Raw genomic sequence first — 62,482 nt, 5'->3', positions numbered from 1 at the left:
ATAACTTCTCAAAACCTAACGCTAAAGCAAGGGGTGATCCTATGGTATCCTTGCTGGAATTGGTAATCTGCTGCTGGAGCTGTGAGATGAGGGTGGAAGACGGTGTAATGAAAATAGTACAAGCTCTTTCTCAGGCTCTTCTAGAATACCTTCTAAAGAAGACAATCCACCTCTTGTCTTGAAATAGTCTTTCACCATTGCAAAGGATGGTTTAAATCACAGCTTGTTCTAGCTCAGACTTTGCAGCATCTAAAGAGTCTTCATGAGGAGCCTTATCCAACCTGTGGTTTCGCATAGTTTAATACCACGGAAAAGCACAGGGGTGGATTAGGCTTAATGCAGTGCACAGGCTTACTTGGGGAGGAAGGGAAATGCACAAATGTGTTTCATCTCAAAATGTACTCCATTAATATTAATTAATTGCTCTGTTTCTATTTCCCCAAACATATGGGAATACAGACTGCTCATGCACACTGGGAGAGGTTTTAAACTGGAGCATAGCAGAGAAATAGGGCTATAACTGAGAAAATCCTGAGTGGGCATCACATTGAAACACCCAACAAATGTGTACACAAGGCATATTCCCAGCTCATGTATCTATGCAAGAACAGAGGCTGCAGCTTTTCTCTGCAGCTCACAAAGCCCAAGTATGGATGTTGAAGCCAAATCAATTCTCTTTTAGTGCAGTACATGACTTTACAGCAAAACAGAAAAAGCTGCCTGCCCAGCACCAGTCCAGGTCTGGATGCTGGAGGGAAAGGTCTAGAAGATCATTTGGGTAGAAGGGTGCGTTCATAGGAGAAATTGATACACATCAGCAAAGCTGCACTGATAACAAGGATGTGAAATGGGAAGGAAAAATGAGATGGAATCCTTCTCCCTCAGCGGTGATAATTTCATCAAAGAAAGTCATACTGTGCTACGTGATAAACGTGAAAGTAATAATGACAACGAGTGCCACTGAAGGAGCTGTGAAATGAGCTGTCAGAGCAGCTGAAGAGAGTTCAATTAGCAAAAAGATTCCTTTAAATGATTTGATTCTCCCAAATTCACCTGGATTCTTCCACCAATCCTCTGGGAAGATTTGCAGCCCCTGGTCAGCCTAGCACGGATGTTGTCTAAGGTGGTGATGCAGTGAGACACACACAGTCCTCGCCTTCCCTAGAGATACAGCAACAAGATGAGTGGCTTCACCTCAGCGCCAGGATAGATGCTCCCCTGCCAGTGAGGAGCAAGGTAAAACCAAACCTATGAAATGCAAGAACTGAGATCCAAAAGGCAGGCTCAGGTCAGACTGGCAGGATCAGTCTCCATTTTGTTGCCACAAGTGAGGAATTTCCATTATCAATATACCATTTTAGAGGGCAGAGTACAAATGCAACACTTTCTTTCACCTCTGCACTTTAATTTGTAAAGCAAGGGCAACATTGGAAATGTTTTTCCAGTGTTTAGGGCATATGTTATATGTGTGATATATATGTTATATATATAACAAAATAGTGTGCGTGTGCCTGACCATAAACGTCAGGAGCTGTTTTTAAGGACTATCAGGAGTTCTTCACCTGTTGTCTCCACATAGCTTGTCTCAAAGGATGTCTCACTTGGGTGTCTTGCTAGAGAAAGAGGCACCTGAGGTATTTCAATGGTGGATCACAACTGGGAGGATAACAAACTAAGAGCATTTGGTGCTTAAGAGCCTCTGAAACAATTGAGAAATGAGCTGAGCAAGCAGCAAGTCCTAAACACATCTTTGTGAGGACTTACATTTGGATGCATTAGGAAGCTGTGTAGTTCCCACTTGCTTGTGTCTATAAGTTAATGGAGATCTTCACTTTCCAGAATCTCCTTCAAGGAGCTTAATATGCCTTCTTCAAGGAGCAATCTGCCCCTGCCCTCTGCTAGACTGTCTGCTTTCCTGGATAAGAACATAAAACACTTTATTACAAGCTTAATATAGCAGATAGAATAAGAAATTGCTAGTTTGCTATATAAACAGATTTAAGAATATGCTTGAAAAAGGGCACACTAATGAGAAATAAAACACACATCCTTTTGCAGCATGAGACCACTTTATCTATTCATCTCTTATTGGAATAAAAGGGCATTTGTAGGTATTGGGTTAACTGAATTACATATCCCAGGCTGAGCTTTAAGTAGTATAAAAAGAAGCATTCTGATCAAACGAATGCTTACTTCAAAATTTAAACAGGGATTATATTAGGAGGCATTTTTGCATATTTAAGCAAAACTGGTTTAGAGCAGGTTTTGGACAGTAAATAAGGGCAGTGGGTGTGCAAATCCCACTCTCACCAACCAATCAGGCCACCACAAAACCCAGCTGCAGGGCTCTCTCACAACTGGTCCCTTCCCTGCTGCTGCCCATGCTGAACTGACCCAGGACACTTAGCACCTAACTCTGCTTTAGCTTCCTCACTGGCAGCTCTCAGCTTTATCTTTGTCCAACCTTGAAGAATGGTAGAAGAAAAGAGCTGAAGACAGGGAGTCCAAGTGAGTACATTCACTTGAGGAATGAATTCTAATCCTGTTCTGGCTTCTGAATTTAATCCCAGAGGATTTGGGAGAAAGCGATGCTCCTACTCCAGGATAGGTGCAATAGTCTTACATTCAGTTCCTGGCTGGTTGAGTTTCTTCTTCTCCTGCTAAAAGTCAGCTACAGAGGTTGAAGGAAGATTTCTCTATAGATTACTAATTTGCCTGATTGCTGACTTCCTTCCAAGTGCGATACTTATAGAGGACTCAGAAGGAAAGAAGCTATTTTCACTCTTTATTTAACTCTTCTAAGCCATTAGCAACTGAGAAGTTGTGATTAGTGCTGCGAGTTCTGTAAAACAGTTATCCAGTGAATCACTCTTCACTGACAAGCCTCTGCTCACCAGCTTCTACCATATGATAGCCTACTATTGTAACTCCTCCAGGGACCACTTACTTCACAGAGAGAATCCTTTTCTGCCTCTCCCATCTCGTAGAGAGCTGCTCTGCTCAGCTCCATGGCAAACAGCAGCCACTGATGGAGATGTCTCTTCCAGATATTGGTGCAGCCAGGGTACCCTCATGGTATCCTCATGGATGGAGCTTGAACTGCTCAGAAAGGCATGGGGAAAGTCCTGCCAGCTCCAAGCAGCTGATAAAGCTGGAAACAAAGAAATGTGTCCCCAAATTCCTGGAGATCCACTATCCAGGACATGCAGGCAATTTTGGGTTAGGAAGATGAAGTTTTCCGCTTGCCTTAGCCAGTTCCAACTGGGTCAGGAGGGCATTCCCCCAAAATGAGGACTTCCCAATAGTATCTGATGACTACAGCGTTCCTGTCCTCCATTCTCCACCAGAATCAATGCACGACAATGCAGAATCAATATGCAGTGTTTCACCTGTATTGTGTCTCATCAGGAGGAGAAAGGAGGAGCAGAACCAGACCTGCTGCAATGCCTAGTCCTTTTGTCCCAGTCTTGTCTCCATTGTATTTGGGATCGGTGGTGGGGCTCTGCAGGTCAATCCTATGCTGCCTCTTGGACTGCCCGGACTTACTCCAGAAATCAGGAACATCTTCTTTTCCCCACATCCCAGCTAACTGGGAGCTGACTAACAGACTGGGTTAGGATGTCACCGCCAATGTGTTTCAACCTTCCCATGCCACCACCTAAACTGAGTGGAGAGATAGAAAGGCCAAATTCCATCCCCTTTCCTCTACTCAGTGTATATGTAGATTACTATCTCAAGCTAATTATTACAGCTTGTGTTTATGTGGTTTTTGCCAACCTAGAAAATAGCAGCAAACGCTCATGCTCGGTTTTGGCTTCGAGCAAACACCTCACATGCAACCTCCCTTGAAACAGTTCCTGCAGCCCTTGGCTTTGCTGACATCCTGGCCGCGATGTTTGGTCCTATATGACTTAAATGGATTTAAGTGATTTTTATGATGGCTTTCGCGTAGCTCCAACAGCAACTCCCATTCTGGAGGGCAATTTCTACCCTGGCACAGAAGAGTGAAGTAAATCTTGTTTGATGATATGCAAAGAAATGCTCTTGCTTTGGAATAAAGCAAGGAGAGAGCAGCTCAGTCTGCAATAAACCTGCAGGTAACCTGCTATTACTGCTCAGAACTGCTGCTACTGGTGCCAGGCTTAGCAGCACCAGTGCAACAAGGCATATAATTACAGATGGCATGAATAATGTATGTCAATGCCATAGACAATATGGTATGGGCAACATGTGTGAATTTGGGTCCATGAGAGGAACAGTAGCCTTTACTTTCCTCCCCCACTGAAGGTTTTCTTCTGCAGAAAGAAGACATACATCCTTACATTTATAATCAATTCTGAGCGTGGGGTGAGAGGATTTTAAATGTTTAAATTAAACACGGTAACTTCTGCTATTCAGGCAGAAACCCACTCCCTTGTGATGCTCTTCCATAGGTGTGTTTCATGGGACCACCTTTGGCACAGCTATAACAAGACTGTGGAGCTGGAGCTGAAGCGTGTTAGCACAGAGGTTTGTTTTGGGGTCCCAGTTCAGCCTGGGGTGAGGTGATGTGTATCAGTTCCCCGAGGGCAGCATTGTGGTATAGGGATTAAAATTTTCTGAGCTACTTTGCTATAATTGCATCCTTCTTTTAAAATTAAATTCCTGAATAATTCCAGAAATTGGCTTGAACTAGAAAATATTTCACCTATAACCACAGTTTGCTAAGAAATAGCGAAAAAAAGGAAGAGCTTAAGCAAAAGCAACTAGGTGAGCATAAAGAGGGTTGGGAGAGAGGAATTAAGGGTGAATATTTATTACCATTAACTTACATTTGTGTCACCTTCACATAGATGGAGAATCCTGAAAATAAAATCCATGAACAAACTGGGATGAATATTGAACTTGCGTTTCTACTCACTTTGACAGTGCAAATACTCAAGTACATTTAAAAAGACTTAGATTTTCTAGATGCTCGAAGGGTTTGCAGGCACTGCCAACTTCGACTGAAGTCAATAAACAAGTTTGAATGTTATGGATACATATGCATCTTAGGAAGCCTTGTGTCCAACCTAAAAAGCAAGACGCTTTTCAGCAGCAGACTATATGATTCATACGGTGTTCTATTTGCTTTGGATATATGAACAAAACCAAAGAAGTTCCCAGGAACCTCAGGGAGGATTTGACCTGACTGATACATCTGACCGAGGCTGGAGCGACTCCATGTCCATGTGAGGAATTTGCCTGTGGGATAGGGGCTTTGTTTTGGGAATAAAAACCAGCCTGCAAATCTTCAGATAGGAGGAAGACGACTTACAATGAGATACAGCTAGAGGTGTGCAGAGCTGGTGTAAATTAAAACACAGATGGAAACCCAAAGTACTTTTCTTTAACCTGGAAACATGACCTCTAACATCACCCCTTCTCTGTTGGTTTGCGCCTATTGAATTACTCTTGCTGCCTCTCCAGTAAATTGAACTACTGAAAGAAACTCTCTCTTTGTGCATCTCAAATATGTAACCACAAAGTTGGGAAGAAACATGCCACGTCCAGACCCACAGATCACTAAAACTTACTGCTAACACCTCAGGAAGATGCAGATAATGCACTGAGGGGCCCTGCTTAGATGCTTCTAATGTTATTAGTCTTCATAAAACTGATGAACAGTAGCAAGACAAAGTATGGGACTGCCCATGCTGCAAATACAGAAACAATTGGTAGAAAGGGGAGGGGGGAAATATCTGCATGACAGATGGTGTCCCTCTGCTTGCCATTCATAAATGAATAAAAATACCCCCAGGCTCACAAAATCTCTTGCTTTGCTGCTGTCTGATGACTGACACTTATGTGAAGCTAGCATACAGATTTTATAACCAGCCTTAAAGAGAACAGAGAGAATGGCTGAGCAAGCAGAGGGGTTGACTTGACATATGACAAATACCTGCAAACACTTCCCTGTGCTCATTTCTACCATGGTCTGACCCCATGTGCAGCCAAAGCTGGAGCCAGCACCCAGGAATATGGCACTGGGATATCTTCTTGCTTCTGCAGCTCCTGGTGGCTGATGGAGTGCCTGGGATGCTTTGGCCCATCTGCACAGCAGCCAAGGGGCGCTGGTGGAAATGCAGCTACTGCAGCTCCATGTCTAGGATCTCTCTAGCTCTGTTCCAGGAACTCACCAGGCTTCCCTGTCTCTCCACTGCTGTCTAATCTGCTCCTTGCTGCTGAGCATCGCCTCCTGCACGTAGAGAAGGAGGCGACAGCCAGTTTCTGTGCTCTGATTTCAGTGTCTCTGGCCATGGTGGCAACACTGTCACACAGCTCAAGGACCTGGTCCATGAACGTTTGTCTTGTCCAAAGCATGAGCAGCTCAGCTAAACCTGGTGCAAGGCAGCAGAGACTGCTTAGAGCTGTGGATTGCTCATTTGAGAATAAGATTAATCTAACCCATACATGACATTGCACCATAAAATGGGTCCTGGGGCAGCTGCATGGTGCTTAGAGGAGGGCAGGCTTAGAGGAGGGAAAGACATGTGTCCACCAAGGCTATATCCACCATTTCTGGAGATGGAAAGATGTGAAAACATTAGGATTGACCAGGATGTTGATGCTATTTAATTTTCAGACTTGTAAAAGTGGTTATAAACTTGAAACTTTGTTTGACTCATGACTAAAAGCAACATATGATCACTACAACATTTGGACCAAAGCATCAGTAAAAAAGAAAAGCAGCATATGAGGCAACATATGGTAAATATGTATTTAGAAGCACTGAAAGTAGACAAACTCATTTGGGTCAAGATTTAATCAGATAATGTTTGGTTTAGACTCAGCACTAATGCTGCTTAGGAAGCATATTACATTGGAAGCAGTATTTAAAACCCTGTTAGAGGCAAATGAAAATGAAAACTAAGAGAGAAAAAAGGCAAATTTATGGCATAGCAAATATTTCTTTGGCAACCAGAAGATCAAATCTAATTAATCTGCACACTCGCTTTCTCCACATGGCTTGCATCAAAGGCTCACCTGGCTATGTCTGTGTAGGTAATGCAGTTAACAACTCATGTTCTTTGATTTCTTTGTCTTTATTCATTAGTTTCCAAGTGCCAACCAGAGCTACAAATATCATCTTAGACTCTGAAGAACCTCCTGAAATGGAGAAGAAGGAAGGCTATGGTAATGTTGGAACCTCTTCATGATTTGATGAAAGTCCTTGTGGTTCAAGGGTGTCCTTATGTCCTGCAGGCATAGTATTTCCCCTCAAAGCCAATGAATCATAAAGCACAATTAGTACTGTCATGGCTTTAAGAGCCTCGTGGCCCTATAGACGTGGTATCACCTGATGTTTCCCCAGTGCCTTTATTATTTCCCAATTCCATCACTATGTGTCCTTTGACAGTCTCCATAAGCATGTATATATTGTTATTCCAGCATGCAAAACACATTGGCCACACTGGGATATCTTTCACGCCAGTGAAGTCAGCAGAGCCACACCACTATCCGTAGGGTGTGAACCAAATCAGGATCCATCCACAGTCTTTTCATCAGGCAAATAGCTATAGCTTCAAGCCATGAATAATACAAGATGTGTGGGATACAAACTCGAGCATGCAGAGACTCATGGTACATATAAACTGCCTCTGCATCCTGATGGATGGGGCGATTCAGCTCTGTTCTCCACCACTTCTTTCCCTCAGGACCGTTGCATCACAAAAGCAATGTGGTATCCAGAGCTGCAGCGTTGCTGTACTGCAACCCAAATCCAGCCACCAGCAGAGCTTCTCATGCTGTTTTCCATCACCTCCTGCTTGAAACACTATATACATTGTGACTTTTCATCATTCCTTCATTTGATCTCGGCCAGGATGGGATGAAATATTCACACCATCTCTCTTCCATTTGGCACAGGGTGCCTTAACCAGCTTGCATTAACAGGTATGATTTCATTCATTAGTGAGAATTCAAGTTAGAACTTTACATGGTAAAATCACAAGAGAGGGCAGGAACTGCACAATATTTAAGCTCCAGGATAGGTGTTTTCTGAGCAGATGTGTCTGTCTTTGAGGGTCTTTTTTTTAAAGTTAAGATCAGGCATCAGATGAGACTTCTGAATTTCCTACATATTCATCACTCTACACATGGGAAAAGTTGTCAGTTTTCACCCTTAGAAATGAAATGAGAAGGGTTTGAGGTTTACTCCTCCTTTAACAAAGGCACCAGGTGGCTGGCAAAGAAGCTGTATTACTTGATTAGCAGCAAGCAGAGCAGAAGGCTGTCTGTGAATGAGCGCTAACACAGCGGAGCGCTCACTGAAAGAAGCCAAGCAGCCGAAGCTGTGGGATGGAGCCCCTCCAAGTGCTGATAGGAGAAAGGAAGAAGGGCCAAGCCAGCGAGAAAACCCTGGCACCTCTTCCAGGCAGTCACAGAGACCTCAAGCACTTCTTTCTTACAACTGTGAAACCACCTCCTGTCAAGACACACACTTTGCCTCTGTTATCTTCCCTAACAAGGGCTGCTGTCCACAGGACAGTGATTGCAGCAACCTACCACCCGGGAACCATAAACCATTAAAACATATGGCTCTACTCCTATACATCTGCTTGGGTATGGTAGCATCAGTTCTCACACAAGATCCTCAGCAAAGATGGAGATGTGCAGTAGCAGTTCATGGGTATCTATGGCTTTGAAGGAAAAAAAATCCACTCTCCTGGCTTTTGGACCATCTCTCCTAATTCCATCAGATTCTGGTGTTAGCAAGGGTAGGAAAGGCAATAAGCTAATGCATTAGCCTTTCAGGCTCAGAGGGATTTGCACCCCTCCTTTTCCTTATATCGCAGACACTCAATGTGGTTTGACGTAGATATTGAGAATTGAACCTGAGACTGTGCAAGAAGCTTCTCCTGAGTCCTGGGGGTAATGAATGCGTCCCCATGTTTTAAAAAGACAAATGAAAATAACATAAAATAACAGTTCGGGGGGGTTGGAACTTCTGGTAGCAAGATTACCAACAGGTATTAAAAAGCATCTGGCTTTGCTGCCTATCCAGGAGATCAGCCAAATGAGACAGGAATATCCCCAATTTTAACTGAAGAGAGGACTCAGATAAACGATCACAAAGCTCTTAGACACTCTGTTTTGCCTCAGAGAATGCTGTGAATAGCCACAAGCCAGTAAAAGCAATTACTAGAACATTTTCCCTTTCCTTTTTGGTGAGGATTCAGATGGGTCCTGGCACTACCAGTGATGAATTCCATTTGCACTAATAGCACGAGAAGTGCAAGCACAGTTCTTAGGGCTTGTTGAACACCTCAGAAAGGACAACTTTTTTCGCAAGCAATTTCAACCCCGTGAGCTCTTCAGGGGATCCAGAACTGAGTTTATCCCATGAGTTCTCCTAGTTTTACTCGAGTAAGGATTGCAGCAAGCAATGTCTGGTACCAAGCTTTTCTTCACTGGGCAGGTTGGGTGTCTCCTTCCCTGCACACTCCTCGGTGGTCTCTGCTGCACTCACCCTTCAAATGGTGCAATCCTCTTTTGGTGCCTTTAATTCAAAGGTCACCTTCCAAACACAAGTGAGAGGAGCTCTGTGGTCTTTGCTTCTGTTCCCACAAGACAAGTTAGCCATAAAGTCATGACTGGGAAATTCAGCATCTTTCAGCAATGATGGTAATTTATCACCATTTCACTTTAAAGGACTCTCTTGTGCACCCATGACAGCAGCAGTGAGGGAAAGAAAAACACCTGAAGAGCTGTGAATGATGATTTGAATGCAACAATGTTATTGTGAAGTCAACGAAACCTCAAGAACAAGTTAACGTGGTTGAAATACAAACAGGACAAAAGAATGGGAAGAGAAGAAAGCTACATCTTCTTCATGGAAGTCAGGGTCTGCTGCCAGTTTGAACTGGCATCATCAAAAGGAGGAAAGACTGGAAATGTTGTTCTTGAGTTATAATCCATGTAATTGTCGTTTTGGCAGGTGGTTTTGAAAGTCACTCTCCTTCAAAATGTTCGAAGCTGCTTTGTGGGTGAACACAACGTAGTCCATACATCCTCCAGCAAAAAGTCTCAGTTACTCGTCTCCTCCCCACGTGCCACCAACCACGAGGTCTCATCCCCAAAGTCCTGGCCAGAGGCACAGCGGGTCAGCAAGGAGCTTTTCCTACTGCAACAAGGGGATGATGGAGAGGAGCAATACTTGAATCCTCTCCTTAGCAAAAATAAACCAGAAATAAAGCAGAAATGCCAAAGAATATGGCAAAATGAGTAGTTAAAGCCACAGCGACCGTTTCATCATGCCTCGTGTAAGTTGTAGCTGCTCATTAGACTGTTCCCTCACTGCTATTTCACAATGCTGGCTGATTTAATTTTGCTGTCTGTTACGGAGTCTAAATAATAATGAATAAGTTATGAGGAGGACTTCTAACGAAGCACACTCTGTTCCTGTGATTCGCTCAGTGCAAAGTGTTGGTATTACTGCCCACCAGACCCAGGGGAGTCAGCCAGGGCTGCTGCCCATTGTCCATGAATTCAAATACCAGTTAGTGTTTGTAGTTGCCACCCTGGGGCCATTCATAAGCTGCGGGTGAGCAGACCCAAACCATCACCCTGTGCTGGGCATCATGGCCAGCTCAGGACATGAGGTGACTGCTGGAATGCCGAGAGAGAATACAAAACTGAAAGCCCACCTTGGAAGCATCCAGCCCTTTGACCAGCTATTTCTTCTTAAGCACCTCTCGCTAGGTTTTCCTTTTCTGCTTAGGCAAATCTCCGCCAGAATGAAAAGCTGGGCAAGGTAATTTGAAATATTTTGAGTCCTACCATGGGTTTTTGCAATCCCAGCTCCTACGCCTGGTGGTGGAAGACAGCAACCTCTGCCCAGAAATGGTGCAAGAGCATCCATTGGCTTTGCCTGCTTGAGTCAGCAGGAACTCCACACCTTGTTCCCCTTACACCCTGGGCAGGGACGATGTTTAAACCACTTCAATACAAACTGCAAAACAGGTTCATAAAGACAGCTCTGAGTTCCCCAGACTGATGCACTTACACAGCTTTTGTGCAACTTTAGTTCTGATGATCCATGATGAGATGGGTAAGGCAAAGTGCCTGTTTCTCCTCCAGACGGGAAGGCAGCTATTTTCTCAGCTGAAGCGGCATGCGTGTATCTGATATGCATGAGGAGCTGTTTAAGTATCAGTTGCCAGAGCCTGCCAAACAAGAACTAGATTTGCCTTCTACATTCAACTGAATTCTTATTTTTGTCAATCTTGCCACTCTTATAACATGTGCCTCTGTGAAATGTGTTGAAAGGAGATAACCAGGCAAAATGTATCCTCAGGGATCTGCAGTGGCAAGAAAACAATCTTGATGTTCACAATGATAAATGTCAAGTAGCTTTATGCCACTTTGGTATCAAATGATGATGTTTTTTATATTCTGTGTGTGGAAAGGATGCTTTAGACAAAGCTAGACTACGCATCACGTACATCTATGTTTATTTACATCAACCACTGATCAAGAAAGCAATGAGGAATCACAAACAAGCCTCATCATTTTCCCTGCACATCCCAGGGCTTTTCTTTCTGCATTTTCCCCCCTTCTAATTACAGTGATAATATTAGCTGAATTAGCATCTGAGAACACAGCTCATAACACCATCGGGAAAGACATGAGAAAACCTTTTTAGGATCAGGCACAATGGCAGAGACAAGTGCCACAGAGAACTGGTAAGGTGCTGTCACAGCCAGGAGAATAAGACACATGGGATTTGGGAATATCCTCTGTTTCCTGCAGCTACAAGATCCCTGACATGTTATTCTTTGTAGACCACAATCTAAGAGCAGCTTAGAATTCAAAGCATCTCTGAAGAGCCCATGCATAGGGAAGACAATGGGAAGAAGGCTTACCCACCAAAGGGGATTGATTAAGAGAAAAGCAGCTGATGAACATTGAATCAACAGGAACTTAAGGGTACGAATAAGTAAGAATGAGACAAGAGCATTTCTCTCTCAGCTACTAGTTTCACCATGTGTTTCCTGGTATCTGGCATATTCTCCAGCAGAAATAGTGCTAAAAAAACCCAAGTTAGTGGAATGAAGCCCATTTTCCAAATACCTGTTATGTGTCTGGAGGAATGACTTTTGCTAGCATTCTCTCCCTCATGTTAACTTTTATAAAGACAAGTAAAACTTCTCAGTTCCCAGGAGATTTGTGCAGATGCTGCAATTTAGGGGGGTCAGAAACGGACCTGAGCACTCAAAGCTGCAGAGCCCACATGTACAGATGGGTTTGAACTCAGCCCAACTGGGCACTGAGCAATGAGATGCAAGATCAACTCCTCCTTGTGTTTTAATTCAGACCTCAGGCTCCTAAAACTGAGCAAATCCACATATCTTTGCATTATCCGATCTAAACTCAAAACTGGACCTGTTAGGTTTGGTAGTGCTTGGGCCTAATACGGAGCTTTAACTTAATCTACCTGGTCTTCATGTTATGTTGGGTCAAAATTCAGCTTTGATCTCACTTCAATCTTTTCTAAGGTAACCTTTAAGGCCATTAACCAGGTTTTTAACATCTAGTTAGTTAGCCTGTAGGAAAGCAAGAGGAATCAGTTTAAGGCTCTTCCTATTGCCAGTGGCTCTGCTAAGATGAGACTGCACCAAATGCATTTACTCCCCCGGTTACCCACAAGTGACCCAACTGAACTTCATGCCTTCATGTGTGCAAAGGGACAAAGCTTCAGGCAGGGAGATGGAGAACGCTGCAGAGCAAAGAAAAGCAAGGAAAGACCACAACGTTACTGTTGTCAGAGCAGCGCACACACAAAAGGGTAACATGAATGATCTCTCCCTGGTGTCTCATTAATTGCCTGTGTTCAATTATACCCTTCAATTGGCTGCAGGTAAAAAAGGATATATTTTCACCTCTTCTAACAGCTGTTTAGGAGTTTTAATTACATCTGGGACATTAAGAGAAGCCTAAATCAGAACACTTGGCATGGGGAGGTTAAACATTGCTCTTTTAAAACTACATATTGTGTTTAGATTTATCTCTACAAACAGGATATTATAGAAACAAATGTGGCAATGCTCGGCGAGCGCTTCCTCCTTCATCCATTTCAAGCATTTGCATGCTCTCACTTGGTTTGCAGTGATTAAATTTTCTTTATCTTTAATTCATAACTTGATCTTTCATTTACGTTTCTTTCTTCCTCTAGGCACGTGTTCATGTATTCCTGCTCTTGGCTCTTGCAATATACAACATCAAACAAAAACCTGATGCCAGAGGGAAAGCAAGGTGGTTTTTTGCAATGTAAAATATCAGAAAGAGGCTGAGATTTGAGGCAGGATTCAGGTCCCTGAATACACAATGTCTGGTGCTCTGGATCCCCCACATTGTCTGAGACATCCCCAGAAGGAATGGAAGACTTGACAGAAAGCCTTTGGGACACCCAAGTCCTCACAGGGCCCGTGGTCCCAAAGGTCGGCTTAACAGAGGACACAGAACACCACGTTGTCATGGCAATTATTCCTGATGATGAAAACCTCCCATCTGTCTTATTTCTTTCTGGGCTTTCAGGAAGCGGAAGGCAAAAGCTAGTAGCCTCCTTTGCGGTGTGAGAGGGGCAGATGCTGGATGAGGGTCATCCTCCAGCCTGGGTTACAAGGGGGATGCTCTACACCCAAGGACCAGGGGCACTGGCCCCACACCCCAGTGGGTATAAGCTGCTCAGACCAGTTTTAATCTACTGACAGGATTTGTGTAAGAATTCCAGGAAAGCTGGTAACTAAAGCTCTCAAGAGATAAAGGATTTGCATGATCCTGGGTGAGACAAGCTAAGATGCTATTTCTCTGAAAACCAAAGCTGGCATAGATAGAGATAGGACCTCCCCAAACCCACAGAAGTTCTGGTTTAGGATGAAGCACATAAAATAAGAGATGTGTTTCAAAAGCACTGTGACTCCAGGTATGGGATAGGTGCTTTTCCAGAGGGAATTTGTCTAGTTTAATACAGCATTGGGGATCATTCCATTGCAGGCTGAGCCTTGTGGCTACGGAGAGATGGCAGGAGGGGATAGGGATGGGAGAGATGCCCAGGGCAGCTGTTTGGAAAAGGAGGGATAACGAAGCACCTCCCAGAGCTGCTGCTTGAAACTCATCTGTCCCTGTCTCCTAATGCACTAATGATGCTCCTCATCCAGGTTGGAAAACAGTATTCCCAGCTCTGAATTTTGCTGCAGAGAGCTCCATCACTTTGGGAATGAGGGGCCAGAAAAAAGGAAAGGCTAAACTCCAGTAACACGCAGCTCACTCCCGGCATGGGGCAGCATTTGCAGTAGGATCCTTTCTTTAACCTATTGAGCCTTTGGTTTCCCTGTCCTGCTGGTATGCAAAGCCTGGAAGGCGGATGTTGAAGAGGAAAGGTACTAAAAGAAAGGGGAAAAAATAAACAAATGCCAAACTAAAATAGCAGCGGCCGAGGAAGTGGATCCATTGAGCAGTTTATCTGTGAGTCAGATCACAGTGTACCCAGTTCTGGTGCCTTTCCCACTGCTTCCCCTGAGAGCCCATGAGCACAAAACTAATGCTGTAAATACAATTACTTGCAAATGCTTCTTGAAAGTAACCTTATTCCCCCCCCTCTCGAAGAAACAGAAACAAAATTCAGCAATGATTATGTAGGAGGTGAGCATGAGCCTCCATTGGTTACATTCATCTGCCTTGCGATTTGATTTTAAGGCACATTCATGATGAATAAACCCTTTTCTCACAACCCAAAGAGGGGCTGGCTGCCAGCAAAGCCTGAAGCACACCCAAAGCTGTGCCACTCAATTGTCAGTGTCCCAGCATGACCCAGCTTCACATGGGATTTGTCACTGCTCCCAGGAATGAGACCAAACATAGCCAGGGATTGCAATGCCCGCTCCATCATTAGGGCTGGTTTTGTACTGCTGGCCCCACTCTGGGCTTTTATTTGCCCTGACTGGGCTCAGATGGGCTGTAACTTGTAAACTATTTTCTGCTAAAGATAAATAAGATATGGTTAAAGTCCTCCGGGAAACACGGCAAAGTGGCCATTAAAAACAGCCTCTCACACTGTCCACCTGCAAGTTCAGACCCATCTCATAATGAACTTAGGGAACTTACCTATAACTAAGTCAGGTGCTCTTAATATTTCTATAACCTCCTTCATCCCGCTGGTAGGGCAAGGAAAAGGGAAAATGCAAACAGAATTTGCTTTCTGTTGCTTGCAAAAGGAATAGCTTGATGATCTAAATGCATTCCTATACTAAAAGCAGGGGCTGAAGCCTGGGAACTGTTCTGGCCAGTGCATTTTGGGTGATATGGTTAAGTGTGAGGTGTCCCTGTCCATGGCAGAGGGGGTGGAACCTGATGATCTTAAAGTCCTTTCCAACCCTAACTATTCTAGGATTCTATGTCAGGCTCTGCAAGGGGCAGCAGGGCTGCGGTAAGAGTTTCCTGGGATAACACAGCCCTTGGCCAAGCAGCGAGGAGTGTTCAGGAAGCTTATTGCACATTCCCAATGGGATGGGATGACAACAGTGCTGTCCATTCTAACCCCCCTGCCACAGGCAGGGACACCTTCCACTGGAGCAGCTTGCTCCAAGCCCCTGTGTCCAACCTGGCCTTGAACGCTGCCAGGGATGGGGCAGCCACAGCTTCTCTGGGCACCCTGTGCCAGTGCCTCAGCACCCTCACAGGGAAGAGCTTCTGTCTAAAAGCTCATCTCCATCTCCCCTCTGGCAGGTTAAAGCCATTCCCACTTGATCTCTCACAACATGTCCTGGTAAAAACTCCCCCTCCAGGGTTAAAATTAACTAACTTTTGATTAATTATTATGAAAATTAATTGTGCAGTTCCAGGGTTTCAGCTCACTGAATTCCCAAAGATTTATACTTCTTTCCCCATGTAAAGTGGAAACTCTTTACAATTGTTATAGGATAGGAAGAAATAACATCTTGCTCCTTTTCCCTGCTAACGAGGCACAAAAACCAGCAAACCCTCCGATTCCAAGACTCTGTGCCTGCTTATTCTGTACTTTTATCTCCTCCCTTTCCCCTCATCACTAACAGTCATCTAAAAATGCAAAGTGTTTTACAAGGACAGAAACAAGACGCACCTTCTAAATACACAACATATTTGCAACTTCAGGCAAAGGGCATTCGCAGCTAGGAAACTCTGCTAATGAGAGCAACCCTGTGCTTAGTGGGAATGCTAATCAATTAGACACATAGCGCATTAATGATGTTCTTTTGCCTAATTAGATTAGCAAAACATGAGCACAGCCACTTTTTTTCCTTCTAACTTGTGCCCCCCCCCCAAGGAGCAGCACCCATCTGGCTCTGGGGTACTCAGAGGGAGGTATTTCCCCAAGCACCCTGGGTGAGAGCAGCTGGGTTATGCCTGTACCTACAGCCCCCCCATGTCCACCCCAGAGATGGGTAGAAGAGCATTGAGGGAGTGATGCAGGAAGATTTATAGTTATCCCTACAGATTTTATGTTACGGAGACTGAGAGCAGAGGTTCAGCGGCTCATCTGGCTGCTCTGGGATGCAGCAGGGAAGCCCTTCCCAAGTCCCAGTACCCACAGAGCCGGAGCATGATGTTTAGGTGATTCTCAGGGAGGACCAGATGCTCTCCAGCTTCCCCAGCATTCACAAGGGATGTAAAACCCAAGTGGGTATTCCCATGAGCCATCCTACTTGAGGCTATCGACATCCTCACTATAATGATAATAACAGGGGTTGGAAAAATGAGATGAGGCTTATCTCTAAGGGAAGAGCATCATTTGATTCAGAACAAGACAAGAAGCAGATAAGATGCCAGAAACAGGAGTCCAGAATAATACTTGCCTGTAAAGTGTGGGATCCCTGAAAAACGTTGATAAACTGGCCTGATTCTTTATCAGTTTTCTTCCTGGTTATCTGAGTTATGCAGATGCAGGTAACACACTGCTTAGTGCCCAGCTCCGTCACATAGAGAGAAAAAGAAAGAAAAAAAGCTGCAATGCTTTAATGAGAAAATATCCCTAGAGCACATCCAAGTGAAGGTAAAAGAATGGTACAAATCCAAATAATCTTCCCAGTTTGCTGGTTGGGAATTGCAGATTATCATGTAAAAAAAGGAGAAATTTGTTTAATATACTGTTTAATATGCATGTTCAAGGCCAGGTTGGATGGGGCTTTGAGCAACCTGGTCTAGTAGAAGGTGTCCCTGCCTGTGGGAGGGAGTTAGACTCAAATGATCTTTCAGGTCCCTTCTGACCCAAACCATTCCATGATTCTCTGATTAACCACAATCAGAATGTCTCACATTGGGTTTCTTTAGCAGCTTGGGCTGTTTCTGAGAAGAAGCCATAGTCCTGCACAGGGAGCAGCATGTCTTCGAAAAGCAAGTTAGACAGACAACCCATAATTGATCCTGTTTGATGTCAAAAAGCACAAACTGAACGGTACCCAACGACCTTTTGCTCTGAGTCCAAATGTTCCAGCACAACTCACTGTATTCCCATGCAATGCCAGCTCCCAGCCAGCAATGGCAAAAGGGCATGAATTACCCAGCTCGTTTGCTTGTGCCTTCAGCATGCAAGTGCCATGACCTGCACTTGAGCTGCTATGAACTCATTGCTCCATGAAGGAAGCTAATTAGTATTAACAGATATTTGCAGGCTGTGTATCAGAGCTGACAGCACAAATTCATCCTTTTTTGGTGCATTGAGCTTGACTCTATTGCTTTTTCTTCCCTTGAGTAAAACAAATCAGTATCTACATCTCCCAAGGCAACTCCAGACAATCCACCCTTAGAAATGAAGATATGTAAAGATGACTGGTAGTTTACTTTCCCTATTAAAATGGTTTTCACAGATATTGCTTAGGTGACAACCATTGAACAGACTTTATCTGCAATGCCATAAAGGCTCAGCTAGCTTGTGATTTTTCATTCTTCCCTCTGCTGAGGTGGAAGGTTTTAGCTGTGATTTCATCAGCTTTCAAAGCGTTGCTCCCCTTGGGACAGATTCTGTACTTTCAATGCAGCTAGAATAATAAGAGATCTCATTTTTCATATTAGTTTGAACAGGGGCACATCAGTATGTTGAACATTCATGTCTAAAGCTACAGTTTCTATAGTTACTAGTGCACTAGTGTGTCACTGAACTACTGCAATACTAATTTTATAGTAGCTCTACTTCCCCATTACTATAAGGGTAGGTTTGTAACAAGTTTTTGGTTGCCTCATCCCATTGTACATCAAGGAGGTTTCTCAGGTCCCTCTTTACTGTGTTACTTGGTAATGAAACAGGCAAGATGTAACAGTTGAAGATTTCAGTGTGAAATTCAGTCTTCTGCGTGTTTCTATGTAATTGAACAGAGGATCCCTGGCTGGAGAAGAAACAGCGCCTCATCAGAAGGAGCACAATGGGCTTGCTTTCATCTTCTAAAATTACTGCTTGCAGGTCAACAAGAGAACTTGATGGAAGACAAGAACCTTTTGGAGTTTATTCTGTTCCAGGAGAAGTTCTTTCAGCCACAGAAAACGCCAGCACATTCTGCTCCCTTGAATCCGCTCTGATAGAAATCCAGCGCCATTCCCATAGCAGAGCCGTGGCCACCACCGCATTTGCTGGGTTCAGTCTGCCCAGGCTGGTGTAGCACACACATTTCCTTTCATTTGCCACTCTACCTCTGATTTTAAAGCAAGACAGAGAACTGATTAATTACGAGTCTGACCCAGAGCCCACTGGGCTTAATAAAAGGTTTTTCACTGAATTCAGCTGGACCAGAGCACCCTGGGGTTATTGCTGAGCTCCAAACCACGCATCCTGCAGAACCACAGGTAGGCTTTTCTGCACAATAAAAACAAAACAAAGATCTCCTGTGGGGATGTAAAGATTTCAGTCTCCTGTAGTTTAATTATTTTTTCACTTCTGTTCCTCACTCTGTGTTGCTCAGTTGACTTCAGTCAATGCAATTTCTACCCTAAGCAAGAGGAAACTCAGACCTGAGAAGTTTAGTACAGCATGAGCAGAACAAAGCTGCTTGGCCTTGCCTACCCAAGGGAAGATTTTGCTATGGGGAGAAGCAGCTAGGAAATAGCTGTGAATCCCTTTTACCTCACTCAAGTTGCTCTGGTACTACCATGTACCCCTCTGCCAGGCTGTGGGAGCTTCACTGCTTCACTCTCACAGCCTTTACTTCCCTTCAGCCAGTTATTAGGTCTTTGCAAGTCATGCAGTCCAAAAAGCCCAGCAGTTCCACTGCCCAAGGCTTTGCCAGTGAAGGGGAAGGAGCTGCAGAGCTTCAGCCTCTGACCCAGGTGGGTATAGCATCCCCATACCTCTCCTTTCCACCCAAACCCATGCTTGTTTTCAATCTCCAGCTTAGTGACAACACAGTAACCACTGTGCATGAAGGTGAAGGCGGATCAGCACAGGTTATCCTCCAAACAGAGGTTAAACTCAAAGACAAGTCTGGATGGCACTGCAGAGAATGGACAGTGCTGTTCTGGGAAGTGGAGCTGTGGGTATTATCACCTTGCTCAGAGTAAGGTGAAAGGCTCAGGCTAGTGGCAGTCGCAGGAAAGAAAGTCAAAAAGAGGAAATATATAGAGAAAAATCTGCTTTTTGGGTGACAGCTCAGAGCTGCTTGGGAAGGGAAAGCTTTGAATAAGAATTTATCCACTTTAGTAAAATAATACAGCTTGGTCTGTGAGTCTCACCTGCTGCATCTTTTTCTGATGACAGATTGCATCTACTTTCCCTGGCTCTGTTCCTACATGCTAAAAGTTCACCTTGGACATTATTCGGGTCTTTTAAAATGTATTTGCTGTTTTGCTGGTCAAACCTGGCATCCAGTGCACTGCGCTGCTCTTGTCCTCTCCATAAAGCAGCAAGAGCCTGCTTTTAACCAGTGCACAGAGATCCAGGATAGTGGTGCTGAAGCAAACCCCGCTCAGCCTTGCTGCTGTCTCCATTGCCATCTAGTGGCACCGGGGACACGGTCCCTCCCCTCCCGCAATGTCCTGACCCACAGTGATGGTCAGGAAAAGAATCTTGGCCACCGCTGATAGATAAAAAGAGGGGGTTCTTTCTTTTGATGCAATCAAAACATGCCAATATTTTTTGTCTTTTTGTCCCCCCTTTTTCTTTTTGCCCCCTTTTTCCCTTCCTGAATTATGCTAAATATAAAACACGAATTACCAGTATTTGCTCCTGTTCCCACCCCTGACAAGAAGGCAGCTGGGCTGCTGTGGAGGGAAGCTGCGGGGGTACAGCTTTGGGGATGGGGAAGCATCGAGGCTCTTCTGCACACCCAGAAATAGAAGAGAGGCCATAGCAACAGGAAAAGGGTAGGAAACGCTGCAAAAGCCATCAGTGTATCACAGTCAAAGCTTCTATTTGCTGTCATTTGAAAATCTCCAGGAAGCTTTCAAACAAACCCTTCACTAGAAAAAAAACACAGCTCATTGACTGCTGAGTTTTTGTCTACAAGTAAATAAGGTTCAGTTCTTCCTGCTTGGACTCCCTTCCGGATGCTCACTTGTTTTACTTCCCTGTGGCTTTTCCTCAATACCAATGACTGTTTGCTCATATTCTTTAACAGCATGAATCACCCCTCAAACAAACCACAGGTGACACAAGACTTCATCCTCCTTTACATAGAGTGGGCCTGGTAGAAACTCTGTGGCTTTAACAGGGCTGGTCTGTGGGTGAAGAAGGGCAGCGAAGGTATTACCTTGCCCCCTTCATTCTTCTTCCCCAGCAACCAAAAACCTCATTTGTCTTCAAAACAATTATCCTCCATCTCAGGAGAGGGTAAGTCAGTAGAAGACACCAGTCCACAGGGTCTCAATGTCACCCAGTCAGACAAGGTTGCCTGCAGCTCCTGCATTCACAGGGGGCTTTACTAACACCATGATTTCAGCACAAACCTGAGTCCAAACTCCTCCTTGGAGCACCACGGTGACCTGCAGTGAAGCCTGGACCCCATGGGATGGACCTGACCCCATTAACAGGAGACTTCATGGCACGGGACTCCCAAGCATCATGAATCCAGCCTGCTCCTACAGAGAACAGTAGCTTGGAAAGGGTGACAACTGACAAAACACACACACACGAGTGCCTGTGAAACACTGATTATATTTCTATGCTTTGATAGCAATAGAATACTTCATATGAGACTGGGAAACATACTTTCCAACATTTTAAGTTACCTGTACACCTAACATAACCTGCTGTTGCTGCTTACTCAGATCCATGACTTACCAGTCCCACAGCAACAACACAAACACCCAGAATCCCACAAGCTTTTGTTTTGCTCTGGAAACAACACACTTGGATAAAGCTCATTTTATAAACACTACAATTGCATTGCAGTATCCATCTAGGTATATATTAAGAAAAACTTCTATCTTTCATAAATACTTCACACATAAAATCTGCTCCCAAAAATACATTCACGCATCTTCCCCATCTAAGATCCCTGCTTGTACCCAAAGTGCCTGCAACCTGGAAGGGCAATTGCTGGGAAAAGACTGGGCACAGGCTGGTGTTTGCAGGTGAGGTTGTGAAGAAGCCTTTGGTTTTTGGGTGGTGTTGGAGTTAAGTCCTGCATCAGTGGGCCTAATCCTGTCTCCCAGGAAAACAGGGCTTTCCTGCACCCTGTGCCCCATCAAAGCTGCATCAGCTGCCTGTGTTCAAGCGGCCAAAAGCCATCCTCCACCTCACCTTCTAGTTTTCCAGCAGTTACTGGAAATGCTCAGGTTTTCCCTGGCACTTGACAGGGGCTGGAAAACAAGGGCTTTGGAAGCAGGAAGGTCACTACCTGGGTTTGGTAGAAGGGGTTCTGTGAATGGACTTGACCTGCTTTCTTGACTTGACCACGCTTCCATCGTTGCCGTCCCTGTCTGCAACAGGAATGGCTTCGCTACCGCTCTGACAGTTGGTCCTTTTCTAACAAAGGAAATAAATTTAGGAAAGCATAAATACACAAAATATACAAAAACATCTACAAGGGAATCCTAAGCAGCAGCTGGCACAAAAGCAGCACCAGTTTTGCAGCTCAGTAACGTAGGTCCGGTTCCCTTGAACACGGTTTATAGTGTATGACTCCAGGGGCTGGCCACAGCCCTCCCCCAGAGCTGTACCTGGATTGTGTGGCTGTGCAAATATAGGCAGACTAAGCACTAACCTCGCCTGATCTGGGTTGAGAAGGAAGCCAGACATATAGCCACCTAATTTCCACTTTTCCCCCTCAGAAAGGTCAATATTACAAGCACACATTCAAAGGGAATGCTGCCCTTTCTACTTGCAAGCAGAGCCTGTTACAAGCCAGCATCCCCTTTCCACAAGGCAATCCTTGCCTTAAGCTAATGGTCTACAGATGAATTAAATTCATTCTGACTTTTCCCATCTACCCAAACAAACCCAATGTCTTTACAGAGCAACCCAAGAGAAGCATTGCATAGATCTGTGTCTCGTGTCTTCCCGCACCCAACAAACAGCAAGAAGTAAGTTCAAGTTTTGCACAGTACATTACAAAAGGCATTGCCTTTAAACAAAGCAAGAGGAAAAGAAGGGTCACCATGGTGTAAACCCTGCAGTGAAACGAGGCAGTGAACATATACAGTGCTCGGCAGCTCCTGTGGATGGCTGCCTGTAGTGTATCAAGGAACCTGTTAGCGAAGCACCCCCTCAAACCCATCTCCCATCACACATTCTTCCGAGTTTGCATAAGTAGACATCCTGCTCCTGAACAAGAGGAGCGATGCTGTGTGTCACAGGAAGGAAGAGGACACTGTTAGGGCCATCTGCTTTGCATACAGTAGTTTAAGGGCCAAATTGTCCTTGCTGCAATGCAGACTGCAGGACACCAGGGCTCTTCTCAGACTTGGGAGGTCTCCATAGAAGTTTTGCTACAGTTGGCTTTACAATTGAGATATTACAGCCCAGACCCTTCAGTGGTTTAAACCCCACATGCTCCATTGGAGTTACTGATGCTTATTTCCACGAGCAGAGAATGTGGTCCTGGCTTGTCACAGACAATAAAGCTACGGTAGCCCTTGATGTAAATAAAATTAAATAACTGCATATGGCACCAGCACACAACTTTAAATGTGCTTCTCTAAGAAAATAGCCAGCACACCAGTGATTGATTAAATTATTTATCTTGAGCTTAAAAAAAAGTGATAATATTACTACTAACCCCCCTAGGGACAGCATAACACCCTTCACATTGTATTTCTGAGTCTGAGAAAGTCACTTGCATGTGTACAGTGCTATATATCCTCTCCAGCTGGCAGCGAGGGTTTGTGCTCCTGGTGGTTCCCATGTTCAGATGCATCCGAGCTGCCTGGAGCTGATTCTGGTGGTGGGGGTTTGTAGAGTAAACAGGCGACTAGGAAGAAGGTTGTCCCAAGCACCTGCAGCACGAAGACACCCCATTACTCTCTGCTCCCCATTAGCCCAGGTGCCTAAGCCTCATTTGGAAATAGATTTGCTGACCAGGCTTTGCGGAGGAGATGATGCTCAAGGTCAGCCTGGGCAGCAGAACAGCACACAGAGCCAGAGGGGGTAAAAATCAGAATGTAGCAAGCCCCATAGCAATGGGACAGTGAGAATTAGGGAAGCTGTTCTGCCCCACACAGACATCTGAGCACAGTGCTGCATGGACCAACACTGCCTGAGCCATTTGCTGAAGGTTTTTGAAAGCCTCTTTATCACAGCAACTGCTAACACTGCTACCTAGGGCAAGTGCTTGTTTGGGAGCAGTTAAAATAATGGGTTTCAGCTAATAAATAAGAAACACAGAGCTAAGCTCTCGTTTTCTAGCGGTGATCGGGGTATGGTTATTTACAGCCTGCCCACAGTGCCATCCCTCACTTTCTTTAAAACGCTGCAGTTACATATTTTACTCCATTTCTAGCAAAAATCACTTTGGTAACTGTTGTGAGAAGAGGACATATTTCATATGGTGCAACGGAAGCTGTAAGCCCAGAAAGTAATGGGAATTTGAGAGAATGATGGTGCCTGGAGCACAATTACCTGGCGAGAAGCAAATAGAGCTTCTGCCTTCCCTGAGAACATTTTTTGTGTGAAGGGAAAAAAGATCAGGACAACCCAGTTTTGTCAAATCCTCTCCCAGAGCAACTGAGATATCAGGATCCAGATACCTCCCAGAGACATGCTTGCTTTATCAGAAAGGGAAGTTAACAGGCAGCATCACCTTGTAGACCAGTCCAGCGATGAGGGTGTACCGGCTCATGGCTGAGTTCTGGTAAACGTAGCAAGACCCTTGCTCACCACACTGGTCCTGCCAGAGCAGGCAGGATTTATCGATCATGGACCCAAAGGCGATGGGGCCAGGGATGCCTCCTGTGGGAAGAGAGAGTGGATCTTCAGATTGGGCAGCACCAACACATCAGCAAGGCAAGGTGAAAAGTGCTTGCAGAAAAACATCAGGCTCTGCTACTACTGTGATTAAGTAAACTCATCCTGCAACATCTAAAGCCACAAGGTATCCAAAACATGTTGAGTTTCAAGACACGAGAGTCCAGTGGGTCTTTTGACCATCCTGACCTACGTATCACACAAGAGCCAAAAGACAACACAGGAGCTCCAGTGCCTCTGCTCCTTTTATCTGAAAGTAAGGATGTGTTGCCAGGACACTGCTCCTCTACCCCATTTGTGGCATGTTACAGAGCCCTTCATTCAGTTTGCAAATCACATGCAAAGGGAATTCGGTTTTTCTGAATAACAACAAACAAGAAGAAGCATCCTCCTTTCAACAGTGCACGTCCCAACCCTTTCTTTTCCAACCCAATGGGTTTTAGTCTTAGATAACAGCTTGGCACATGGTCCACAAAGCCAACAAACCACCCTGATGCGCAAATTCACTCTGTTCCATACCTAGCGTTCGTACTACGATCCACTGGATCCCAAGTGCAAATGATCTTTGCCTGTCAGAAACACACCTGGGGAACGAAAGGAGACTGTTTAAAAATGCAGCCAGGCTGCATGGTACCTCCCTGTGACACCACGCACTCAGATCCACCACTTTTGGTACCTCCATCCCCTCTGGAGACAGAGGTTCACCCCAGCACAAAGTCCCCCCACACCACTGTAAACTAGGACAGGCGTGTGTGTCTCATGTCAGAGAACAGAGTCACCAGTTTGATTTTCCAGCTAGACATGGAAGGGAATTAGTCCTGATGTCTCCAGACTGACAGTAACAAGGTGATTCCCATCACATCTGCCCCATGAATAAGCAGAGGTCAATACTGGGGCTTCTTACAGTGTTGGCAGAGGATGTGGTGACCCTGTGCTTACCGCAGAGTGGCTGTCAGGGCAGGAATGCTGCTCAGGAAGGTGAAGAGGATCACCACGAACATGAACAGCAGCAGCAGGGACCTTTTCGCACAAGAGGAGGTGCATTTCCCTGCCTCTGCATCACCAGGGCCGGGCAGGAGGGTTTTGTCAATGCAGCTACACTCACGATAGACCTAGGAAACAGGTTATTTAATAAGAGAAATTAGCTATCCCACTTTTGCAGAGCCAACCAAATCACTCCGAAGATGATGTGCCACCACCCTGTTAACACACAGTGCTTTCACACATACCTTCTTGCCATTCCTGAGGTTTTTGGACACTTCTTTGCACCCAGCATGGCAGGGAGAATAATACATAATGTCATCGCTCCCACAGACAGGGCTGTAGGTCTCCTGTAGACAGCCACAGTCAGCATTGCAGGCTGCTGTCAGGTTTAGGTGGCCATTGGGCAAAACACTAAAGGAAATAGAGGAGCAGTCAGTGGGAAGATAACAAACAGCATTTTCCAGAAGGAAATGGGTAGAGCAAGAGAAGAAGAGTGGGCAGTAGGAGATGCAGCGGATCCTCAAGCAGCATAAATCCAGGCTCAGGAAGGGTTTACTCTAACCCAATTCTAACCATGAACAAGAATCATGCTCTTGAGCTGTCTCTTTTTCTCACAGCTACCAAAGGAGCTTAAGTGACCAGCTCATAGGGAGACAACTTCTGTTCAGAAGAGATTCCCACTTCCGTTCCTGCCTATCCCATTGGACAGACATTGAGGACCCTGTGACAGCAACTGAGGAGTGGAGTATCTCACACTCTGGCACTGCTCATATCCCCTCCCTCACAAAAGAGGGACCTCTTCCATGAACTCCTAATAGATGCAAAAATTGAGACATCTATATTCCGCATCTCACCCTCAGTATCTGCCTGCAAGACTGACTGGACATCCCCTTCCATCATCTTCCATCAACACATTCACACATGACTACCATCAGCACTGTGTATTTGGAATTATCCTTCTGTTCTGTCCACGCAGCACAAGGCAGAGGGGAGGGTTGTTATTACCTTCCCTCGTACGTCTGGGTTACTCCTGCCATCGGCATGTTCGGGCAGTGAATAAAGAAAATGAATATAGCCAGGAGGCTTGACACCGTGCAAAGTAAACACAACTTGATGATTCCTGAACAGCGGAGTTTGAATTTATTCACAAGGAATCCTCCCAGGAATGTGCCTCCCCCTCCAGCTGGCACTACCAGATAACCTGGGAAAAAGGGGAAAAAAACACAAGCAAGTTTGGAAATGTCAGCAAGGAGTCTTTGTGTCTGAGTACATCAACTGCAGTGTGTCTGCACGAGAATAACCCCTTGGTTGCTGAGTGGCTTTTGGTGGGAGTTCAGTAGGCTTTGTTACGGTAGGTGGTCCTCTGTAACAGCTCAGGTAATGTGGCATGAGCCTGATAAGGCAGCTTTTCCTATCCAGAGATCTTAAAACAGACTCTCTGAGAGGCACATCATTAAGTACTGATGCTTGTTGGGCACCACTTCCTTAGTCCATGATATAGAAGCCAAGGATCTTCCTATTTGCAGGATGCTGACAAAATACGTGCCCCAGTTCTGACACCCCTCATTAGAGGAAACATCCAGTTAATGTTTCCTGGTAATGCACTAGAAGGAACAGACTACAGTTATTTTGCCTTCCTCTAGAGGGTAACAGATGGCTACAGAAATAACATATTTCTTCCTGATGTCAGTAGATACAGTTCTGAAAATGCACTTGGTACAGATGTGCTGATGGGAAACTATCCTATCTAATAGCTGAAGATGATAGCTGCCCTGTAAATGAACTGCAAAGTGTGTTTGTGTCCGTTCTACATGAGCTACAGTGCTCTTGTATTTTTTGGCAAAATGGGAAAGCAGTGCAAAAAGTGGTTTCCTCACCAAAAAAGGTAGCAGCTTCAGAGGCACTTAAACTAAACTGAGACTCCAGGAACTTGGGTCCAAACGTGGACATCCCAGCAATGAGGGTAGCTTCAGTTGCTCCTGCTAAGCAGAGGAAGATGAAGGTGGGATTCTTCAGAAGCAGCAGCACTGATCTGGGAAGGAAAAATATACCGGAATTGAATCACTGTGGCTTGTTTGAATTTCAGGTCTGTTCCCTATCTTCAAGTCAGAGGATTACACATAAGATACGGCAGCATCCTATCATGCTGCATCTCTTTAAAAGGAAACAAAACAGCACGAAGTTGGAGTTTGGAAGAGCAGTGAACTTCTCTACTTACACTTAGAGTCCTATCAGCCAAGGAAGGATGCTGAGGATACCCCCACCTCTCCCTATACACTTGCGCAGACTAGGATGCTGGTGCTTTCTGGAGAAAGTCTCTATTTCTAAATAAGGCAATAACTAAAAGAACACTACTATTCATCAAATCTCAATCATTTCAAGGTTTATTAGTCCCTGATGGCAGTTATCTTGGGACTCCCAACTCAACCAAGAGCAGGGAACAAAACTGCATTACATCCTTATATACGCACATGCTACTCATGTCCTCATGAGAATAACCATCTCTGCTAACCATGGATGTTTTGCAGCTCAGGGGAAATACCAAGCAAGCCTTTCTATATGGAAGAAACACCTCCAAAACACCTTATATCCCACAGGAAAACAAAAAACAATCCTCACTCAATGTAAGCACAGTTTTACTTTAAAAATTTAATGTATTTGTTGAGCAAATACATCTTATTTTTGACCCACTGGGATTTAGTAGAGTGCCCTAGATATGCCTGAAAAATTGCCATGTACCATTTATATGCAGGAAGATGATCCCACAACAATTCCATCTCCAAGATGCAGAAAGGCCCTCAGGCACATGGGATGGTCTCAATTATCTCTCACTATCTCAGACATTGGACTAAGAGGATTGACATTGCTTTGCACAGGGTGTTTTGGAACGAGCTTGAAGTTCTGCTGCATAACTTTCCCCCAAGTGTAGCCCGGACCAGTACCACCGATTATCCCATTTCTGAGAGGGGCACAACCCCCTTATTCCGTACTGGTGGCAGTGACAGACAGGGATGCTGTGGGATGCTCACTGAATTGAAAGGCACAGTTATTTCCCACCTGCTGATTTGGAGGAAATAAGAAATCAGAGAAAACCCAACTGTAGTACAACTGGGATACATGCTGAGCATCACATTTATGCAACATTACCCACAAAAAGTGGAGAAATTCATTATACCAAAAGAGCAAAGAAGCTGAAAGACCGAAATACAACCCATTCTTATGCTTGATTACAGGGGCCTTTATAGGAACCATCATCTAGCTGCTGGGATTAGTCTAATTTACTAAACTATATTTCAACACTGATCTTTTTGATTGTGCTTTATTTGGAAGCACAAAGCTGAATCTCTTCACAGGAAAATGCTTGGAAGCCTTGTGGCTGATGTAGGAGAAGTACAATGCCTTCTCCTTTTTACACTTCAAGAGAAAAGGAAAGGAGTTCCCCACTTTGTGCCTGCTGGCCAAAGGCCACGGGTTAGACTGGCAGGCAGGAAAATGCAGAGGAACTCCCTTCAGCACTAAGAGTAAAGATTTACTCAGATAATTAAACCTGTTTGTAGACAGAAGATGTAGTTGTGAGGAGCTACAGCACATAAAACATTACCAAAGTCAACACAGACCTTTTCACTGCTATCAATAGGACTTTAAACACACCCGGAAACCACCTGACTCTTGAATAGTCTTGACTGCCCTCAGTTTCTGCAGCCAAAGCGATTTCAGAAGGCTCTGCACTGCCAAGAGAAGAGTCCCCCCATCTATAAAGATCTGATCCTGCAAGTCTTGACTGATATGGGCACATAGAGGTACTCTTTCCTTGTGTAACAGACCTGCTGAGTAGGTTGGGATCACCTGATCCACATCCTCTGAGAAACACTTGCATGCTTAGGACACCCCAGATGTAACACAGTATGACCACAGGCTAATGATTCATTAATGATAGATATTTATGGAGCTTTAGAGCACATAAATGAGCACTTTTCCCTGCACAAAATGACACCTACTGTCACCACCACAAAGGGCAGCATGTACAGGAATGTAAACCAGCCTGCCTTCACATTGCACAGAAGCTGTTGTAAAGCCATGGGACAAACCAAAGCCTCACTCTGCCACCTAATCTAAGAGGGATGAGAGAAACACTGACCCCAGCTTCTTGTGGTGAAGATCAGGGCTTGACAGACCAGTGAGTGACCCTCAGACTTGAACCTGTAGCTCACTAGGACAAAGCCTCCTCTCCCGGCATAGCTCTATGTGTCTTCTGCTTGAATCTCTCTGCACTGACAGGAGGGGTTATTTCTCAAAAGCACTCATATGGAACCTGAGAAAGGAAAATGCTGTTTCATCAGGCCTCTTCAACCCAAGAATAAAGACAAAAGTCTCTTCAGGGCAGAGGATTAAGCCGTATGGGCTGCATTCCTGTAAGCTCTTGCTCTTAGGCAGCGTTGTGAATACAGTAATTCATTAAACTCATTTAGAAAGGACCTGATGGCATGGAAGAGTACTTTGTTTTGTCAGTATTTCTGCTTATCTTTGAGACTCTTGCTGTCCGTACTGTGAGAAAGTGTGCAGCATCCAATCTCTTACTAAAACAAAAGCAACAGTGTCCTTTGGCCTTGCGTTCCAGCATGGTCAACGTGTCCCTAAGAGCTGCATGCACAGATGTGATCTCTTTAATGCAAGCTTCCAGAGTAGCAAGCCTTTAAGGCACTTCCCTTTGATTAATCAAAACCAGGGAACATGAAAGTCTGTTGGGTTTCTGCTTTCAAACGAAAGCCATGCTAAGGTCTGGACTGAAATGAATTGTTTGATATGAGTTTCCGACCTTTAGGTATTCATTCTTCTGGAGCAAGGGGTGAAAGAAGATGCACCCAGAGAAGGACTGCCTCTGTACCTGCTGTCAGACAGCCTGCACTGCGAAACAGTGGGAGCTTTGTTCCAGATACACAAGAAAAGCCTCAGCCACTGAATTTCATCCCTCTCTGCCATGCTGTTTGTGTTGGTTTTAGTCATAACCTTATCATTATTTAAATGCAGGTTTTGAATTTAATTTCCGTGTGGAGAATAAGCCATGACCTCGGAAAATGGCTCCCAGTCAAGAATGCCATTTAATAACAGTATTGAAATCTGTTCAATGTTATATTCTTCATAAAACTGCCTTAACCCCTGGGAAACTTCCTATGAAGTTTCCAAGAATTTCAGGCCAACGTGAGCAGTTGCATTGACACAACACAGATCGACTGCTGCTGAACACTCCCATCCTGAGCACCTGCTTCAATCCTCCTCTGCCAGCACAAAGGCAAATACCGCAACTAAAGCTCACAAGTAATTGCTGGCAGCAGCACAGGCTTTGGCAACACTGAGTGTGTTTGCCTTTGCAAGGGGCAGCCGTCACACATGGATGCAAACTCCTCCCTAAGAACAGTACTGGGAGAAATACTAAAGGGGAAAATCCCTTTACTGACTGCAAGCTCCGAAAGGAATGGATACCCAGATCTCTCTGCAACATCCAGAGCTCGCCCACCAGCTAAACCCAAGCAGCATCCATTTAAATACAGCCCAAAACACAACAAAAAAATCATAAAAGATTTCAAAGATCCATAGAAATAGTTCCCAGGTGGAAAGACATGATTCTAGTTTGGCCATTGGTTTGTTCCCACTTAGGATCCCCTTAAACCATTTCCTACCAAGCCTCCTTTGGCACAAGGATGTTTGCCCACGTTGCAGAGCCAAGAAGTGGCCCTGTGATGAAGCACATTACTGTGTCACTGCTTTGCAGGAGAGATAAGAAGTAGTAACACATAAAAGGTGGCTGCAAGATGCAAAGGCAAAAGGGGGGGAAAAAAGGAAACAAAGAAGGAAAGAAAAAGGGAACTGAAGGCTACAGTGCAGAATATCTTGTTCCCTGGATCTGGAATGCAGATGTAAGGGGGTTGTTTTCTCTGTTTTCTCATTGAAAGGACAAACCATGTATATAACACGAGCAAAAGTAGAAGAAAGGAAGAAAAGTCCTGAGGAGATATGGAGGGGATGTTGGACAACACCCAGTGAGGCCAAACACAAGCAAACAGGTAGAAATAATGCCGCTGTGGAGAGGGAGGCAGGCAGCAATATCTGTACTCCTCTTCTCAGCTAAAGGTTGGCACCAAGCCACCCTTGGTAAAATAATGCATTGCATATTCTTGGGTGGCATGGTTTAGTGTGAGGTGTCCCTGCCCATGGCAGGGGGGGTGGAACTGGATGATCTTAAGGTCCTTTCCAACCCTAACTATTCTATGATTCTATGATATGACTGCAGGTGGATCTTCACACGGACAGGACCAGCCACTTGTCCCCTGCTCTCCCAAGCGATCCCTAGCACAATTTCCAGTTCAGCTCATTTGCCAAGAGCTCCCACACACTGATGGGACCAGGCACCTCACAATCTCCTCTGCAAGGAAGCATCAACACTAGGTTTAAAGATGGACAAAACCTTCCAGCTAGCACCACAGAAAGCGAGCTCAGTTTGAGCCCACAGCTATCACTTCAGGATAGAGCTCCCTGACCCTCAGGTGTGGGGTGGTTTTCTCACCGAGGCAGATCTTTAACTGTTTTCCCAAAGTCCGGATCCGATGCTTTTTTGTGGCTCCCATCCTTTAGCTGATGAGCCTCTGACACCCTCATAACAATATAGCGCTGGGATCCTGAAATGAGAGGCGAAGAACAATGAGCACGTGAGACATGGGATGCAGACACTGCCAAAGCGGTGGGTTTGCAGCAGGAAGATGCAACACAACATCCACCCTCAGCCAATGGCTGCAAGGGAGGAATGGAGAAAGAGGCAGCTGGAAAGCCACAGCGAATGGAAATCCATGTAGGAATTACTGTTTAAACACTGGAAGCTGTTCCTCTACCCCTGCATCCTGATCTATACATGTGCATAAGGTTGCAAGCCCCAACATGAGCATGAGTACTATGCAGCCCCAATTCCCTCAAGCCCTGGTGGTGCTCCATACCTGGGAGGCGGTGGGGGTAGCCCAGGATGGGGATGGAGATGAGGAGGGAGGCTGCTCCAGCCCCAAGGAAGCCGATCCACCATGCCCCCACCCAGAGCGTGTTCTCCGGGGTGATGTCAATTCTGTAAGAAACAAAGCCAAAAGGACACAAGGGAGAGAGGTGGTGGTCTGATACAGAGCAGGACAGCTCAGTGCGCCATGCACTTGGAGCTGGTAGGGGATGTGGGAGACAGACAGGGTGGATATCAGTGATGGAAACCAAGCTCCGGCCTCTCCCCTGGCAATGCTATATCCACCACCCTTCCTGAAACACCACAGCCCTGCCTGCCTTACCAGACAGCACAACACTGAATGAGCCTGGGAAATGACATCATTTAATTCTCCTTCAGTCTCTGGCTTGCACACTCACTCATCCCCATTGCATTCGCACTTTGGGGGTTGCTGCAATCCTTGTGCCACCCCAGAGCTACCCTTTGCAAGAAAACTGGTAGAAATAACCCATTCCTTCCCCAGGAAACCTACTCCCCATTTGTAATCCACTCATTTGCCAAAGAGCCTGTAAAGGAAATAAGATTAAATTACAGCTAGTAAGAAGCAAGGAGGGACTTGGCACCCTGGCTGGGGGACCAGGAGGACGAGCAGCACTGCTGGTAGTGTTGCCTCATCAGGGAGCTCATTCAAGAGGTTCACCTGCTGCTCATAGCCTCATTAGCACAGGCAGTGCAGCGTGAGGAAGGATTGAAGCGGACAGGTTTGTCAGCAGCTCTCTTCCAGAAGCAGCACTGATGCAAGCCACCCATCCAACCTCAGCACCCCTGCAGAAACAATGCTGAACGCCATGGGAACACTGCCACCCAGCCACCAGGTCATTTCTCCAGGTAATTACTGTTATTTTACCCCAAAGGAAGCACAGTATAAAGGGAAAGGAACAAGATTGTTTTTTAACAACTTACTCTCTGCCAATTTCAGTATAAATATTTAGAAACATTCCTCCTACCAGATAACCCGCTGCAGGCCCAAGGATTGCAGCAGTGTAGAAAACAGCTGAAAGGGAAAACAAGCACGTGAGACAAACAGCAGCCTTTCAGCCAGGGATGCTGCCGGTGCTCAGCATCCCCGTCGCAGCAGCCCCATTCCCTCCTGGATGCGGGATGCTCAGCCTCTGGCTGCCTCACACCCTTATTCCTAAGCCATTGAGAAACAAAGCCAGGCAGTTTTAACAAGTTCTCATCTCACACTTATGTCCCAAGGAAACTTTTGCATCCAGTGTGGGAATTCCTATAATATGGGGCAGGCAAAATTGGTGCAATGGGATATAACAGGAACGTAGCTGACCCTGCTGCCACATCCTGACTGCCAGCATAATGAGCAGCAGCACGGTCTCTGCAGTGACAATACAAGATGTCTATGCTAAATGCAGCACCACTGGCACTTTCTGGTTTGCTGCCATGGAAAGATCATCCACTTACTGATGATCTTGTGATTGCCCAGAGAAGCTGTGGCTGCCCCATCCCTAGCAGGGTTCAAGGCCAGGTTGGACACAGGGGCTTGGAGCAAGCTGCTCTAGTGGAAGGTGTCCCTGTCCATGGCAGAGGTTGGAAGTGGATTAGCTTTGAGGTCCCTTCCAACTCAAACCGTTCTATGGTTCTCTGATCTCCTCCTCTCCCTGCACAGCCTTCTGATACAGCAGCATGAGCTGACTGCTAAATCCTGAAACTGCTAAAAAGTCATCTCTTTTAGCGATTTCACTAGGTAGGACTGTACGTATTTGGCAATTGCTAAGTGATCAGCAACACAGAGCAGTGAGCCGAGCCTCTTCTCTTGGCTGTGCTTTGCACCAGCAGCATGCGAGCAGCCTAGTGACCATCCCTGCTGTGCTGCCTCCTTGCACAGATCAGGTATGGCCTCATGGTTATTTGCCAGAGATGCTAATGCCATGCACACGGGAGGGCTCTCCCCAGCTGGTTGCGCACCAGAAGCAGGAGGCACCTCCTGATCTGCAGGGAGTGAAAATACCCCATTGCACTTACAGTTCCTGCCTGTAAACAAGCAGAACATCCCCAGCAGCTGCCACTTCCCTCTGATTACCCCCTTGCCTATTACTGGGAACAAAAGACCAGGAGAGCGCCTTGCTGTTTGGTGCCAAGGCAGATGGACCAGCTCCCTCACCACCCATCCCGTGTGTTGGAGATGCCCCTGCAGCTCCACTCACCAATGTACACAGGGGAGTAGTTAGTCTTGACGTTTTCATCTAAATAGGTGACACCGAGCGTGTAGAGCGGCGTGGCTCCCATCCCATGCAGGAACTGTCCCAGCATGAACATGAACCTGTAGCTGGAGAGGCTGGAGGCAGCCTGGGCACAGGGCAGGCTTTGGTTCCCCCCGCAGATGCCCACCTCTGCCGCCGAACGTGCCTCATATGGTCCTGTGGTGAAGTGGGGCAAGGCAAAGAGCAGGGAGCCCAAGCCCATGACCAGCACGCCCCAGCCCAACCATCGTGGCTTGTGGCCATTGCCCCCAAAATAGCTGACGAAGGTCAAGCAGACGCATGCTGCGATGTCATAGGAGCTGGCGATCAGACCGCTCTGGTAGCTGCGGAGGTCGAAGCGTCGCTCAATGGATGTGACGACCGTGTTGATGAAGCCGTTCACTGTCATGCCTTGCAGGAAGGAGGCCACGCAGAGGAAGAACAAGACACCTTTGGATGTGTTGAAGAGCTGTAAGCACCCTGGGGTGAACCCCCCCCAGCCGCATGCCAGTTCCTCCCTTTCGGTTGACACGTATTTAATCCCTTCATGGAATTGGGTCTCCTCCTCTCCAGGGGTGGTGGAGCACAGGGGTTCAGCACATGAGTCGGAGGGGCTGGGCACTCCAGAGGACGTGGTGCCATTGCTCATGGTGCTGCAGGCCTGGCCAGCCTCACCAGGAGGAGGATGTGAATGGGAGAAGTCAAGTGTCCGAGTGAAACAAAAGCCATTTTCTCCAGTTGAATTCTGAGGCATTGCCATGAACGGGGACACAGAGTCAAGCAGGAGGTTGAGGCAGGGCTGGAAGCCAGGGTGGTGAGGACCTGGCTGGCTGGGAGATGCAATTTTCGGCACTTACATCAGTAGGGAGATGGAAAAGGTCTGAGCCGAGACCATTCTGATCTGTGAAGAGAGAAACTTTACACATCTTTACACAAAACCATGCTCAAACCCCTCAAATATTGTCCTTCCTCTATATATAATTATTATATATAATATTTAAATACATATATATATATATAAAATTATTAGTGTTTCACCATGCAGTTCAGCTGGATGTGTGCCCCCCACCATGGGGTGTGTTAGTTCCTCAGGTATCAGGGCATGATTAACATTACAGAAAAGATCAAAACATCCAAAAGCACTAAAGAAAAGCACCTCTAAAAGCAGTCTCCCTGCCCACTGAAGCCCCTTACCTTTCCTCTAGAGAAGACCCTGGTTAGACACCAGATCCTCACCACCTCTGTCCTTCTCCTTCTTCCCGCAGAGACCAGTGTGCACAGCTACAGGCTTCCCACTGTTAAAAGTCCTTTGGTCTCCCTTTCCCACTCTGCCAATAATAGTTTATAATTATCCTGAAAAGTTTCCACAGTCAGACTGATTTTATTCCAAGCCCTCAGATCCGTTTACAACTATTCAGTAAAATCCTTTCTATAACTAATTAGACTACATGCCATTTCTGAGTGAGCTGGAGGGCAGAGGCAGCTGACTCTAACCTAATTACCAATGCAGACTGCCTTCTTTCAACCAGTTCATGTGCATCACAGCACCTGATCATGCCAGCAACTAAGAGTAACTTTCCTTAAATGCCTTGGCTGAATATACGCCATATATATATGTATGTATATATGTATATATGATGACAATAAGGTTGCCTCTTGAATACTGGTCTTACATACGCAACAAATGCTAAGCAAGAACTGTTCTATTAGAGAGCATCTTCAAAGCATCCTGTATTTCCCGATAGTCTCACAGAATCATGGAATGGTTTGGGTTGGAAGCGATCTTAAAGCTCATCCAGTTCCAACCCCTCGCCACAGGCAGGGACACCTTCCCCTAGAGCAGCTTGCTCCAAGCCCCTGTGTCCAACCTGGCCTTGAACACTGCCAGGGATGGGGCAGCCACAGCTTCTCTGGGCACCCTGTGCCAGTGTCTATTCAAGAGGTCCTTATAAAAGTGTTCCCCTTGACATGTGAATCAATCTCATCAGCAGGGAACGAAGAAAAACGTATTGACATTCGCCTGGTAGATAATACCATGCATGAGCATTGACATGTTTCCCTGTACCAGCAGTTCTTGCAGGCACAGGAGCAGGAGGACCCTACTTCTGCTTTAGCTGACTGAGTACAGTACAGGATAACTTTGACTGTAAAAGCAAAAACTAACTGTAGATGTTCAAGTTTTGCTGCAGAGACAGACTGTTGCAATATGTTGGCACTAAAAGGTAATGCCTTGGATGCAAAGCCGCATTTTCTCACTTTTTCATCCCTCCAATATTCTTATGACTCTTAAGGCTCTAAATCTGTTTCCTCATCTTTGGATGCAATATTGGAAACGATAAATAAGAGTGTTTTAGCACTCTATTAAAGTCAGAAGAGATTACGAGGTACTGGATCAGGCTCTAAGGGGTGCAACTGTTTGTGTCCATGTAAATCAAACATGCTTCCTGCACAGGAGCCAGCTGACTTCAGCTGTGTGCTTCCCAGATCAAACACAAGTCTGATGCTACATTTGGCTGCACTTGTAAAGAAGGTTGCTTGGCTGAGGACTGATTTTGCTGTCACTGACAAAAAAAAGCCTATCTCTGTTAGTTAGCTGATGTGACCAGGAGCCAAGGCTTCCAAACTGGCTCACCTTCACACTGGAGGAAACACTCCTACTGCCTCTTTACCAGCACTGGGATATCTCCTTGATACTTCATGATTGATGGCTTGGCTTCGTGAATGAAGATTTGGGAAGGGATTTACCCACGCTTACTACAAGCGAGATGATGACTAAAAGGGTAATGTGGGATAGGCAAGTCCAGTTGGAAAAAAGTCTGCTTGGTCATTCAGGATGTTTCCGAACAAAATACTTCATGAACATACATATTGACATTACATATTGACTCTTTGATATTTCATGAGTCAGGAAAGAGATCATAGGTCCTCATTAAAGTTGGCCACTGGACCCAAGTGACCACATCATCCTCCCCTTCAACTATGGGTACCCTTAGTCCTACTAGCAGCAAACACAGTGTGAAACACATCCAAGCAAGCAACCAGCCTTTCCTCCTAGCAGCAGATGTTTCCCCACACACGCAGAAGCCTCTCCTGCCCCCAAAGCCCACGTCCTGGCCATTTCCCAATGGAACTGGGCTAACGACTTGTTCCCAGGTGCCGCAGGCAGGAAGCCCATTCCTGCTCTGTGCTGTCTACTGAGCTGTTTTTTATCTCTTGAAGTATTTATAAACTGGCAGTGACACATTCACTGGGAATATCAGCCTTCATAGGAGCCATATGTCACTTTAGAGGACAAAATATGATCTTCAGGGAAAAAAACCCCAACCAACTTCACGCACTTCCTAATCATCCTTATTCATCTAAGCCATGCATTTACTGCTTCCCATTCATCTCTGGTTTTAATGACTCAGATGGTGATTTCTTGCTTACATTGAATCAGTCCCAAACCTATTATCTCACAGCTATAGATTTACTCATCTGACTGCAAGATTTGGACTCAATTTTTTTTCAGCTGTACAGCTGGCTCCAGATTGCCAACATCACCAAGCCACAACAGAAGTAGCAAGGCAATGAAAGCATATGATTGGTATTTCACAGTGAAATCTGTAAAGACTCCCCCAACCACCTTAATATTTACCATTAAATCAATAGTAAAACTTACAAGGTTTTCATCAGGTGATTGTTTAAAAACTCACAGGACCAATTAAAAACATTTTGTGTCTCTGCCAAAGACTGTGATTAAATTAATGTTCCAAATTAACTCATTACTGACATGCAAAATAATCCCATTTGCTGAAGCATGCCCAATAATAGTTAATCTTCCCTTTCACTCTATGGATTTTGACTTTTATTGTTGTAAATAACATCTATTCATAAGCTGTGCCTTCCATAGCCGAGCACAGTTTACGGTTTACGACCAGACTTAATCATTTCTTCAATTCTATGGCATACATGGAGATACTTGCTAAGGAGCAGGGACAGGGGATTTAAAATGATCAGACAATGTACTGCAGACTAGGGAAGCGCAGCCCCAGGGGATGCTCAGTGGCTGCTCTGGTCTCAGTTATTCTCCTTGACGGGAGAGTGAGCCTGACCTTACCAAGTAGATACTTTGGGAAAGCCCACATCCAAGTACCAAGCTCATGTCACTCCAGAAAGAGACAAATTCATCTGGGTTTGTACATTTAATTTCTCTTGGTAACATATACTGAGTTTTTCTCGGGTATTCTGGCTTCAGAGGATTATCAGTGTTAATTCTGTCATGGCTGATAAACGCCATATGGATCAAGTGTAATCCACTCGCTGCTTTAGGAACAGGGAAGCCTCCGAGAAGTGGGATAAATCCATGTGAAGGGGGTTTGTACTCAAGGCACTGGTTCAGTTAAAAAGAGATTAAAGCAAGCATAGGGAGATGGGGTTGCTCACCTGCAAGACTGAATTGTTTTCCTGGCAGCTGAAGAGCTTTACCCAGCTCACACCAAGGATGAAGCTTGTATCTTTTAGCATGCTTTTAAAAAGCATCCCTGTAGTTCAGCAATAACAGTGGATGCTGCTGTTGCCAGAAGTGGCATCAGGACCAGCCCAGATCCGCTCATAAGCAATTCCTACAGGAACAGCATCATCCTGCACACATGGAAACATTTCAGGAATGAGAAACACACCCAAAGAGCAGCCAGCTCCCCGTATATCCAGTGCTGTGCTTCCCATCAGTGCTGCAAGGGCAGCTTAAGTGCAGGGGAGGAGGTACCCAGCAGAGGATGGAGATAAGAGTACACTGGGCCACCCCAATATTGCAGACTGTTTTCACATGATTAGTTCCACCAGTGTCTGATGCATGGCAGAGAGCAGTAGAAACTGGCTTTAAACTGTCACATGAGAAAGGACACATTTATAATTGAATAAATTCCAAATAGCAAAGCTTAGCACCCTCAAATCCTTTGAGTTTTTTCCAAGCACTTCCCATTCGCTGGTGAATTAATGCAATAATATGCAAGAAATCAAGAAGGTGGCTTGGATAATTTTCAATTAACTGCTTGAAAATGCTTTGAAGATAAATCTAGCCAGATTTTCTGAGCTTACTTATTTGTTCCAGCGTATCTGTTCAAATACAACTGGCTGGAGCTGCCTTAGACTATCTTTAAAAACTTGCAGTGCCAATGCACAAAGCAGATTTAACTCGGCCGCTAGACTTTGCCATAGCAAAGACTAACCAGACAAAAGGTTCTTTTATGCTGTAATAACTAACTCCTTCTCCCTAAAGTCACTCTTGCTTTAATATCTTTTTCCTACCCACAAGTTCGATCAATGATGAGAAGGTTTTTGTGCTGGCCATGGAGGTGGCTCCATGGCTCTTCAAACAGAGACACACCACCAGCGTGTTACCAAGGTCTAGCTCTGCCCATAGCATGCCACTGTTTTCCGTCATTTGGATTCTTTTGAAGTCATTTAAGGGTGTTCAATATTCAGGATAATGTTTCTACATGAGGCATTAGTCAGCTGTTCCCAATGATTACCCATTAGTTCCTATGCTGTCCCTTCTTTGCCTCTATGCAGAAGATGCAAATTCAAGCAAATCCTTTACAATATAAGAATTGAAACAAAATGAGCAAAACCCAAATAATGTGAGACACGATTATGTGCTGCTTCTAAAGATAGAAGCAATAAAGATGCAAAAATTGCAACATCCCGTGTTACACAACACAAGGACACCGAGTACAGGATAAATGCAATAGAATAACACTGACATCTGCCATGGTTTACAGAAACTTTCTCTTTTTCATCCCCCTGGTCTGACCACTATGAAAGTAAAAACAAATAGGGGAAAACAGAGGAAATGATACCATGAAACTGTGGAAGCCACACCACAAAAAAACTGATGTGGCACAAACAGTACAAGGAAATTCTGTTGGAGGTGGTGTGTTAATACTACACAGAATTACTGCATCCTCTTCAAACAGAGGGCAACAGTCACTGCTGGAGTAGCAAAGCCTTTCCACTGGCTTTTCTCTTACATCACTGCTGGATAACAGCCTTTTCATTGAGATGTCTACATGCATCACACTCTTGCCAGGTACTGGGAATCTATTTTTCGCTTGATTATAAGAGCAAAAGAAGAAACACACAATCATCCTTGGTGCCAAAACTATTTATATCCTAACTTGGGCCACAATCCTCCTTTCTGCTGTCAGCCATTCAAAAACCATGGAGAAACGTGCACATTTGCGCAATTGTTTTTCCTTAGAACACTCGTCATGCCTGCGCTGCTGCAGATCACAAGCGAGGAGCTGTTAGAAGTGGGTTTCAAACAAACCCTCACTGTTGAAGAACCATTTCTTCATGGGGACTTCATGACCTTTTCCCTTCAAATGGATCACACCGATCAAAATTTGGAGAAGAAACACAAACCGTAAATCTCTGATTTCTGCTGCAGCATGGGAAGAAATCCATGTGAGGCACTACACAGTGCTGTCAAGGGAAAGAGCTGGCATGGGGCATAGCTTCTGTGCTGTCTCTTTTACGTGTGAACAAAGGTGGTAGGAGGTCAGCATCCAAAGTACTCAGTACTTCGCTCTTTCCTGAGACAAGATTGACTCCCAACACCTTTTCTCTGTAGCAAGTGGACTTCCTGAGGAAAATCACATACCATGAGGTCATATTGTTCTACCAGCCAGTGACAGTCTTTAGCTTGAGCTTTCCATGACAAGTTCTCCAGCTCAACCCTGTGCTGGTGGGCTGGATGCTCACCCATTCCCCTCTCAACCCAGGGAATACAGAGCTGAAGGAAGCACACTAAGAGTCAAGTTTCTTATTCTCTTATGCTTTTAGCTATCATCAGCATCCTTTGCAATGGCTGTCATCCTCAGCGAGCACAAGAGCCCATGAAATGGGCAGGTGGAAACACTGCGTCAAGTGGGAGCACAATACACAGGAAAGGTTCAGCTGAGGGAAGAGTATCTTCCACACAAGCCCACTCTTTTCCAGATCAGCAAGTAAGAGCTTCCCCAAACAGCCCCCGGAGCACAAGCTCACTGGTGCACACCGCTTAGCCTGGATCTTGTTTAACGTTCAGCGATGCTCTCTAATCCTCTTAGGTATTAGTCTTGAGATTCCTGCCAAGCACGGGAACAGCACAGCCTCCCAGGCAGCACTTAAATGAACTCACTGCTTGCAATGGGCCATTTTGCAAAATACAGTAGAACTCCAGCTGTTCTGTTTCGGTTAACCTCAGATTAGCACCTAGGAAGTTACTATGGCATGCAAAACACAGAGTTAAATAACCCTGATGTCTACATCTCAGGTGATTCCCTAGGAAGTCAGACTGCATTAAGACTGGGATTTGTCTCTCTCAATTATGTGTTTAAAGTTATGTGCCCGATTTGAGTTAGATATTCCTATTGTTTCTCTGTTGCCTGTGGCAAGATCATCCTATTCAGGTTACCTACAGCCTTCACACTATAGAATCATAGAATGGTTTAGGTTGGAAGGAATCTTAAAAACCATCTAGTTCTGACTCCCTGCCACGGGCAGGGACACCTTCCACTAGAGCAGGTTGCTCCAAGCCCCTGTGTCCAACCTGGCCTTGAACACTGCCAGGGATGGGGCAGCCACAGCTTCTCTGGGCACCCTGTGCCAGCGCCTCAGCACCCTCACAGGGAAGAGCTTCTGCCTTAAATGTAACCTAAATCCCCCTTCGGTCAGGTTAAAACCATTCCTTTTGTCCTGTCCCTACAGGCCCTTGTCCAAAGCCCCTCTCCAGCCTCCTTGTCAGCCCCTTTAAGCACTGGGAGCTGCTCTAAGCCCTCCTCTCCAGACTGAACCACCCCAACTCTCTCAGCCTGTCTCTATAGCCAAGGTGCTCCAGCCCTCAGCCCTCTCCCATGTCTCCACAATCACTGGCTTGTGTATTGCTAAATCACTCCTTAGTGCAAGTATGACCCGGAGCACGAGCAGGCACATAATCATATTTCTGTTTGATTAGCGAAACATATTACCCTGAGCTTATTTTGGCTTCATGTTGGCTGAAGCCACAACACAAACAATATTTGATCTAGCACAAAGCCAGATGGCACAAAAATAACCCATTCAGCACAGATCTGAAGTAGAACAAGGGAGTTTGGACAAGATTAGTGCACAGGCAGTAGGACTTCTGACTTAGAGGCATTTGCAGCCTCTAAGTTTCCTGACACCAAGTACTCCCCATCCGCCCTCCAAAGATGAGCTAAACAAAAGCATCATACTTCACCATATTTCATCCTTTAGAATAAACTCCATGTCAGCTTGCAGTTATTCTACATTTGAGCGTGCAGTACCCTCCATCTTGCCACACTGTGGTATGTTTTGGGATTTCTTTGAATAGGGCACATCCCTGTTGTATAATCGAGAGAAAATGACCACCACTTTCAGAGGAATGGTAGGTAAATCTTGGCTTCTGAGACTCCAACCGATTCCTTTGAGAGATGCTAGTGGAAAAATGCTGAGCAATACTGCTCTACATTAACAGGCCTCTCTAAGAAACCCAGCTCAGTATGAAATAGCAGTCCCATACACACACATCAATATACGTGTAAGCTCTCTGCAAGCACTACACCGTTTGCAAACTGTCCCTTTCCTAGGCTGGAACATCTTCCATGTGACAATGTTCAATCAGGTCAGCAACTCATTCTTACTGCCAGGGAGCAAATTGTTGCCAAATGGCATTTCTTCCTGAGATAAAGGAATAAGCAGGCATATAGTGTTCCCATTGTCAACCCAAAACATCTGCTGGGAGTCAGAGGGGTTTGCTGACTGCGGACAATGCGGGAATGACTTTTACATTGTACCCTCCCTTTTCTCCTGCACAAGGAATCACAGTGGCTGTTGGAGGATAGATTTACTTGGAAGTCTGAAAACTACCTTCAAGGGATTCCTGCTTCCACATAGCAGCATAGTGGCATTCCTGCTTCTGGCTTGGGAACTGCTTAAGTTTCCTTAGTAAGGAGCCGCTCACACCCTCGAGCCCCTGCAAGGTGCTATGAGAAACACACAGAGCAGGACAACTTCTTGCTTGATCATCAGCTTGAACGAGGTCACAGAGGACTGGTTTTTGATCAGTGTTCCCTGAGGAATGAAGGGCCTGATCCTGCCATTGCAGCTTACCCACACTGTGTTTGCTCACAGAACACATTCAAGTGGGGTTTCCGAGATTGCCCACAGAAAGTGAGAGGTAGTTCAAAGGAATAAAGATTGGCTGGTTTGTGGCAATAAGCAAAGAAGCCCATTTATTGCTTCTTGGGGGAAAAAAGGCAGTATTTTCAGTTATGTTAAAACAAGAACGCTGGAGGCAGAAAACCAGTGTACCACAGGCTAGGAATCCACTTCTCACTCCTTTCAGTTCAGTTTCTTCAACAGCTTTAAATACTCTTTGCAAGGTTTTTGAACTAAATAAGAGGAAAATATACAACACTAAAGGTATCATGGGTTCATCAGGGTTATAGGAGGACTCCAGAAAGGCTGAGTCTACTATAATCAAGACCCATCCCCGCTTTAAGGATCTAAAGCCTCCGTGAGACTGAATCCACTCCGGCAATACAAAGACAACCGTGAAGTTGCTTTGAAAGCACTGTGAGGAAATCCCTTTTTGGGGTGGAATTCTTATGCTAACCTAAAGCTCCATGGCATCTGCCCTGGCCTTGATTAAGCTGAAGCAGTGCAGGATCAGATGGTCATGAAGGGAAGGCATTAGCAAGCACTTCCAGGCAAGACAAGGTAGAGCAGCCCTGCAGCTGCTCTGGGACAAAGGCTGAGCTTCTGTTTGCTGTGAGGCTTTTAAAACAATAGAAAGCCTGAATTCAAGTTTCAAACCTGGTTTATTTGGGCTATGTAAGCTAAAAAGATTGATGCGATTTTCCAAGGAGAGGCTATGAGGGAAAACCCAAAAGAAAATCCACAACAGCCCGTGATCCTTTAAGTGTTTTGGGGACTTCTTATTTCTGTGTCATGGGTTGATATCATCTATCAGAACTCTAGAATTAAATGTGGGGGTTTTTCCTCTCTTAATGCCATCTAGAAAAATAAACTCCCATTTCCTAGCACACCCAAACACTTCAATGCACAAATCTGAAGGCATAGCTATAAAAATGCCAAAAAGTACTTTTTCTTGGATTTTTTCAGCCAGAACATTGCAAAGTCAGAGTATTTTTTGGAAGAAGCCCAAAGTGTTTGGCCTTGCTTTCCCAACATGAAACCAACTCCCTAACCCCTCAGACCACTGAACCATGGCTATACAAAGCTTGTCAGCATTTTCTTTCTTGATGGAACCAATCTGAGCTCTGAGAATTCAAATGGCTAAAGATCATCAATGCCGTTCAACAATACACCTGCTCCATCAGTAGTAATCAAATCCCATTTTAATGTAACTATATGTATGTGAGTAGAATAGAACAAGAGCAGAAAACTGGACTAGTGTCTTCACTGCTCCAGGAATTCCAGAGTGCTGGAAAGCCTCAGCACCTTGCTGAATGAAGCAAACAGGAATAAAGAGTATTTCCTACCACCACCATATTCCTGTTCCTCAAACTCATTTACAGTCTAGAAGGGGAAGGACATTTTTGACAGCAGCAACATGGTAGTACCCCAGACTTAGAGTATTTCTCCCTGAATTGAGATTTAAGGTTAGAATAACATTACTCTGTTAATATTAAACACTTCACTGCCTCACCTCATGCTCTCTGCTGTACTAACAAGAGGCCTGACACAAAATCTATCCAAGTTAGCAGCCCTGAGTACTTGTCTACAATCACTCATCACAGCTACCAAAGCAGGATAAATGCTTTTGCTCAGGATTCATAAAGCAAAGTCCTCGACCTCTCTCAGAGCATTTCTCCCACAAAGCGTTTGTAGAAACTCTTTGTTCTCAACTCCTCCAGTTCAGCATCACTGCTGGTATGCTGGGAGGTCACTCAAGGGCAAGATGGAACAAAAGCAGTTATATCACAGGGGGGTTTTGCCATAGATTGGTTCTGAAAAGGGAAAAGGGAGCGACTCCAGGATGGGAGCACCTCTTGCATCTACAGATCCCACCAGCTAGAGAGGGCTGGGGTGGCTGGGGAACATTCTGGCCATTGAAATCAAGACCAAAACACTAATGCATTTCATCCAAAACAGCCTGTGCACGGTTAACAACTCCAACAGGTTGTTATAACATGGTGACCTTGGTTTATTAAGCATAAAAATCCAAACGGGGAGCCTCTCCTCCGCAAAGTCGTGCTCAGCATCTCACTAACCCACCATCAACAATCCATCAGCTCTGCTAAGTGGTTGCAGAGTCTTACAAAGCTTTTCCAGTCACTGTTGCCTTAATGAGATCCTGCAAGACGCAAATGGCTCAGGCTCAGAATAATTAACTTACAGGCAGCAGCTCAAGGAAGCAGGTGAAGAAGACAAGAAACCCAAATGGTAAAGCAGAATATTTGGTAATCTGGCATATAAACACCTTCACCTGTGGGCTGTGAGCAAGGCCATAGGCAAATGCAGGTTTCTGTGCTTGATACACTCAGTTATAGAATCATAGAATAGTCAGGGTTGGAAAGGACCTTAAGATCATCCAGTTCCAACCCCCCTGCCATGGGCAGGGACACCTCACACTAAACCATGTCACCCAAGGCTCTGTCCAGCCTGGCCTTGAACACCACCAGGGATGCAGCATTCACAACCTCCCTGGGCAACCCATTCCAGTGCCTCACCACCCTAACAGTAAAGAACTTCCTTATATCCAATCTAAACTTCCCCTAAGTTAAAATAAAGGAAAGCAAAACAGTGCTCAGTGATGCTTTTTGGGGTGGTCTGAGCAAAATAAGACGCATCAAGCAGAGCCATTATTCACTTTGGTGCTACTTTACTAGGTGCAAAGCCCCAGATCAGAAAGCAGGGTCTCCTGCAGCCTGCTCCACGCTGTAAAGACACACACAAAAAGATTAAAGCTGTCTCAAAGAGCTTGCAATCAGAAATCCTGGGGCACTGAGCAGCTGGATACTGATCTCCATAAGCCAATGGATATTTCTTTTGTTAGTGGCTGATCCCATTTCCTCCTCACCTACAAACCTCTGAGCTCTGTAAAGATTTCTAGTAAGTACTTGCTCAGTAGTTCCTGGTTCCTCTGGCCAGGAATGTCCAACCCCCACAGGAACTGCTGCTTCCAGTCTCATTTGTCATCCAACATTTCTCGCACGCAATGCTTTTGCCACCATCACTTTGTGGGTTTGCCCCACGTGCAGGGTGGATTAAGGCAATACAAGAGGAGTGGCTGTTGCACAGGGCTACAGACAAGGCTGTCACGCCTGGACACGCTCCTCACACCCCAGTATATTAGCAGTGGCAGGGCAGGTGGCTGTTGTGTGTCCCTCATGCTGCTGCTTCAGTTTCCGATCATTTTTGGTACTCCACAAGCTAAACCTCTTTGCATATAAATAACTATTTCCCCCTCCTCCCCTTTCATTATTTGACTAACCCTCTCTCCCCGCCGTTTCATCCTTTTTCATTCTTCTTGTGTTCAAAGCCACCCAAGGCATGCTTCTCTAAAGATCTCTTTCATGTTCTTTCCCCCTCAAATACTACTTTAGGGTATTTTTACAACCAAGTGGCACTATAGAAAGTAAGAGCCCAGAAATCAAAAAAGGAGGTGCCAGACTGGAGTAACACCATGTTTGTAGCGTGTTGCCTGATAAAACCAAACAGCCTATAGAATAGCATTAAAACATTAATGCAACAACTCGTGCGATTACTGCCCACTTGTATCTTTTCATCTCTCAGAATTGAAACCCATGCTTTTATTATAACAAGGCTTTTGCTTCGTATCATCTGAACAAATAGGTTCATAAAGTAATACAGGTCAGGTGATGGAAGTGCTCCATTTCAGCTCAGCATGCTGCCTGCCACTTCCTTCTCTAACTTTTGTTACAACCCTCTTGAAACAGAATTGTTTTGTTAAGAACATACTTTTTACTTGCTATAAGGACCAATTTGCTATGCCACTTATTTTTATTTTCTCAGCTTTACTCTATCATTATTATTTCCTTAGCTTTTCTTTAGCTATTTTCTCAGCTTTCCTCATTTTCTCCCTTTTCTTTGTGTCTTTTTAATTTCCTATAGAAAGGCAAGGTTCTCACAAAAGGAAAGGGAAAAAAAAAACCCATCGCCAAACCACAGTGAATCAGTTGTAACGAGTTTCAGTTACAAGATAACACCAGTTTTGAAGCATCACCGGAGGCAGCTCGCAAATGGAAAATCTCAGTGACTTGGGCTATTTTGCTGACTTTCCCCCCCACATACACACACTCCCCTTGCCGCAGGACAGGCTTTTCCCGGGCTCCTGTCATCAAACCACCGGTCCCACACCAGAACCTGCACACCCCGGGGCTGGACCGTTGCCTCCCCAAGCCCCCCAGAACCGCCGCTAACCCCATCTGGAGATTTTCCATCCCCCGGCGGGGAGCGACGGATGATCCGCGCCCATCCCCGCCTCCTCGGGGCTCACCCGCGCCGCTCCCGCAGACACGTGCAGTACCACCCGGTAGCTCCTGCCGTGCGTGTGTGTCAATGTAGGGTGGGGGGGATCGCCCGGGGAGCACCCATCACCACTGATGCCCACCCCGCTCCCTCCATCCCCGCCTCGGTACCTGCTGCCGGGGCCGCAGCTGCCGTCCTGCCGCCACCGAGCTCCCCTGCGCCAGCCGCGGGGCCGGGAACCCCGCCCTGACCGATGGGCGTTTTGTCCAATCAGCGGGGGATGCCGACAGCGGCGCAGCCAATAGGGAGAGAGGAACTGAGAGCAGAGCGAAAGTGGGGGCTACGCGGGCGATGCGGGGAGAGAAAGAGGGACGGGAGAGGGACAGATGGAAGGGGGGAAAGATGGGAAGGGAAAGAGGAAGAGCAGGGAGAGCGTCCCTTGTTGGGCAGGAAGAAAAGGAGGAAAGGAACAGCAGGAGAATGGATGACAGAGCAATCATAAGCGGGATAAGGCGAGGGCAAGGCTTATGGTCAGGTGCATCTTATCAAACCTGCCCAGTTTCCCGCCCCGCCGCCCACCTGGGGCCTCACAATCCCCAGAGAGGGCTCAGACTGCCCCGTCCTGGAGTATCCCAGCCTTCCTGCATCCCTGGGATGTGCAGGAAAAAATGCTGAGATACACCCCTCCAGCACACCGAGGGGAAAAATGTGCTGGAAAGAGCTGCACCTGTGGCTGTTGTGGCAGGGAAAATTATTCTTTACCTCCAGCCATTGCACTGACCTCGTGTAAAAGGAAGAACAAGCCAGGGAGCAGATGCACGGGTATTATTTTATCTGGGGCATAACCACAGCTATCACAGCGCTATCTGTATTGGTGCAATACAGCACTAGGCACTGTCAGCCAGGCACGGCTGGGTTAATGATTGCAGAGGCAGAGCTGAGGGAATGGTGCGGAAAAGCACCGAACCCCTTGGATTTGCATTGATGTGTTTGGGCCTTTTTCTATGCTGTTTGGGCAGACACAGGGGTTGGTGGGGCCCTTGTGTGGTTAAACAGGGGAGTCTCCAGAACAACATCCACACCTGAGCACTCCACACCCTCCAGGACATCAATCACTTAGGCAGGAGGTATCAGACATGACATGTGCATAGGTTTGCCCATGCAGCTCTTGCATGCCTCCCAATGCAGCTCCCCTTTGCATTTCTTCCAAGAGCTGTTTCACATCACTTGGGAATTTGGCCTGTTTCTGCATGTTCAAAGATAAATAATTCAGGCACTTTATACTTAGCTCTTTAGACTGCAATCAGTTCTCCATTACCCAAAGTGCGTGAGATAACCTGGGTGATGGAAACCCTCAGCTAACTCTGTGCAAGGTGGTGAGGAAGGGAGAGATGTGGTCAGAGGTCTCCAGCCAAGCCCTACAGTGCTCATCTCTGCTTGTGCAGAGCCAGTGGTGCTGTGTCATTCCCACAGCTGCTGCAGAGCTCAGGGACCCACAGGGAACTGAGGGCTGGGGCAGAAGCATCCCAGGCTGTGGCTCCAGGATGGTGCTGGAAGGTGCTGCCTTTTTGTCCCATCCTTGCTGTGCCCTTTGCAGCTGGACGGGCTCATGGTAGGTTTTGCTTTCACTTACTGTGCTAAATCGGGAGCTGTTGAATAAGTTTTTAAGGCAAAATTAAGTGCGGGAGCTGTTTGTGGCATCCTATGGTCAGGAAAAGCAGGAAGCATTTGCTCCATGGACACACACTGAGGTTACTTTGTTATAGATGAATCTTTTCCTGTATGCTGAAGTTTAGGGCATTATTTTGGCTGGCGCTGTAGCATCACTGATGAGTAAGGCCCTGTTTCAAAGTGTTTATCTTTTAAATAAACAGGGTGGAAAGGACAACAAACGTGCAAAGGTGAAGCAGTGCGTCAAAAGCATCTGAACTGGGAACCCCCCCCCACGTTTCCTGTTCAACCACGTCAAGCTGCGTTCAGCAATGTGTCCAGCCTCAGGGTGATGCATCCCTCCTCCGCAGTTATGCTCGCTTCTCCAAGTATGTTTTGGTCCATCCTGCCTTTGGTGAGGTTGTCCTCAGAGGTGCACAGTGATTCTTTTGCTTCAGTTTTGGTGATATTTTTTGTTTCATCTTCTTGGGTGAGGGAAATGCAAAGATATGGGCCTTGTCCTATGGATTTGCATGAGCTAATCGTAACTGATAACATGTCCAAGGGAGAAGGTGCAGCAAGAAAAGTTGGTGGTTACCTGAAGGAAATCTATCTCCTAGAGAAATCTTTAGAAGATGCTGGGCAGCCTATGGCAAATCAGCCCTGCCATCTCTGCTGATTCACTTGTAAATGGAAGGAGTCTGTCCGAGGGGCAAGATTGTTTTAAACTCCAGTTTTAAAGTCCCCGGGGCTCAGCATGAGCCAACGTGCACCTTGCTGCATGAGTGGCTCCTCCAGAATCTCCTGCATCTTTTCAGGACCAGGCTTATCCTGGATGTTTGCAGCTATTTTAAGGGATAGGAGAAGCTGGAATTCATTTGCGTTCATTTGCCAAAGCTATAGAAAGGCATGAAGCGTGTGTGATGCAATGAAAGCTGGGGGAGGCAGGGGTGGAAAGGATGGGCAAGGTTTGAGGAGCACAGAGGGGAACAAGGGCAGGGTGGCAGGGACCTAAGCACAAGGGTACTGAGAGCTTGGTATGAACTCAGGTCAAGGCTCACTCAGTTCCTCTCCTGGCTCTGCAAACCTGCAAAAGAGAAGGGTGCAATGGGAGGAAAGGGAGAAATGTATTGCAGAAGAACTGGAGAAGTGCTCACCAGAGTGTAGTCCTTGTCCTGTTGCGAGCCACGGGCACCTGCAGGGGAGATGGGAGGGAGATGAACAGACACAGCTCAGTCCCCTGCACTGCTGGAGATGCACATCAGTTTTCCTTGATGGCATCTGGCCTCAATCTTCTTTACCTCTGCCAGTCTCCCATCTCAGGACCATCTCCTTTTGCTCCCTCACCTGCCAAGCTCAGCCAGACCGGATACAGAGCTCTGTCAGCAGCTGATGCTGCTGGTGGCTTCTCTTTCAAAACTGAAAGGAACAAGGTTTTGCCTTGGCTGGGGCTTGGCAGTGGCACAGAGGCTGTTTCTGAAAGGATGGGGCCATCTCTACCCTGGGCCATCTCTGCCCCATCCATCATTACGGCTGAGAATTATCAGGGCAGTGATAGTAATTAACAATGGCAATCATATTATTATTAACATTATAATAATTATATTATTGTTCTTACATGGGTTTCTATCTCCTCAGGTTTAGGAGGCTCTGATCATTTTAGTTTGAGCAGAGCCCTGATTTTATGGCTCATGTTAACACCTGCAGTTCTTCCACAATGATTTTCATTCAATGTTTCATGTGGGGATGGATTTATGATGTGTTGTACCTCTGTCAGAAGCTTTGGGAGCATCAGAACCTCTGGGCCACTATTTTTGTATTAATCTCCATAAATCATTAAAACTCCGGGTTTAATGAATGCAAATCTAGTGCCACAGAAGGGAAGTCAGTTGGCTGGAGGCAGTCCCAGGCCTGGAATCACTCCATCACCAGCGGCTGTTGAATGATGCTTCTTCAAGTTCAATCCTGTAAGCCACGTGGGACCTGAGATGATCATGACAATCTTTGGGGAAAATCTGTGCAGAAATAAACCTTATTAATGCCTATCAAATAAAACTATCCTTGTTTTTCTGGGATCCATAATGCTGACTAGGAAAGAAAAGGAACAGTTGTATATTCATCACGTAAAATCTAGTTCTGGGAACACTGACATTTTTAATACAGTTAAGTGCGCATGTATTTACAAGATGAGGTTAGCATAGAAATAAACAATTTATTTAAAGGCATAATGTCTAATACAGAGTTCTGCTGCCTGAGTGATCATTTCCTAGTACTGCTGTTATAAATACTTCCCTGACTCACATCTGTTGCAGAACAAGCAACAAATCTCTGGGAAGGAAGTGCAGAACTGGATTTTTTCCTTAAACAATAATAGAATAATTGAATAATCAAATTAAAACTCTTTAGAGTTTTATTATATCTCTAATTTGAGCTAGAAATTCATTCACAGGAATGACTATAATAAATAATAAAGAAGGGATTTTTCAAGAGCAGCGACTAGTTCTGGCTTACAGTGGGAAACATGCTTTGGAAAATCTCCCTTGGGATTTTTACCAGACTTTGTACTATCCTACCTCTGTGAGACCCCGCTGGTTTTGTAGGCTGGAGCATCAGAATCCATCCTGCTCAGCACTGTGAGCTCCATTTATTACCATAAGAGCGAAAGATCCTGTAAAAGAAAGGAGTCAAACAGTGGCAACCATTGCCAGAGGGCACTGCAGAACGCAAAGTGTATCTGCTCAAGGAAGGATTAGACAAATTAATGGGTGACACATCCTCTGGCAGCTACTAAACCCAATAATCTCCATGCAAACCCTAGTCTGAGATGTCCCCAAGGTGCTGAGAGCTGGTGGCAGGGAAAGCATCACGAGAGGCAGCAATCCTTCGCTGCCCATCCTGCTCTCACCCGCTTTACAAACCATCCAGCAACAGCACTGTGATGCTGTATTTCTGGATTATTGGGAAACAAATTTAGGAACCTTGCTGCTGAGCATGTACAAAGTGTGATGTGTTAATTCTGAAGGACATAAAGGAGAGCTACGGCTTCTCTCTGAGAGATTTCTGAAGGGCCTGAGCTGTTTTATTCTCAGGTCTTTTCTGTTAGGTGATGCGCAGACACTGCAGCCTTTCTTTCCTAAGACAGAAATAAAAGTGATCTCTTGCACTCCAATCGAGTTTTATTTGAATGAAATATGACATTATATTGGCAAGAAGGATGGAAAAGTCCAAAGATGGCATCATCCAAAGAGAAAACAATTGGAGCTCAGTGCAGGAGCTGTAGGTGTGTTCCTGCAGAGCCTGAACAGCACATGGCACCGGGCAGCTCTGAGTTAACACCAAGGTTATTTCAGCCTTAGGAGTTAAAAGGGAATATTTGACTGTGATGATGACAATAAGCACAATATTTTGTTAACTGTTGCTCTTGGGCAGAAAGCAGCCCCGATTAGCAAAGCCACACCATGGGAGTGTATTGTATTGTTCTGGGGCAGGCTCCAGGACTCTTTCCTTTGTGCCCATATCCCACACCATGAACAAGAGCTCCTAAGCTGTTACATGTGAGTCCTCCAGAAATGCGAACAGTAACCAATAATAACAATAATTACAATTCAGATCATTACATGGGTCACGCCAAGCTCCAAGATTTAAGTTCTTTGAGCACAACTAACCTGCTAAGTTGTTATTTAGTAGGGGCCAACAAGGCATCCTCTGCACCTTACCTTCATGGGTTGCTAGAGATGAAGCTCTGCTCCAGGACAAGGTTCACCAGCTCAGAGAGCTGTGCTTGCAGCTGCAGGAACCCCCTGGTTTGGAGAAGGAGCCCTGGCAGAGATGTACCCCATATACAAAGATGTACCCCGATGAACCCCAATCCCACATTTCTTCACCGTTAGAAAAAAGGAGTGAAGAATAATCAGAGAAAAACATATAAAATCTCGTGACAGCTCAGAATTCATTGCTCTGTTGTACCAAGCAGCAGTGCAAATGGGACCATGGGGAAGATTACCTGCATTGTGGTCTTTCCTTCTTACCCACTGGCTGTGCTTCTGGCTCTGTATCCAATGGGAATATTTACTCTTCCTTTAGCAGCAGCACAAACACCCCCATACCAAGGAAGGGCACAAGTGAGGTGGCAGCATCCCAGGTGAGATGCCTGCAGCGTGGGTCGTGCATGGGAAGCAGTGCAGAGCATCCGCACAGGGGTTTGGGCTTGGGCTCCAGCTGAGCTGCCATGGTCAACACAGCATGTTTGTACAGCAAGAGATCATATCAGAGCAACACCCTTCCTTTTTACGTGTGTTTTTGAAGTGTAATAGCAATTGAACTATCATTTCACACCACTTCTTTCTTGCTAGCAGACTACAGGGAGAGGTTATTTTCAGCCACCAAAGTTTTACTTTAATTTTTTTCCTTAATAAAGCCTGATGAATAAAGTATCATTATAACCGAGGCATGAACTTTTAATGACTTTATATCATAATAATTTTGGAAGATTCCTGTTGAACTGAGTCTTTCAACTCTTTTTGCTTTGGCTTAAAAAGCTGGCACAAATGTTGCTCCAGGTCTCATGTACCACGCTATTTGCTCTGCCCAATCCCCCCCGCAGATTGGTAAGCGTTGCCATTGCAGTGTGATGCAGTACAGATGCTTATTGACAGACATATATCGACTGATCTATCACCTGCCCTTATAACGCACAAGATGGTCATGAGCAGCATGTGTTTGTGAAGAATATATTCCAGCATGATAAGTTGGCTGTATTGGAAAGATTTCCAGATAGCAATTGATTTTCCAGGCTATAATTAGCTCAAAGATTGCAAACATAGAAAATATTGCTCCAGAAATTGATTTGTTTAATTGTTCATAGCACCAAAGCTATGGTGTGACTGCAAAGCACATCACATGCTTCCCACAGAGAAAGACTTTGGATAAATATTGCTCCTGTAAACACGGAGAAGGAATCAAGTGTGTAACTGTGTTGCTGTCTCAGATAAGGGCTGGATCTCACTCGTTCTGGCTGATTTTGAAAACCCAGCCCCATAGTTCCAGATTCATGGAGCTGCTTTTAATTACCATCACAAGGGTTCATAGGGATGCTGCGAGCCAGCTACCAAAGGGCTCTGGTTGCAACCGGCAGCAACATGACATATCCCAGCAAGGCTGTGTTCTGCTAATCTGCTGCTGCGTCCTGGCCCCTGCATGGATGCTTTATCAGTTTAAACTTCACACATTTTACACTGCTGATGGAGCTGCCTACTTGTGCAGCAAATGCCATGCATGCACATGGGTTGCATCAGACTCTGCCCTAACCATCCCTCAGGGCTCCCATGAAACAAGTCCCATTGACCACAGCTTTGGCCATGCTCAAATCCTTTCTCCTCTTCTTCCGCTGGCCCTGCAGCAGCCGGAATTCAAGGCTCAGCCTCACATTTTGGAGAGGTTTAGAGGATACAGCTTTAACTTGGTGGCTGCCATGTGTTTCTTATCTAAAGCAACACTTGCATATGCCATTTCCTTGTTATAATTAAAGAGAAACTTAATCAGTTCAACTTCTTGAACTGACTTTGGCCTGACTTTGCACTTGGCATGCTGAAAGGCATTAGACAGTGACAAGCTGCAGCATCTCCTGCAGTTGGCAGAGACCCAAAGTCAGTCTCTGTGGCATCATCATCCCTCTGGTCCTGTGGCATCACCCCATGCCACCAGTTCCTTTGTAGCTGGTCTCCCCAGTTAGTGCTTATTCTGGTTTTTAATTCTCTTAATTCTCAGTTGACCAAGGGCAGTAACTGCTCCCAGGAGTGTCCATGGCCAGAAGCAGACGTATTGTTAACCATCTATAAGACACCCTATGGCTGCTTTATCATCCCCACACATCCCAGAGCTCATGGACAAAGCAGGGTGAACCCAGCCTCCCTAATACAGGAGAGGCTTCCACCCAGCTCTCCCCAGCAGGTACAAGATGCATTTACACAATATTCCCTGGACCTGCCAGCTCTGGAATATCTTTTTTTCCCCCATTGCTTCCAGGAAGCATTTGTCCAGCTCTAACTACCAGCTGAAGAAAGACGTCTCTTCTCCTCTTTGGAGGGGATTTTGGGTCCTCCTCAGTGATGTGCATGAGCTGGTCAGTGCTTTGTGCTGGTGACCCAGTGGCCTCATAGCAACACAGGGTGGGGTGGTTGTTTCTTATGGAAAATAGGAGTAGTTACGTCCAGTAACAACATAAAAAAAATCCCCAAAACCAAACTTCCTCTTCTAAAGAGGTTTCTATTTCTCTCTAACAGGATAATGACATGTCTTTTCTGATGAGGTAAAGCCAGGAGGGCCCAAGAGAGGCAAACCAAGGACACTGCAGTTAAGGAGGTTATTAGAATGATTTCCTCTCATTGCCCAACTGTACCAGCCACTAAACAAATTACTTGAGTCACTTCTCTAAAGAGCTTGCAAATTAGGAAGGTTGGGCAAACAGCAAAAGCCCCCAAAAAGATCATTTCCATGTATAGGGATTACGTATTTTGGCACATTTGCAAGGGGATTTGGCAACCGAGATTTCTTCCAGAACCTGTGAAAACTCAGGAAGGAACAAGAGATGTTCATTTTTAAAAGCCCCAAACCTTATAATACTGAAAGCAGTCAAACTGGGCGATCTGATTTGGTTGAGAAAAATGATTTGGCAACTATAGAATTCCCAGACATACCCATTCCAGCAAAACCTTGGGAAGAGTCTCAGGGGATAGGAAGTGCTGCAGTGAAAGTAAATTTAATAGGACATTAATGAGTCGTGTGCCTTCCCCTTCCTCCCCTGCGGCAGATCCAGAGGTGAGCAGCATCAGACCAGGGTATGGACTCTCCTCCTGTATGTGCAGTCATTGCACCAGCCAGCTTCCAATCTGGGATGGTATCAATGGGCATCCTTACACAAGAATCCTATAGGAGAAAGGTGTAGAAGGAAAGGATGAGATGATGATGTTCTCTTTACCTCACCTGGTTTCCCAGGAAGAGGGATCTGGGATGTGGATGAGAGGAGTGAACTGCAAGTACATCCATTCCGCATGGGACTGCAAGTCCCACTTCCCTATGCCCAGGACAGATGGGTATGAAAAAAATCGAGTATTTCACCCCAAGAATCTACCTAGTATTTGTGTAAGTGAATCCCTCATGCATGAGGGCACTGTGCTACTGCTGGGACACCAGTATTGAGGTGCATCAGGCAGCCCCCCCCCCCAAACACGCACTTTTGGGGTTAGGCAGTAAAGAGGTACTTTGGGGGTTACCCACTCCCTTCGCGATACGGAATGATTTGCACTATGACCTGCGGGCGTTTCTCAGTTTTCAACTCCCCTCGGAATTCCCATCGGGATAAGGACGGAGCGGACTTAGCCCAGTCTCACTCTCCCATCTAGTGGTAAAACAAGGAAAGGTGGTCCAGGCGGGAAGAAAGCGCTTTCTGAGGCTTTCGGAGGCGGGTACCGTTGTGGGCTCAGTTAAACCCATCTTCCCCAGCACTCTGGGGATTGGGAATGTCACCAACCCGATCCAGAGGGAAACATAACAAAATGCGAAGATGGCTCCGAGTCCTGTGCATCCAGCATGGGTTTGCGGGGCCCCTACTCCAGGAATAAGCCACAAAGGAGAGAAAGGAGGGAATACACCCCAGGTAAAACAGTCTGTATCTAAAAGCATGCGCTTCCTGAGCAAAACAGTATGTTCTAAATCACTCGTGGTGGATGGGAGGCAGAACGCTGTAGAGCAGAACGAGAACCACATCTGCCCACAAATTAATAGCCTCTTGCCTTCAAATAACCCTCCCTGCTGCTCCAGCTCAATGCAGACACAGCTTTACAGCTCCCCACAGCCCCCCCACATGTAAGCCCCACAGACACCCACTGCCTTCCCGGAAAGGCCTCTGTGGCCCCCCAAAATAGCGAGGGGAGGTGCCAGCAGCACAGGATGCTTGCACAGACACGATCAGGGACCCACAGGAAATGCGCGGTCAGAAGTGTGAGCTGGGGCTGTGCTCACTGAGCATGATGTGCAGGGCTGGTGCAGGGCTGAAGCAGGGCAAATGGGGTCACTCTGAGCTGTAAAGCTGGGTTTTATTTCAGCCAGACCCACAGGGCTGGATGGGAAGGGTTTCACCTCTCCCACAAAACTTGACAGTGCTCAAAGCCCAAGAAATCCCAGTTTTTCCATGAGGAACTGGTGCAGAACCAGCTCAGTGACTAGCCCCACAGTGGTGTCACTGATGGAGAGACATGGCGCTGAGGTCCTGGTGCCCCAAATTCAGGATGCTGTGATTCCCACTCCAGTGTACAAAGACCTGAGTTGCAGGATGGATGCACTCTTACAGCAGATTAATATCCTCATGTCGGATCGAAGAATCATGGCATTCCCTGGAAAGTTAAATGATGTTTCCTTTTCAGCAAATAAGGTCAAAAGCACAGGGGAAAAGAAAAGTAATCTCTCATAGGTCAGCTGTTTATAAACCTTGGAGGTGCAAGTGCTCAGCTTGCATAGCTGTTCATATGAGAAAGGCTTTCCCAGAGCAACACACTGCTAACTGTGGCATCACCCACGTAGTCTGCAGCATTATGGACTCATCTGGAAGATAACTCAGATGAGCACTGTACCCATTCCCACACTGCCAGATTATAAAAATAGGTGCTGGGCAGGTTTGAAGGTAAAATGGAAATGCCCCATCCCTGGCAGTGTTCAAGGCCAGGTTGGACAGGACTTTGAGCAATCTGGTCTAGTGAAAGGTGTCCCTGTCTGGGGCAGGGGTTTGGAACTGGATGAGCTTTAAGGTCCTTTCCAATCAAAGCCATTCTATGACACCTTCTGCAGAAGGAACACAGTGCTCCAGGTGGTTTCTCAAGCAGCACCCACATGCTGCTGGAGGGGGATTCAGGTTGGATCCAGCACCAGGAGCCTTCAGGGGATGCACGAGCCTGTGTTGGTCTACCTTCACTGGAACGGGACATCATTGGGCTGTGCCTGATGCAGGTGGGAGCAGGCTGAGTGTTGGCTGAGGTTGCTGGGCATTAGCTCAGCCACTGCATCCCTCAGATACTCCCAATGTCAGGAGAGGGCAGCCTTCACTGCTGCTCCAAAATCCCTCTTCAGCAGGCTTGTATATGTATATAAGTTTCCTTTCTTCATTGCAAGCCCATCTACATGCACCAGGCTCATCCACTTGGCTGCAATAACAACACACATGCGTGGGAATCCAGGTGGGACACCCTCGTCTTGCATCTCCAGTGATGGCCCTGCAAAGCCTCCCTGGAAACACTGTTCCCTGCTACAGCAATAAGAAAAGGTTAATGAAAGACAAGCTGGAAGCACAGTTAATGCTACTGCTGCGATACCTCATTTGAGCTGCAAATAAATGGTAAAGTTCTGCCTCCTACTAGAGGTGTCATTGGGGAAAACTATTCCTTCCTTCTCTAAACAGCATCGCATTGTTTCTGCTTTTCAACTTGCTGCCAACTTGGTGTCACAGTCTATTTTTCCATGACAATAATCTGTTTACCTGGCAGTGGTGATACCCTCTGTTCAGCCTCTCACCCTCCAGACAAGCACAAAAGATAGTCAAAAATAGATTCACCTAGGAAAGCAGAATAAATAAGGGCTGCTCTTAGCATGTGAATAGCTAATGAAGACCCACTTTGCAGTCTTGGCATATTCATCAGCTTCAGCAGATGATTGTTGATTGTGGCTGCAGCTACTTTAGTCTGCTTTGCTCATTATACCCAGGTCAAACGAAACAGGCACAGAACCGTGGCAGAAATGATAAGAGCCAATGGAGGTGGCCACAGTGGTGACCCATCCCAACTGGAAAATTACCGGTTAGGGCTTTTTATAGCCCGTTACATGGAGCTACTTCATCTAGCAGCAAGAGGTAGGTCACTTCAAATCACCAAGGGCGAGATCCAGCTCATCACGCTGTCTCATGTCTCTCATTAAAAAGAGATGAGTCCCAACAGTCCTGCCTGGGAGACCAGAGAAGCTCCAGACATGCATTTTGGGGGTTGCTTAGGATTAACCACCACACTAATGTGCCCGTATTGCACAACAGAGTCAGACTGTCCACACCAACCTGGGTAAGGATTAAGCAGGGTGGTGTGTCTGTTTGTCACCCAGCTCCTGGTAACAGCTCTGACAACCACTGCCACCCTTCTCCTCTGCCCAGGAAGGCTTTTCCCTCTCAGCAAGAGATTTGCAACCAGCTGTTAGAGTCCTGTGAAACTTACAGTGAATAACAGACACAAATACGCTATAAGCTATATAAATATAGGCAATCCCCTAACAGGATTTTCTTCTTAAGCATCTTAGGACACTGATTTCTTCCTTTCCTGAAACCGAACTTGGAGGGCTCAGGGACTGCAAGGTGAATGAAGTTTTAATACTAGGGTTGCTAATAACCTGAGAAAGATAAAAGGGAACAAAAACAAGAAAGAAAGAGCCAGCCAGATCCTGGCTCAGCACAAGTACCTGTGTCTTGATTAATTTACCACTAAACTTGTGGCAATGGATAAAGACAGAAGAGGGATACTGTACCACGAAGCACCATTGCCAGATGACTCTGCTGCAACCTAGATTACATTGCTGTAGAACCTGCTTTAGTTCTTGTCTGATCCAACCCCAAGAGCCCATCGATGGTGATTACTCCCAGACCTTTCTCTGTCCCTAATCCAGCAAACCATCCTCTTCTCACCAGTTTTGGGTCAAAGCAAAGTGTTGTTATTAGGCTACCTCTATTTTATGGTCTTATAATTATTTCCACCTCTATGATTATACTAATTAGCTAACTGGTTTCTAATGGCTGTACAGTAGCTTGCACCACACTCCCATTAATCACAGCGTTAGCAAGTCTCATTGAGAATCCTTGATTTTTAACGTTATGATTTGAATTTATTCAATGCAAAAGTAATCTGAAGGGGGAAGAGAAGTCAACAGGAATAGACAGTGTCTTTGCCAGCATCTTAGCAGAGAGCCTCTTTGATATATATATAGAAATGTTATGATTTACAAGAGCCCGCCAACCGTTTACTTAGCATCTGTAATAAAAAAAGCAAGGTAAGTTTGAAGTTTCTAATCACAACTATTAAAGGCTCCTTCTCACTTGCTTTGATTTGAAGCAATTGACTGACACATTCAAATGGGATCAAAAGCTCAAACAACTGACAACACATTTCCTTCATCCTGGTAGCTGTAACCGAGCACTTGCTGCAGCTCCACCATCTCCATGTCAAACCCAGGACAAAGCAGAAATAAAGATCTAAGAGGAGGTTAAGCTTTTGATGCTGGAAAAACATTGCTCTGAGCCCTCCCAAGACCTTCCTATAAATCCTCATCTAAGGGAACTATTTGATGTGCTAAAGGGCTTCTTAAGATAATCAGAATTAAGAACAAAGCAGTCCACATTGGGTAGCTTAAATACACTCACAGGAGAATGACTAAAACTGTGGTTATGATAGGGAAAAATAATATTTAACATCTACTTAATAAGAGGAATTCCAAAGCCTGTACAAAAGCCTCCCTTTCCCCATCCCATGCCAATCCTGCACATCAGCCCTTCCTCAGAAAAGCGATTGTCACCTGCATAGCATCCCGCAACCAGTCTGAGCTCTGGTCCTTACTGAAGGAGTGTATCCTGGTGAGCACAAGGAGGGCTGCGGCACCAGTGGTAATGAGCTGGCCTGGAAAAGCAGTTTCCAAAGAAAAGCATGGAGGCAGCAAGCCAGGGCCAACACAAGAGGCTGCTGAAGCTCCTACAAGAGGATGCTAGTAAAATAACAGCACTTAAATGCAGTTCCCAGGCAGAAATCACACTTTGCTCAGCTGTTTGTGACCTTCATCAGCACCTTCAACACAGGTGCTGCTGATATCTTCAATGAGCACCTCTTTACCCAGTTATCCCATGCTGGCTTTTGGAACATGACCTGCATGCTCATGGTGGGGATGGGATAACAGCGTGGCATGGGGATTAACTACACCAGACCTTAAGCAGCAGCCGCAGCATCTCAGCTACTGCAGGAGGGTAACCGTTGCCTCCTGTAGGTTGTTTTTATAGAGCAACCTCTCTATTTAGTTATTTTGCATCTCTTCAATCTCCAAGCAGCAGTTTTCATTAACTGCAAAGTTTAGCAATAAAGGATGTCTGGTCTGGCTGCAGTGAGTGGTCTTTCTCCTATGCCTCAACATGCCAATCTGGGCTCCGTATGATGATAAAGAGAGTGGCCAAGCCCCAGTTCAAAGAGGTGCTTCAGTGCAGGATAATTTTAGAGAGCACTAAGTAAAACGTTCTTAGCAGGAGGGACAAGGGTTATGCTGCTTTTGCCTGCCAAAGCTGGCTTTGACAAGGAAGAAGAAGCAGGGAGCCTTCGTTTCCTAAAACTAAGAGGCTGAAGAGCCCCCATGACAAGCAAACCGTTAAAAAGAAAAAGCAACAATAACATAGAACAAAATATTGCTTCAGGGAGAAGTTTCTGCTTGGTTTTAGCACAGATGTTGATATTGCACACTCAGAAATGACCGTGTGGAAACACATTTACAGTATGCCATTAGATAGCGCATGAAAGCCAAAGAGCTGCGTTTGCAAGGCAGGAATTAAAGCATTTAAAAATTGAAAGACATTTGAAAAACGCCATTTGAGAGGCATTTTCTTCTCTGAAAGAGAAGTTATGATTAGAGACACTGAGCTTCCCCAAAGCAAGCCCAACACTCCACTTCGTGTCTGCAGAAGGGGCT

The 62,482-nt window shown here is 45.7% G+C and overlaps 1 protein-coding gene across 1 annotated transcript; it reads right to left on the bottom strand.

Annotated features, from left to right (window-relative positions):
* Positions 1-23,274: 23,274 nt before the first annotated feature.
* Positions 23,275-35,363, bottom strand: SLCO4A1 (solute carrier organic anion transporter family member 4A1; the record flags this gene model as incomplete). The annotated part of the gene is made up of 11 exons (XM_080627941.1): positions 23,275-23,418; positions 24,222-24,370; positions 24,905-24,969; positions 25,325-25,497; positions 25,615-25,780; positions 26,375-26,570; positions 27,247-27,401; positions 31,932-32,043; positions 32,356-32,477; positions 33,309-33,399; positions 34,568-35,363. 11 exons carry the CDS (start codon positions 35,361-35,363, stop codon positions 23,275-23,277), a joined length of 2,169 nt encoding a protein of 722 aa, XP_080484067.1.
* Positions 35,364-62,482: the final 27,119 nt, after the last annotated feature.

The sequence above is a fragment of the Psittacula echo genome, assembly GCF_963264785.1.
Source record: "Psittacula echo genome assembly, chromosome: 12".
NCBI lineage: Eukaryota > Metazoa > Chordata > Aves > Psittaciformes > Psittacidae > Psittacula > Psittacula echo.
Note: the sequence above shows the minus strand (reverse complement) of the source record. Positions and strands in the feature narration are given on the sequence as shown.